Below are 71,524 nucleotides of genomic sequence, written 5' to 3'. Positions count from 1 at the left end.
AAGAAAAATATTTAAGTGTATTCTGGATTCCCCCTGGAGGCTAGGCATCTTGGCCCTGCCTGGCGTTGGCGGGCGTCAGCCCTCCTCTGTTCCCAACGACTTTTGGTTTCTCTTTTCTTTAGCGAAAGAAAACAGATGACATAGTTGTGAACACTGAGAAGGTAAATCGGACAGCACGACACAGGCGTGCCAGGATTTCAACTATTGCTCTGTTTACGCGGGTGCCTTTGTCGGGAGTCGAATCGATATGAGACTTCACCTTTTCTTCTTCGACCCAATCCCACTCGTCTGTCTTAATTTGATGCGCTGCAGCGGCATACATGTAAAAGTAGCTTTTTTTTTTTTTTTTCACCAAGCTCACCTACATACTTCCCTCTTCTGCAATTCGGGGAAAATGACTTCACTATCGGTAGACTAACCCCAGATTCCAACTTCCCTTTTTAAGTAAAGTTTCCCACTCACGATGAACAAAGTTTTCTAGCCAGCCCAACTATTTTCCCGAGGTGTGGGGACAATTTACAGCGATGATCGCGCTACTTTCTCGCGTCTCTTGGTCCGTGACCGAGGATCCGAGCGGAGGTCCTACGGAGCGAATCAAACGCTCGATTACCGATTCGTCGTTTCTTTCGCGCACGTCTTGAAAAGCTATTGTCGCGACCGAACTGGTATGCTCCCATTGCACGTTCAATTCCGTGGGTCGGCTGTATCATTGATCCAGACTGAGTTCGCAATCGACAGACCTGAACTGGGTCCCCCTTCATTATTTTCCTTGCGAAAGCAGAGAAGAAAGTCCTCGTCCTGCCCGTTACACACGCGTGCGCTTGCTGTTTCTGTTCGCCAGCGGCCTTCCGAAAACTGAGAACCTCCGGTCCTTCTGACCGAAAGTTTCGGCCAGTTGAATGGACAATCTTTTGTACAAATACGCTTAACACTGCAGTAATCGAGAGGTACGCAACATTGTGAAGAACCTACCCTGTTCACATCATTCATAATTATTTCTGTACGCCTGCCCGCAGAGAAAGACTCCCAGATTTGCGTTCTCGCGCATGACGTCCTGAAAGAGAAAATTTGAATTAATTGCACATAAGTGGTGAGTTAAACACTATGCCTTAAGTTTCACACGGTGCCGCACGCACAGGAGTTTAATTTTACGCATATCAAAAACGCCCGAAATGTACCTTATGTCCACGGTGTACACCTTCCGTTCTGCTCTGAACGATGATTGTTCTCGAGAGGTGCCTCGTTTATTAATTTCTCCGCAGATCTGCAAGAAAGGACACGCACTGAGAGATGGACGTTCTACGAGCCCATTTTCCTAGCACACTCGTCGTTTTAAGTAAAAACCCACAGCGACAGTACCATCCAGAGCTCCGAAAGGTGACAACCTAGCTTCTCTTCTTTTCACTGCTGAAACATAATATCAACAGGATATCTTCATCTCGTCTGGCGACATCAAACGAGACATTTAGCACGAGACGGTCCATAACGAAGTTACTCCATCGAACGTGGGTTAAACGCGGACCTCAGCCCGTGGTGGTAGATATCCTCCGCCAGTTCTATCATCCCATCATTATAAGCCGCCTGCTTTCGAACACCCATTGTCCTCTCTGCCGGAAGCATCAATCTTCCTTGCGAGCAAACAGGCTCCAGCGCATTTCCGTCTCGGTCTCATATTCAATCGTGCCGCGGCGGCGGCACGGGCGATTCGTTCTCCACTTCCGATGGCTGATCAGCTTACAGTTGCAACACACGTAGGACCATCATGCAAATCATCTTGCGCTAATACGAGTTAAAAGGGGCTCGAATGGCGCGTGATGCGCGTGCGACGTGCTCCGAGTTCCAAGTCGGCGTTGCCAGGAATTCTCGGCGTCAAGGTTGGTTTTCCCGCGATGTCTCCCGATTTGCTCACAAGCTGCGAGTTTGGAGTGTACGAAATCTTCGTACGCATACAGCGAGACTCTGTAACGACCCTTTCTTCGCGGTCGCCGCGTTTGTAAACAGCTCTGCGTGGAGTGTCTCCTACCTCGAATAGGCTAGGTTGCGAGGTTTGGAGAGTCGAACCCAAAACGTTTTACCGGTTCGGTTCGGGTTCACGGCTTTCGGGTGAGTTCCGGTTCAGTTCCGAAGAGCAAAAACAGCCGTTCAAAATGGTTCGAACCGTTCTGAAGTGCTAAATTGAGAATATATTTTTCGCGTTGTTTCGGCAAGTTCGTTTGCTGCTTTTGCAGGGGTTGTGGAGTCGTCAGAAAGCCGAGGTCTGATTGGCTCTTAATGAAGGATAGTGGGTAGACCTCAAAGCAAGCTGCCTTGAGGTCTACCCACTATCCTTCGATCAGAGCCAATCAGACCTCGGCGTCGTTCTGACGTCACCGCAATTCCTAAAAAAGAAGCAGACGATTTGCTCTTCGCATGGGCACTATTTCCGCCGTAAAACAAGAAAAAACTAAATATATTTTTTAAATTATTATTTGTACAGTCTAGTTTTTATTTTCAGGTGTCAAAAATAAGAAGTTGCGCTATTTAATTTCGACGCAACAGTAAAACAAAATCTAGATTAACATATAAAACGCCGTGTTTATACGACTCAACGTCAATTTGTTTACCTCAGTCACATAGGGAGTGTGCGAGAAACCAGGGTCGTGTATTTCACCATGGGTAAATAAACTACGCATCATCGCCGAATACTCAAACTGTGCGAGAAATTGACGCTAGCGGTTAGAATAGAATGCTAAAGTATGAGAACATGACGTTGCCTAGATAAAAATGTAATTGAGAAAGGTGAAATTTCTTCATGATTCAACGATCACCTCAGCCTAATATCGTCGAAACAGAACTCGACATTGTTGACGCTTGTGGGATTTATATTAGTGGAAAACACTTGTCAGCAAGAAAGATGACACTGTTTTGTTTGTGGCTACTCTGGGCTTTCGCAAATCTTTTCTAGGGCAACGTTCAAGGAGCCTTCCTCCAGTGTCTTCCTCCACACGTGTGAGGATCGGATGCCCCTCGGTGGGTTTACCTTCTCCCGCTCTTTTTTGTTGGGCTCCCATAAACCTCTGAGCTTCTCTTTGGCAATTGAGAGCAGAAGGATCCCTTCGACTTTCGGTATGAGTGCTCCAACGAAGCTTTGCGCGTTCGTTATGAAGTACAATTTTGTAGTTGTCAACGGTTATGCCTGGGTGCCTGGTGCTTTTTAAAGTGGCTTGGAGCACCGTCTGAAATATAAACGAGTTGCGTGAGAATAGGCAGTACTCCCTCCAGCCGCCCTTCGACAACTTTGAGCGCAAATAATGGACGATGTCGTCGCTCACTATGCCGAAACTTAACGTTCCCTGTTCGGTCGTAGCCACGCAGGTAAAGATTGAAACCAACCTCTCTTCCATTGATGCCCTTGCACCGCGCACTGGATCACGACAATACAGTTTTCAGCAAAATCGAAGTGCAACATGAAGGCACGTGACTTCACATGCGCTTTCTCGAGCCATATGGAACTTCGCGGTGCGCGTCTGATGAAGAACTGGGAAACGCATTTTTATGTCCGCTTCTGAAACTCGTCAAAAACAGCCTTGGCAACCAAATGTTCGTTTTATCAACTCGCCACCGCGCTCCCACAAGGCAAGCCCCAGTACGTCTACGAGTTCGAGTCCTAGCTTAGCCATCGATGCGTCATTTTCCTTCAAGCAGACTTCACATTCTAGCAAGAAGCGATCTTGCGAAGGAGCCTTTTTCAAAAACGTAAACAAAACTAAAAAAATATATATATATTCCAAATTGTAGAGGAATGCCGGTTGCTGTGCTTTAGTCAAATGAGCCCATATTTCACACGATTGCGGTTAAGATAGTGGACATACAACCAAAATATTACATTTCTAGATTGTTCTTTCTTGTAGTCGACTATTATATCTAGAATAATTAAAAGATATATAAATTTACAAAAATGGGGTTTTTCAGAAAATCGATTTCAAACTTTCAGCATTTGTTATTTCTCATAACGTTTACGTGAAGGTGGCGGAGCGGTCAGTCAGCAGATCATGATGGTTTTATATCTATCATGCGCTTGCTTTGGGCTTTCTGTAGAGCTAAAGATATAAAATTTACCTTAAGCACAGAGAATGTAAGGACCTTTCAGAGTCGACCAAAAATGAACCTGAACAACAAGTTTAACATTCTTTTTATAGAAAAGTATAAAATATTTGAGTACATCAAGGCATCTTTGGTGTACCTGTTAAATGAGGGGAAAAGTTAATATGGTGTAGAAAAAACAGTAGCGGCAGCAGAGGGTGTCATACAGGCGACCTGTTACGGCAGGCAGAAATACTAGTTTCTGCCACTGCGGCTTCTACGCTTCGTAACTCGAGAACAAAAAATCTGGCCCACATTCGGTTCGTGCCCTCCTTCATTTAATAAATGTCCCCCAAACATATAATTTTGTCGCCAAAATAAAATTTAAAAAATTCGACCCCTTTAGCTTGTGCGATTTGAGATAAAATCACCCTTAAAGGGATGCTGAACCGAAATTTTGGGCAGAAATTCTTGGTCGCAATGGCATACATAGCATGTTCTTTGCTTCTAAATGACGTTGTTTTGAGCGAGAAGGCGTATAAAATTGAATGAACACGAAAAATACAAATTTACGTGACTCCTGGCGTGCGTCGTGAAAAGCTCGCTTCGTGACGTGCGCATTCTCATTCGCCTCAAAAGACAGACGGAGCCAAGCCAAGCCAGGCGCTAAGCCGGGTGGCGTTTGTTACTGTTAGTACCACGCGGGCTCTGCCCCCGTGGTACTAGTACCAGCCGCTTTGAGAACAGCCGCCGAGCGAAGAATCAAGGCGAGCACTAACGAACGAGGACAATGCGCGGAGGCACCAGGGGCGCTGGGGGCGCCGAGAATGCGCACGTCAGTTCCGCTAGGCCAGCTCTCAGAAGGACTCGCTCGCGCCGGCGGCTTCCGGCCGAGGATTCGCTCTTAATTCAAAGAAATAGAATAATTCGGGCCCCATCCGTCTGATTGAATATCGTTTTTAGGTACAGTACCATCCCGTGAAGCCCGCTCGGGCAAAAATTATGAGATTTCAAATATCGGTTCACCATCCCTCTAAGGGCTTTTCTGTCGCGGCGGAGAAACGCTATTGTAAAACGCTCGCTGACACGTGAGCTAAATTAAGATCTATAAGCGTGCGCTAAAATTGGGTACGTTATTTTAAAACACTATAATCGCGGAATGCAATGACATCAAAAGATCGCGTGCCGCACGTTAGAGTACAATAAAAAGTTTTTAAACATCATGTACGCAAAAAAAATAATTTTTTTTTTTATATATTGGTGAAGAAGGAAGAGCAGCAGAGCTGTACTATGTGCCACCATCTATGAGCGACGGCGGCAACCTGACAACCGGCAAGCCGGTTGTCTGGTTGCCGCCGTCGCTCATAGATGGCGGTAGCTGTCCGGAGGGTCGTGTCGAGCTTTATTTGTCCACGGACACGAAACTGGGGAGACTAGTCCTTAACAGCTCCGCTGTAAAAAAACTTCGCATACGCTAATCATTAGGGTCGTCGCCATGCGCCAGCCCGCAATTAGGTTTGAGCTCGGTGGATGCGAAGTGGTGACGATGCTATATCCTCGCGTACGCTAAACCCCCTTACTCCTTAAGCGAATCCGATCGCAGCCGCCGATGATTGGCTCCGACGCAGGCAATCAAACCGCACCAAAAGTGCATCGTCATCGTTGTCTTTGTGGGTTTCGCCAGCACCGGCTGAGCCAACTTACTAAAAATTCTTTGTTAGGGCCATTCGTGATCGGAACGGCGTCCACTCGAAATAACATTAATTTTTCCCGCGCGATGGAGAGAGGCATAAATTGCCGGCTATACAACTCGGTCCCATATAACTATATATCGCGTACTTCCGCCTGCATTCTAAAGATATATAACGGCTCGTTTACGAATAATAAACTTCCTCCTTTTTTTTCTGAAAAGTGAGCGCTTCAACGCAGCAGAGCGTGAGCAGGTTATCTCCGCGGAGTTTCGCGGCTGTTCACGCGGCCCGAGACTAATTGGCAGCGGTTTCAGTTGGACCTGGTCGGCATTGTGTGGACAGCCGAGTCAGTTCTATGCTGAACTATGGATCCTACCTATCAAGACAAAATGCACACAGAAAATGTGAAAGCGTTCCAGGAGCCCTTGAGAATCCCCCGGCCGTGGCGAACCTCGATTTTTATGCGATTCGAGCGTGTCGTCATAGGCGCGCGGGCGCGCGTGTCGGTAAACAATCTTGTCGTGACTGTTGCGACACGGACCAGGACGACTCTTAAAGGTCCTACGGAACTTCTTCAGTTGATTTCCGACGGGAGACGTCGGTAGATAGTTTTGTCCCAGGAAGCCGCGGGCGAGAGAAAAGACAGCCAACGACTGTTGCCAGAAAGGTGAGCGCCAGTGTATACTGCTTGCCAGGTCACCTTCAACAAGCCACATAGGAGTATGCTTGTGTCTTCTCAGATTGATTCAAACATGGCAAATCGGGGAATTTCCTCGAGATTAAAACTTGCCTTATGCGTCGTTGATAAGTTCCGTTTAGAAACATTTCTGCACCTTTTTCGGGACGGCACGAGCGCACGCTTTTTCGAAAGTGATTTTCCATCCGCGAATGCCCCTGCAGCAGATTCATTTTATACGGGCTATGCTGTCGCGCCTGTGCCTTTGTACGCAATTGAAGTATTACTATAAAGCTGCCCCAATTTGGGAAACTCCTCTCTTCTCTCCCGATACGTAGAGAGCAAACGTCATTTTGTTACGAGTGCGGGAACTTGCTTGCCCGGATAATTCGCAATTTTACGAAGAGCGTGTCACTCACGGTTTTTAAGTCTTTTCGCAAATTTTCTTTTTACATTTATACGAAACGACCTTCCCGGGATCCCCTCAGCTCGGTTCAGAAACCAGCGTTTTCTTATGATCGCAGGTTTTGTCAAGAGGTTGTATAACGTATTGGTTTCATATACCGTTCCCGCTTGTCTCCTACAATCTGAATATTTCATTGGAAACGTTTTTCTTATGCTCCACAATTTCATGCGAAAGGCTATTGTAACCAATATTGAATTAAATGCAGATAAAATGTCTAGAATACTCGCCGCCTCTTCCTGAGAAAATTAAGCTGGTATTGTTAGATGTAACGGTAGCTGTTCCCTGTCTGATTCTAATAAAATCGAAATAGTTGTCACATCTCATAACAAAAGCATATAACCACAACTGCACGTAGCAGCCTAAACTCACACATTGCACTTAGATTTTCGGGTTTTAACGCTATTTATAGCACAAACCGTAAGGGGCCGCTCGAAAGTTCCAACTCAATTTCGCTGTAGTTTTTTTTTTTTTATAGATTTAAACGGCGGGATGTGACTTGACTTAAAATGTCATCGTCTTTCCGCCGTAGTTCGACATTTTTTGTAGTTTAGTACGACTGCTAACCTGGAATCTTTAACGCGGATCACTAAGCACAAACTAAGCGTCTAGAAATCGCAGTGAAGATATTTCTTCGAAGGGATCAGAAAAGTAAATATGAGCTTAATTTCAAATGCATCAGGTTTGTGGCATATGGTTTTCTCTTCACGTCCATAACGATACATCCAGGTTCAAAACGGCTCACTTTAAGTAGCACTATTGGACTAATATGTCGGCAGCGCTTTCATCCAAGCATCATTCCCTGCACACCGATAAACGCACCTGTGTATGTCAGGTTTCTTTATTCCTCTTCACACAAGAAGAGAGGGAGGAGGGTGTAAACAGACAGTGACGACTTGAAAGGTTGCTGCAGCTGGGGGCTGAAGTCTTTCGTACCCTCTTGTCAACAACTAATCATTCCCTGCGGCGGTTGCACGTCTGACTTCAAAGGAACCAAATCTGTGTTTGCTAGCTTTTGTACACACGAATCGTTGAATTTCATGTAGAATTTCTACATTGATGCGTGTTTAACAGGTACGTTTCGGAGTAACAAATTGGTGTTTAGTTTATAGTTACAAAAAATCGATGTTTATCGCTGCATTTTCTGCATCGACGTCACTAAAACGCAAAAAAAAAAAAAAAATGAAACACAATAAAAAAAGACTGCGCGAAACAGCCAACAGTCATGTAAAAACAATTGAATCCGCAGTAGTATGAAAATAACTAAATTTAGAAGATTGAGCCCGTCTGACCGCATGCAGGTACCTAAAGGGAAGCAGAAGCGGTTCTGTATGTGAGTAAAAGCACATAAATCGTCTTCATTTGGCCTCCAGGATCACAAATATCGAGACCATTTTTCAATTTGGTGCACAGAGGCTGCAAGAAATAATTTTGAAAGTACCGCAGCGTTACGTCATAAAGGGAGGTTTTCGGAATCTCCACTCTCGCGCATCTCCAGCGCCTATCAAAGCAATGCACGCGCACTCTTGCTATTTCCGAAAAGGTCAGAAAAAGGCGTCATGACTGATGTCGGTGCACTAACACCCGCTTGGCGGCCGAACGATCCATTTATGACCGGTGTGAGCTTTTTCGTGTTTTCTCGCGCTCAGTTAAATCTTAGGAAAAACGAGCGCTATAGTCAGATTCACAGATAAAAATAGTCTAAAATTCACCCCTAACTCGTTTTTTTTCAACAACCTCTTCAGCTTCCCTTTAAGAATGTTGCTTTAACATAACCAATGTCAACTCTCTTCTTAATAATAATAATAAACTAAAATAGCCTGGGTCTTTAAGAGGGCGCGGTACCTCTATTTATTCGTCCGTTTCAGCCACCAGATGGCGCGCGGCTCGAAACGTGGTTGAACGCGCAACTTCTAGATGGCGCCAGTATCGAGGTGTGAAAAGGCCCGCGTTATCCGCTGCGTGAAATAGATCCCGAAATGTGCCGTGTTCTCCCGGCGGAGGAAGTTTCTCCCTCCCTCGCGCGCGCTTGGTATGTACGCGCGGTGGCCGAGTCCGGCCTCTGCGCTGTGTGATGCAGTGGGTGGCGTTCGTTTCTGTTCGGAGGTAGGAATAAAAATGCCGGTCCCCTTTTTTACGACGCTCGTTTCTATAGCTTGTTTTTCTTTTTTATCTCAAGTGACCTACAGTACTGCCTGTTCGAAATCGTCCTTTGCGGTGAGCGATTGAGTCAGGTTAGCATTTTATTTGGGTCAGCACTACACGTTCAATGGAGACCTCGGGCGGCGATGTAAATATGCATTGCTCCCCAAAGTGTGTCCAAGGTGCGCAATGACAACTGGAAAGGGTATTGAAGGCGCGCGACCGTCGGTTGGTAAAATACGTGCGTTAGATTCACTTATTCAGTCTAATCATTTTTGCCAACGTCTTTTATCTGTTTTGACAAATGACATGGTCGAGTCTATTGATAACCTTAGCTAGATTGGACGTACGGAGTGTCCGGGCTTTAAATAAATTTGCTTCGTTTATGTGAATGAGTAACTGTTTTCTCTTTTCCGTGCTCGGTACTATGCAAAAATCGCTGAGATGTTATGGTAGCTCAGTGTGGCGGCGTTTTGCACGCTGACTCGCTATTGCATTCGCTGTGCACAATATGTGTTCAGATGGAATGTGCCAAATCGTATTTCCGATCGATATGATAGATTTACTTTGCTACAGTGTTAATTATATTTTCCTGATTTAAACTGGTTCGTCCCTGATCTTAGCCTAAGTTCAAATTCGAAGGGCAGACAGACTTAGCGTCGTAACAGCCGTAATGCGCAGAAAGAAGTTAGTACCATGAAAGAAAAATAAAAGGATACGAGGTGGCTCAGTGTTATAGAAGTAATGAGTGTGCAAAGGATGCCATCGTACGTGTTTTTTTTTTTTTTTTTTTTTTTACTTTTTGCATTACTGGGAAACGCTCAAGGTACCAGCAAAGACGGCGAGCTGGCGTGAAATTTCCATCGAGCGGAAAACGAGTGTCATTTTTATTTCATCATGCGCTTTCATTTCGATATGGCTCAAAATGGGCGCGAAATAGTAACAGGTAAGGCAACAAAATTTAGATGTTAGGTCTGGAGCACCGCCATACTCAGCCGTGTTGGGGGCATTTCTCGCGAGTCAATACGGCAAAGGTATCGCGCGTCGAACTGTACGTGAGAGTTATCCATTTCAGCGAAACCTTGATTTCGCAAAACTATTGTGGCTCGAGTCGTGGCTTCCAGTACTTGGAAGCCACGAGCGAGAAATAAATGACAGTTGATTTTGAAGGACAATCGCGACGTGGAAACCCATAAAAGAGAGTTCCAATAAGACGAGAGCTTCCCCTTCTCTTCAAGTGCGTGGGTTACGCTCTCAATCCTGCACCTGTGGTAACACTGCAGGCTCCTAAAATCGCTTTGAAAACGTTCCTGATCGCAACAACTTTTTTTTTTTTTGTCAAGGCGCTATTTCATTTTTTTTTTCTTTTTGTCTACCTTGATATCCCATCAGCGCAAAAAGTACCATAAACTAAAAAAAAAGAAAAAAATAGTGGGCATACAACGACAACGCACCCACTGGGACCCGAGTCAAGGCAAGAACAACTAACTACTAAAAGGGGAAAAAAATCATGTTCGCATACACAGACAGAACGCCTCCATCGAAAGAAATGAATCATGCGCTTGTTCTGCCAGTCTCGTTGTGCGTCTGTCAAAAGCCACAAAGGAGGAAGACAATCAGCGCCTACACCACTCCCTCCCCTCCCCCCCCCCCCCCCCCCCACCACCCCTAAAAGGAAGAAAAGAAAGGTTTCTTGGGCGCGCGCACGGTCGCCCAAGCGATGACCTTGGAAGGGTGTGCGATTGTAGCACGTTTGTCCCCCGGTTGTGCCCCTGTCTCAAATGCCACGGTCCGTTTCTCCCAAGTGCCCGTCTTATCTTCCCGAGTATCAACTCCGCAGTGATTCTGAATCATTCCGATGCTTTCCAACGTTGCAAAACTGTTAGACGAATATTTGCACAGAAGTATACACTGTTCGCAGAACTATCTACGGCGCTAAAATTCAAAAGCGCCGTGTTGGATTCGCCAGCATTTCTACGATGAATTGCCAGGATCGCGAGATGCAACAGCGTGACACTCCGTCTTCTGTGACGTCATTTGTTGCACTTCGGGACCACTTTTGATGTATGGCCAGCATAAGACGCTAAACACACCAGTCGGAGACGCGCTGCAGGTGCCATAGTACTGCTCCTAAAAGTAGCTGTCACGTGCTTTGCTCCGCGACTGTGATTCCCTCACAGCAGCTCTGACTGAGGGTTGCCAAATTACGGTGAAACGGAGTATAGACAAAACAGACCGGAAACGAGCTGCCAGCATACGATAGTCAAGCTCCAACAAAAAGGATTAGTTTCTTCCCAAGCTGGACGACATTTACCGGGCATCTTTAGAGCTGCGAAGCTCAAAATCACGCGTACTCATAAGATTTTTTTCTCTCGCGTGTTTGTGATTTTTATGATGTCCTGCAAGCAAGAAAAAATATATATGGTGAAGTCACTCCGAGGGGGTACCGATAACTGCGATCCACGAACATGAAGGATTCGCTAACATCCGTCAGGAGTGTGAACGGTAAATCGTCACGCAAACATATTCTCACAAGCTGCAAATATTTATTTGGCTTAGCAAGTAGAATACTAGTATACTAACGACATGTGATTATTGTACACAAGATACCATTTCTCGGTTCTTCAACACCATTTCCCTAGTCTGAACGGTCGCGCTACGGGCCGCGGCTAGCCGTGCCCTCGATAGACTACGGAGCTGCGTTGTGTCGTCTGCTACTGTACCGCCAACAGGAGAGCGATAGCTCAGTGTGCTCCACAGATGCGTGTTGCGGTATAACTCTGTACGTCTGTCCTAGAGGAAGACAAAAAGATAGGCTCTGTGACCCCCTCCTAAGCTAACAAAAACAAACAGAAGTATACTCGTTTGGACTGAAAGGTTTACAAAATAGTGACCAGACATTGGAAAAGCATATGTCACAGAACTTGGTTTATGAAATGGCATCATTGTTTCGAGCAAGAAATCACCTGCTCACCACTGGGACGATGAAATCGTCACTATTTATTGCGTCAGGTATATTTGCGCTCATGAAGAAAAATCTGAACACATCCTTCTCCCAAAGTCCTATGTCGAATAATAAACACTTTTTTAAACATCTATGCACAAATAACTCATTTTTTTCTACACTTGTATATACACGTTAATTAAACGACGTCAAACCGCATTTTTGATTAGATCTTGATGTCTACACCAACTACATTCATATTTTTTAGGGCTTTATTGAACGATAACTTCAACTATAGTTAATGGAACACGATGGCTCGATCTCAACAAAAACCTCAACGTGCGAAGCTTCCACAGACGGTCGCTTGCGAGTATTCTCAATGTGAGACTTCAGAAGCTTTCGCTTGCCATAGGGAGCTTGATTTCGACTACAGCACTGCACGGGCCCGGAAAGCGCGGAGCGCGCTGCTGTGGGGAGAGGTTGACTTACAAGATGACGTGTTACGTGGTCACGTAAGATGGCGTCATTTCGTGCAGCGTGATCACGTAAGATGACGTCATTTCGTGTAACGAGATCATGTAAGATGACGTGTTTGTGTCCCGTGATCACGTAAGATGACGTCAGTTCGTATGAACTGACGTCATCTTACGACAACGCCAACAACATTAGTGCTGTCCGGAACCATTGACCTTAGAAACGCGCCTCTTCGCTTGAAGAGCTGATATGCGTTGATTGTTATTTGTTTCTTTTGCCTACTACAGACCATTCAAAAACTCGCCTTCTGGGTGCCACCAACTTCGTCTACTGGGCTGTGAAGCCCGTTCGAGCGTGCGCAATACCTCTCTAGGCCGAAAGATTGTACACTGAGTATGCGTACACAGCTCAATGACTTAGGCATTTTTCGTCAGGATAGATGCTCCCACGAGAAGAGCGTAATGGATATGTGAATAGAATTGGAAATTTGAAATGTTCTTGTCCAATCGAATTTTTCTTTGGTTATCAACGCTTTTGAGCGTCATCACAAGACGTTCAACCCATAATACACTGGTGATTAAAAAATAAGCACCGAAAGACATGCACCGATTTTCGCTCAAAAATAAACACCGGAAAAAACATACCGCAATCATTACCCATGCCAACTTTTTGGGCGATATGTGAATTTCCAGAAAAACAGCGAGTTATCACCCTCCCCTAGGAATACCCTGACTACAGAGCAGGCGACCCGTTTTTCCCCGCGTTAGATTGCGGTGACCACGAACCGTACGGAGGTCACAGGACGTCCGTGAAAAATAAAAAGGAGGAAAACAACGATCTACTCTGTGCACGCTTCATCCCCGATTTCCACGACCCCAAGGCCGAAGGACGTTTGTGTGAAGGATAACAATAAAATAAAACTTTGCGTCAAATAAAAAAAAAAAAAACGTTTTTAAAAGAAAAAAAAAAGTAGAAACAAGCACAACGCGTTGACGGACCGCGAGGTTGTGGAACACCTCGCGGTCCGCTTGCCACAGGACGGTTGTCTTCGACCCATAGCTCCAAGGTGAATTTGCCACTTGCGAAAACACGGAGACCTACCCAGCGAGAACCAGGAAAGCAAGACACGCACACTGACGCCTCGGCGTGCAGAATGAAACAGGATACGGGCGCGGAATACGGCCGCGGAAGAACACCTCGCACAGTGCCGATCCGGCCGATCTCCGAACGGACGATTTCGCATTTCGTGGACAGCGAGCGCCACCGCACGGGAGAGAGAGGTACCTTAAAAACGACGAAAACAAGCACCGACACCTTGGTTCTTTATATTTGCTGTAGTTACGGAACAAATCGACTTACATGAATAATTTGAATATTATTCCATTCCGTAATAAATTTAGAAGACATTAAGCGCAATACGTCTTATATTTGAATTTAGATAATTTTGTAAATTCGCTCCGAACGCAAGAGTGCCGAATTAGCCGATTTTGACCATTTTCATGATTTTTTAAAGAATATAATTAAATTTATGATGAAACATTTGTTGCGCTTAGTGTCTCGATAATGACTCAATGTCTTTAAAGCCGAAATTTTCAAGAAGATCCGCGCAGCCGTTATTATGTGAGAATTTTTTTAATTTGGTGAAAAACCTCATGTATTCTCTATGGGGCTCTGAGGTGCGCCCCCTCTTAACGTTCATCACGCAGTAGCGATTTACGGCCGCACGCCGGAACGATGCTCGTCCAAATCGAAACGGGCAGGAGTGGGAATAAACCTATTGCTAAATTACACAAGCACCAAGAAGAGAGCAGGGAATGATGTTCCACACGCCGCACGCGCACACCTTTCCCGTATGAAAGATTCGAAGTAAATAAGCAAGATAAGCGAAGTTGATGAACGCGCGTGCAAGATGCCATAGGCTTCTGTTTTAGAACAGTTAAATGCTGCAGACGCCAGCACGTGCGGATACCTGTTGCTAAATTACCCAAGCATCAAAGAGGATGCAGGGATTGGTGTTGCACGCGCCACATGCGCACGCCTTCCCCGTATAAAAGATTTATTTATTTATTTATTTATTTCAGTACCTTCAAGGCCCAGGGGGCGTTACAGAAGGGAGTGGTGGAAAACAAAACAAACAACAGGTAGTTAATTCAGAAATTTAACAGAGAATGAAAAATGCAGGTTATTGAGAAAGTACATAACACTCAATGGCGGATCTGAAAGTGAAATCGTCGGTAGTCGTTGCGATGGAGGCGGGCAGGTGGTTCCATTCGTTACTAGTCCGTGGTATAAATGAATCGAAAAACAAGTTAGTGCGACAATGTGGCACGCCTACTTTGTTATGGTGGTCTGAACGAGATCATACGTATGATGGCTCTGAAAGAAGTTCGGTTTTGAGGTGCGGGTTATAATGATATATTTTATGAAATAGCGTGAGTCGCGATATTTTTCTGCGCCGAGAAAGGTTCGGAAGGTTCAAGGTTGCCTTCATAGAGGATACGCTAGATGAACGGGAGTAGTTTGACAAGACAAAACGCGCGCTGCGATTCTGTATCGATTCTAAGTTATTAATAAAAAACTCCAGGCCTGGGTCCCACACCGAAGATGCGTACTCCAGCTTAGAGCGGACGAGAGTTTTGTAGAGGAGAAGCTTTAAAGATGATGGTGCCATAGAAAAGTTACGACGCAAATATCCAAGCATACGGCTAGCGTTATTTACTATATGTTAGACAGGCATTTTCCAAGACAGATTAGCTGTTATATGAACCCATAGGTATTTGTATGACGTTACTTGTTCAAGTGCACTGCCTGAAAGTTGGTAATCGTAAATGCTGCCACAAACGGTCTGACGCGTAATTCTCCTTACTTTACACTTGTTAGTATTCAGACGCATTTTCCAGATATCACACAATTAGAGATTTTGTTAGGGTCAGACTGAAACACATAGGAATCGGGATTAGTAGAAATGACTCGAAAAATGACACAGCAAGCAACTTGATGGATGAGGCGATAGAGTTAGGAAGGCCATTAATGTAGATGAGGAAAAGAAGAGGGCCAGCAGAGACCCTTGTGCCACACCTGAAGTAACGGGAAACGAGGATGATTTGAAGTCGTTAGCAACTACAAATTGAGTTCTGTTAGACAAGAAACTTTCAATCAATTTGAGAATGTTAGGGTCAATATTTAATCTGCTTAATTTCAAACAGAGTAGCCAAAGTAAATAACCAAAATAAAGCGTTGACGAAAAGATGCAAGATACAACTTGTTTTAGGCTTTTGATTTAGAAAAGTTACTACTGCTGAGGCCAGCACGTGCGGCGCGTGGAACACATAATTGCTAATTGTTGTTATGTGTATGTTTATACAACCGGAAGTTAGTCTGCCTCAGTGGGTGTCTGGTGTCTCAGCTGTGCATGAGCAATTTAGCCACTGCAACCGCTAGCCTGGGGTCCTTAACGTGCATAACGCAGTAGTGATACACGACCGCACGCCGGTACGATGCTCATCCGGATCGAAACGGGCAGGTGTAGAATGCCTCAATGTCCTTCTGTTTAGGGTGATGCCATCGTTTGTAGTACCCGATGCCGACAGCACGCGCTCACGGGTAAAATAAAAGAAATCGCAGGAAACAAAATGTCACTGTAGCACAGTCAGCGCCACGAGCGCGTGCAGGGACACGCTCTTTCACGCGCTTGAGAACAAAAAATAAAAATAAGCGTTCGTAACAAAATGGCCGGATGTGATCACCCCAAGCAAAGCGCACATGAAGGCACCCTAGGCAGGGGGGGGGGGGGGGGGGCGATTGAACCTAGGATCCCTGGGTTCTGCAGCGCGAGCTCTCGCTCCACGTGCTTCAAGCTGGTGTGTGTAGACCACTCGACCACCGATTGACAGCATTGTATTTCGCCGGAACACAACATGCGCCCTTTTTATTTTCATCTTTCGAAAAGACATTGGTGGGCACCAAATGTTTTTAGCGAATGCACCATTCCAGTGTTTTGAAATCGGCAGCCCATCGTGCGATCGCCTCAGCGCCAGCACGCTCATGTTCCCCGACTCAAAAAAGGAGCAAAGCACGTGCCGTGCGCACGAACTCTGAAGATGCCACCGGCCAGAACCTTCTGGGATGGTCTAAGACGTTTTAAACACGCGCGAGATTACAGCCATTGTTGACCTTTTCTTGTCTTATGGAGATACCGAGTCTCTGAAAGCGGCGTTGACGGGCCTCCACGAAGACCAATACTGGAGGGGAGGACATTAGCCTCCTCTATACTCATAAAGCCTGGCAGTTTGACGACGGAGCCATATAGAGTGCCCGGTCGCAGATTTGGAGCGCGAGGGTCTGGTAGCACAGAGCATTTCTCGGGGAGCCTGTAGGCAGCGTCTCGTGGCGCCGCGTCTACATGGTGTCACAAAAGAAAATTTACACGGTCTTCTTTACCGCAAATATAAACTAGGCATCGCCGAACGCTCATTCTCCGCCCAAAGGTAGCGTTAGAGGTCACAACCAGATGCCAGCGTTTCAGCCCGATCCGATACCTTACTCAAAAGTTAAGGGATTTTCTAAAAAGTTCAATAGGAAAATGGCGGCCAACGGAGTTTTCGAATACATGGGGCTCTAGCACCAGAAACCGAAAACGGGCAAAAATGGGCTCCATTTTCCCATTGAAATTTTCAGAAAATCACTTATAACTTTTGATTAAGTTATCGGATCGGGCTGAAACTTTGGCATCTGGTTGTGACCTCTAGCGCTATACCTTTGGGCGGAGAATGAGCGTTCAGCAATGCCTAGTTTATTTTTGGTGATAATTACTCCGAATCTTCTATACGGGGAAGGCGTGCACGTGCGGCGGTGCGAGTGTAGAGTTTTTGGTCACGCACACGAAAAATCCACGGAACCCTAGCCATAACAGCTGCGATGTAAAACTGAAGGTCGGTGTTGGCGGCGCCCATGCAAGGCCGCTTAAAAGCATTTACGCTCGGTGTTGACTATTTTGTGTTACATTGTCACGGTGTAGTCGAGGCTAGCTTATACCTTCCCCTGCAGTGGTGCAGCCCCACCCTGGCTTCGCTTTGCATCTCATTCGCACGCGCTGTCGTGGAACGCACTATTGCACGTGGCTATGACTGCGTTGGAGCGCTGCGGAAACAAGGCTATATAGACTCTACAACGTAGCGCAGATCATTGAAGCCGAGAAAAAGGGCGTCTGGCCAATGCTATTTTCCGCGTTGCACGTTCTGAGGCTTTCATCTGGCGGCCGTGATTGGCCGGCGCCGCGCTCTATCTTGGCGGCGGCGTATCACGGCGGTCGAATCCCTCGCCGACTTTCTTGCCGAGTGCCTAGGTTGGAACCCCTGGGCTGTTATTTTGTAAATATTCGAACGGTGCATACCTAACTGTGTCGCGATAGGTCCATGCACGAACGCTGAAACTGCCCCCGACCACACGCTCTTCCCTGAAACGGGCCATAGGCAGATGGCACCTGTGGAAGAAAGTGCGCGAGCCACCTCCGAGTCAGTCTCGAGGAACCCGCATTTTCACTTTCTCCCCCCCAAATCGACCCGGCCGATCGCGTTCGAAAGGGTCACGTGACGGCGCGAGGACACTTTATCACTTCCAACTCGTCCGGTTTCTCCGCGCGGTCGTATAGCCAGCCGCAGCATGCGCTTCCGGTCGCTATCTGCCAGTCCTCGCCCCTCGCGCAGTGCGACGTCGCCCGGTTCCCAGCGCATGGGGGTGAACCCGGGGCGAATGAACCAGCGAACCGGTTAAAGAGCAGGCGCCGCGCCGTCTATAAAAGGCGCCCGATGGTGACCCTGGCCACTCGACAGGAAGAGGACCGATAGGGCCTCTGAAGAAGGACGACCGCTCATTCCATGGCGACGTCGTGGTTCCGGACCGCCTGCGGTTTTTTGCTGCTTGTGGGGCTCGTGGTCGTCGTCGTCGGCGACGGCGCCCCGGAGACGCCCCTCGAAGGGCCGCTGGAGGACGAGGAACGGGCCAAGGCCTACCTCAAGGACGCCGACGTCCTGCTCACGGACATGTGCCTCAAGTCGTTTGGAGCAGAGTGGGACTACGCCAACAACCTGACCGAATACAACAAGAACAAGAGCGTGAGTGTGCCGGTTTGACGTCTGATTTAGACTTTAGGTGCGAGGTCGTCGTCTTCGGGCTTAAAATTGTGCGCACCTGAAGCAAGATTTTTGTCTAATGGAAGACCTTGCACAATCCTGAATAGGAGTTAGGAAGGTGCGTTTTCCAGTTTGAGAAATTTCTCGAGATGCTAGTTAGTCTGCAAATTCGAAGAAAAAATATACCTTCTGTTGATGTCGTTGTTTACATGAGTATTTGGGGGGTTTTGTACACGGAACTCCGGCAAACTCAATTTTGCAAAAACTACAATCGCACGCACGCACACGCACAGAAAAAGAAAGGTCGTGACGAAAATAGTCCGTGCAGAAGGGGAACAAGAGGGACAAGAGCAAGCGAGTTGGACATTCTTGTCCAGTTCGCTTGCACTTTTGCATTTATTTAAATTATAAAGGTCGTGGTTTTATTTAGAAACTTCTGGAGACCACCGAAAAGTACTACATCGATCCACTTTACAATGATCTGAGGCAAGCCCAGCATTTTGTGGCGTTCCGAAAAAGAATGTTCAATTTGGACGCGTTTCTAAGTTTCGGTTTCTTACCGGAGCGCATCTCCGCCCCAGCAATCCCGCTCCCCGTGGTCAAAGCACGCAACGTGCGAGCGACACCACGCACCACGCTACGCACGTATTGAGGAGGTGCGTGTTTACACAGGCTCCGACGTCAAAAGGGCAAACCTCATGTTGCTGTCCAGAGGCTCTCTTATCTTTTCTACGTGCGACGCCTGGCGGCGCACGCACGTAGAGATGCGCCCTGATGAGAAACCGAAACCTAGAAACACGTCCACGCGGTAAAGCGCCGCGCGTGTCGTATATTACTGGAATGTGGGTGGATTTAGTAGTTTTCGATGATTACCAGCAAGCCTCTAATTGAAACCGTGCCATTAATTTTAATAATTAAAAACGGTAATTGAGAAAAAATAAGGAATGACTTATAGTCATTCCTTATTGTTGTCTATCACGAATCGCATCCATATTGTTGTCTATCACGAATCGCATCGGAGAAACGAAGTGCGGCTGGTCTGAGCGACAGACTCTGGAAAATGGCCGATACTCGCGTAACCTTGCGATTTTTCGAGCCGCTGCGAGTCAGTCAGACACGTTGTTTCCTAACTTCTTGATCAAATATTGTTGAGATATTTTTTTACTCATAAAAAAATAACTAAAAATAATAAAGCGAGCTAAAAAAAAAAATCGTCAATTTCGAAAGTAAATATGGTTTTTCATTTAATGAATAATTTAAAAGTTAGCTAATTAGTCTGAGCGCAGAACAGAAAAACATATATAGTTCACTTGCGTACTTGAGTAACAATTAGCGTAATTACGTTACTCGTAACACTTTTTCCCAACAGCTTAAAGAACAAATTATGCTTAAAGGAGCTATGCAACAGTTTCAGTGCTTTGCTTAAATAATTGGCCGAGGCTACATCCACGCGAGTAGATGATGCCAATTCTTTCAAAGTTAAAATCGTTGCGCAGCCCCTTTAAATTCCTTCCGTGCTCCTAGGCATCGAGTCATAGAGTCCTGCGTTTTCGCGTGTTTTTCTCGCTAGTGTTTACCTGCAACCGTAGAAAAGATAAGGTAATAATGCTAAGTTTCTGCTTAGGCACAATATTTCTTGAAATATGAAGCTTGAGCATACCAACAACGTCAAAACAGTAAAAATGTTTGAATTCATAAATAGAAAAAGTGATGCAAAGGTAACGTGCTTTAACTCCTTTTTTTTCCTGTAAAGGTAATGCGTTGTTTTTATTTGCAAGTAAAGAGTGACGTATTTCGTTCCCTTTTCTTTTTCTGGTAACGCCTACAAGATTGATGTCACCGAAGAGATTCATTTATCTGTGACGGATGCAGCGAGTTTCTCTTCTTGCTAACAACGTCCTGCTGAGCTAAACTCCTAAACAAATTGCACAGAAGCAACTGGGGCAGACAAGACTCACTTGGCTATTAGAGCAAGGTCAGAAAGCATTGCGCTTTTAATCTTTTTTTAGCCGATTAATAGGTGAAGAAATTAGTCCGCTATTAACGCATTAATAAAATAATCGGTAGGTTAACCGATTAATTCGACTACCCTACATTAAAAAAAAAAAAAAAAGAAATCGTTTATCTGCTAGAAATAAAAAAAAAATACGTTCACAGCGTTATTCAAATACAATTACTTTAAATTTTGGTAGACCCGCGAAGGTGAACCGGCCTAAGGAAGTTCAGCAAAACCTAGCAGGTTTCTGGGAAAATTGTCAATGCACGAAATCTCTCTTCTTTGATGTGCTCATAACTCACGTGCATTGGGCAATACCCAAAGAACTAATCGATTTCGGAGCCGCCGTTCTGCTCCGCTCCATATGTGGACGTTACGGCCGATCGGCACTCCAACGCACAACCCAAACAAAAGACTACGCTAAAAATATATGAAAAAAAAAAAAAAAAGATTTAACATGATAGTATTTTGGTAAACTCGAAATATACTTAACGTGTATGTTCTTCTTCATAAAAGCGCACCAGCTATACACTTTTAGTGTACTGCTTCTTGCCAAAAGACAGCAGTATTTCTGTATCTTTAGGAAATATGCGAAAGTACGTTTCGGCGTTCCAAACTTACTCGTTCCTTTAAAACGCATACTGAGCAGTTCTTGAGGGAATGTTTGGCACTGCTTTTATACAACTTGAAATGCTTACGGAACTCTGCGACCATGCTTCGGCTGAGAGTCAAGGAAAGATGTGAGCCTTCAAGACGGATCAAAGAAGGAAGAGGTCTTATAAACAATTTAGAATTGTGGTTACTTATATGCCGCCTAAAATAACAAGCATTCTCCCCGAGTCCCGACAAAAGAGATGCAATGCGATAGTGTTTAGGGTCTTTTGTCTACTACGGCATTTTCAAGGTCGAGTGTTGGTGGTACTAGAGCACTATATAGCTCCTACGGAGCAGAGTAGCGCAATCCTTTGAACCCCGCGTTTTGCCGACAACATGGCCGACAGAGCGGCTCGGCGCGAGTCACGTGGTACTCAGGGTTCCAGGAGGCGGCCCGCCCTACGGGAGAATACATGGAGATCGACACAACACGGCTGATTAAAAAATGAACGGCGAGTTCACACTTTTCAAAACTAGTCTGCCGTGGAGTTAGTAAAGCACTAAACACTTTATCAAAGTTTTAATGATATCGGATGCGTGTGCAAATTTTGGGAAGGCAATTTCCAAGGCAATGGCGTTTGAAGCAGACGATTTTTGCTCGCAGCGGAGATGGGCTTTTCGGGTTGGCCGGAGCGGGTCACGTGAATGGTGTGACGTCGCCGTGTCGTCTGCTGCATCATGCCGCTCAGGCAATTTTTAAAAAAAAGTTAAGCCCTTGTATGGCACAAAACTTATCGCATATTATTCTAAAATGTTTCATTATTATGTCAAAAATGATTTCCATTCCGCACATCCCCACAAAACTGAAGAAACAACGATTTTCTCACGTTCTCCATGCATTTCTGACCGCAGTTGGAACCTCCGGGCGTTCGCCGCTAGTCGCCGAGAGACGGCGTTCTAGATTGCGCTACTCTGCTCCTAGGTGGTACCTTCAACGATCTTCCGCTGCTCTCCCCGCCGTTGCACAAGCTGCGCAGCTCTTTACTGGCGCACTGCTTTGACAATTTTAGCGCGGTCTTCAGACGTACACATCGCGACTGTTAGCGCGAACACGACATCGGCTTATTTCGGCATTTTACTTCTAAATAGTATTAGCGAGCACAAAATTTTATCGCTTACATTATAGAACTATATCAGCTCTTTCCGTAGAAATAATAACTTGGATGACATCCCTTAGTCTCAAAGAGAGAAACTGGAAAAAAACGGCGATCGCTTGTTCGCGCTAACAGTGTCGCGCTTTGTACGTCGGGCTCGGCGCCCATGGTTTTGTCTCTGCGCGGCGCCGTTTCCAGCGGTCCCTTTCCCGATGTCCTAATCTGGACACTTTGCGAAAAAACCGGCGAGCGATTCGGCCGCCGTGATTGGCCAGCGCCAAGGTCATCAAGCACGGCGCCGGGACTTTTCGTCAAGTGTCCAAATTAGAGCCCCCGAAGGCACTGTGAAGATTGAGCCATTGCGCGCTCCTCCCGCGGAGCCCCGACATCATGCCACTGTGCGTTCCTCGACGCACGGCCTTTAATCCTTAATTCTTCTCCTCCAGATCACGACCCAGCGCCTGCTCACTCAATACTGAGCCAGCGCCGCTACCATGGGTTACCATATCCCCATATGTTGTTGTCTTTTAATTCAGTTTTCTTTCCTTTTATTTTTAAACCAGTTCTCAAAAGCTGTTTTAACTTTGGACTCAAATTAGGCTTAAAACCATAATAGAATGAAGATTCCTCATGGCAGACCGCAGCTAGGAAAGGGTGATGCCTTTTGGGTGGGGGTGACGAATAGTCCAGAAGGGGCTTTTTAGAACAGTGGAAAAGAAACACCCATAGGCGATCGGTGTAAAAAAAAGTGAAAGCCGTTTACAACTCCCTGTAACACCGAATTAGAGCGCAGCTCTTGAGGAGGAGGAGGAGGGAAGGGTACTGGGGGGTGAAGTGACCTGGGGAGGGGGGGGGCACGTGACGATGCTGATGATGTCATCAGTGACGCCACTGATGACATCATCAGTGACGATGACGATGCGGACTCCGATGACGTCATCAACGACGATGACTATGACGATGCGGATGCAAGTGACGTCATCAGTTACGTCACTGATGACGTCATTAGTGATGATGACGATGCGGATGCCGGCGACGTCATCAGTGACGTCACTGATGACGTCATCAGCGATGCTGACGATGCGGATTCCGGTGAGGCAATCAGTGACGTCACTGATGACGTCATCAGTGATGATGACGATGACGATGCGGATGCCGGTGACGTAATCAGTGATGATGACGATGCCGGTGACGTCATCAGTGATGATGACGATGCGGATGCCGGTGACGTCATCAGTGACGTCACTGATGACGTCATCAGCGATGATGACGATGACGATGCGGATGCCGCTGACGTCATCAGTGACGATGACGTCATCGGGGAGGTCACGTGACCTCGGCGGGGGTCACATGACCCTGGGGGTGGTCACGTGACCCTGGGGGTGGTCACGTGACCTCGGGGGGGGTGTGTCACGTGACTTCAGGGGGGTCACATGAGCCTGAGACGGTCACGTGACCTCTGGGGGTCACACCTTGGGGTCACGTGACCTTGGGGTGACCTTGGTTACGCCGATGGCGACGGCGACGCCGCTCAAGCCGGGAACGGGCCCCTAAAAGCTGCGCTCTAAAAAAAAAAAAAAAAAAAAAAAAGAAAAAGCTACAGGCTGAGAAGTTGCAGATCTTTTTTGGGGGGCTCCTCACATATAAATTTGAGGCCACCGTCAACAGGCATGTGTGTACGAATTAGTTTCCACATTGTTTTAACTTAGATTTCGCTTTTTCAATATAACTGGCATGCATATCGACCAAAACTCTTGGTCTATATGAAATATGTGCATGCACCGGGCTGACAGCAGCAGCACTGCTGGTGCACCAGCACCACCGCTGGTGCACACGTGACGTCCACAACACTCTTGTCGAACAGGGACCTAAAAAGACTGAAGTGGTTACCAGGTCGAGGTCATATTATTTAGATAGCAAATATCTCCAGGCCATCTTGTAAGCAACGCTGACAAGCTAAATTAAGGAATGCAGATAAGGCAAAGCAGCAGCTAGGGACCGGAAATAACGATGGGACTTGGGAAAATGTTTGTTCCTCACGCCACAGGTAGAACAGACCCTACGGGCCAACGTTCTGGAGAAAGAGGTCTGGAAGAACGCCACGCAATTCAAATGGACCGGTTTCAAGGACGAGGAGACGCGCACCATCTTCCGACGCCTGTCGGTGCTCGGCACAGCGATCCTGCCGGAGGACGAGCGAACCGAGGTACGTTTGCCAAAGCACTGACGCGTTTTATGGAACCGAGCGAGCGTACGCCGGCACTTTGTTCTTCGAAGAGTGTTTTCCTGCCCCAGCGTGTTGTAGCTCCTGTTGGCGAGAGCGCTTGTTTATAAACAATGATTGTCCACCACTTGGAACAAGTATAACCACATGAAAGCCACGATGACCCACACTGCAAGTGGGATGGTACCAGCGTTGGCAGTAACGCGCAACTTTTTTTCTATGATGTAACATACTCGTTGCATTTTCAAAACAGTAACGGGTTATATACTTACGTTACTTATTTCAAATAACGGGTAACATAGTTACATTATTCGTTACATATTCTTCCCAAGACTTAAATGAATTAAGGCCCGTTCACACTCTTGAAACCGACTACGACCGAGAGAGACGAGGCCTGTTGAAACCTCTTAAAATATCTTAGGATGAGGGAACACACTGGCATTCTAGTGCCATCTATGCAGTGATCCTGGAACTACATTTCACAAGAGCGAAGGTTTTGCGGGATTTCCGAGGTCAAATGTGCTTGATTGTAACGTTGACAAAAGTTTTTCAAGCCAGGAAAGAAAGGATAATGCACGAGAGAAATAGAAAATACGCCGGGCCGCTAAGTTTACACTGCTACCCAATAGATGGCGCCAGTGTCTCGTTTTAAGAGGTTTCAAGGCGCCCGGTTCTAAGAGGTCGAAAGAGTGTGAACGGGCTTAGTCTTTTTATCATGTTTTAGGCGCCAAGTTATACAAGTTTCTGTTTCTTTTTTTTTTTTTTTTGCATTTTATTTTGTGAGTATTTAGATGAAACCACCATAAAAAAGATAAAGTAATTATGTTCATTTTCTGGATGGACATATGTCCTTTGAATAATGGCGCTCATGCATACCTGTCATGTCAAAGAGTAAAACATGTTAATTCTTAATTAAAAAAGTAACACAAAAGTAAGTTACTACACCTCAATTTCGTTTCCACTTTTCATTGGTGTGTTAATTCTTGATCATAAAGGCTTTTATAACCTATCTATCTCTCTTTTCGGTTTTATGCTTGTATCTGCTTATGTTTGTTGCATATAGTCAGGTCTATTCACCACGTTCTGGTTCCTCGTACGGTTAACAAAAGTTAAATAAATATTGTCCACCACAACTTTTTTTATTCAATATCTTTGAGATTTGAGGATGCTGTTCCAGTCGTAACACCACACAGTGGATCAAAGCCCACTGATCATGTTTTCTCAGTTGTCAGACCTTACAAGCCTAAAATTCCACAACCCAACTACTGACCTCGCATGTACGTGATTTCAGTTGGTGAAAATAATTTCCGACATGGATAGCAACCACGGAGGAGGAAAAATTTGCCCATTTGTTCGAAAGACCAACACGTCCGACGAATGCAACGTGCCGTTAGAACCAAGTAAATATCAGCTCCTCACTGTTCACTTCACCCTTTTGTTCTCTGTGAACGAGACATGCTAATCTCGCCGTACTCTGCCTGGCAGCCATCAAGAACACCCTCCAGGATTCAAGGAACTATGATGAGCTGCTGTACGTCTGGAATGAATGGCGGAAAGTTGCGGGGAAGCCGGTCAAAGCAAAATACTTTCGCTACGTGGAACTCCAGAACGAAGCTGCTAAGCTCAATGGTAAGCTCGAGCTTGTACAACAGAACAAAGCAACATGCTTGGAACCTTTGCAATTGCAGAGGCGCAGTCACCAGCGAATGAGTCGCTTTCAATTGGGGCAGTCAAAAGAGTCGCGATTTCTGTCTCGCACAGGTTTCATTGTATCTGCATGCATTTATTGGTTATGTGCATGTGAAGCTCTATAATGAGCATGTTGCATATAAACTTGTTGCTTGTAAAAAAATATATCTAGGATGCTGATAAGATTGCCAGCACACTATTTAAAGTGTTTACCAGCAACCTGAAGGTGTGCTGTAATACAGTTATGAAGTGAGCATTGGGAAAAGCTGTTAACATTTTTACGAGGGCGTAAATTTGTTTTAGTACGCAACATGACTTTCAAGGGTACTTGTTTTTTTCTCAACGGCATCAATTTTACGGAACACGTCAGTTTATGAGCTTATGGATTTAATACTAAATATGAAAGTGATAAAGTTAATTACAAAATCCTTAGAACCACTTCTTTAAAATAGTGTTCTCTGGAAAAAAAAATAAAATAAAATAGAACACCAGGAAAATTTTTTTGTTTCTTCGACTATATCGTCCCTCCTGGTTCGGAAACAATATGTCCCTTCAAACTGCCTCTGCATCTTAAATATTTTAAATATTAGTACAAAAATATTTCTCAATATAAATATTTTAGCATCGATTATAACATCATTTGAGCCAAACAGTTCTCTGTTAAGGTCCTTCAGTCTAACGTTCCGCACTTCTCAACCTGCTGCAGGTTTCAAGGACGCCAGCGGCATGTGGCAACACGTATACGAGTACGACGGTTTCGAAGAAACGCTGCACAAGTTGTGGCTGCAGTTGGAACCTCTTTACAAGGAACTGCATGCCTACGTGAGAAGCAGACTTCGCGAGCAATATGGCGATAAGATCAAAGCAGATGGTCCTATCCCAGCCCACCTCTTGGGTAAGCGCACAATCGGTGTGGTAAGCGTGGTGCATTGATACCTAAAGCAAACACCACCCAGTGGCGGCTGCCCATACTGACGGCAACTTCATCCAAGAGATCATTGGTCATCATCTGGTTTCTGTTGCCCGCTTTATGCAATGATTTCAAGACACAGAGAGCCTGTCTATGCAGCCGGGTATTGATATGTGCAAACCAGGGCACACTTTGGTCAACAAAGAAGGCCAGGAGTGCAGTTTGATTCGCTTAATTTCATTTGATAAACATTTGAGCTCCAGTTACCGTACGAAAATATAATTAAAAAAAAAAAATTTTGTCTAAAAGAAGCCAAGAACAGAGCATGACACATGATGCGAGCAACATATAAGGTTTCTTCCAACCTTTTTTGTAATGTGTTACCTGCAGTCCCCACCTCTTTTGTGTCATGATGTAAGCCTGTTTTATATGTATCCCAGCTCGTTTTGCTTTTCTTTTTCCTCTTTCATGGCAAGCTTCGGCCGTTCCGGGCCTTCAAATGCGTGGAAGTGCAGCTTCTCGACACACTAAATGCATGCATTTGGAATACTTTTTATGGCACTGACATACAAACGTAAAAAAAGAACAAAAAAAGAACAAAATCTTTGCAAACTCTTGCGATTAAATTTGAATGCAAATGTGCAGGACACATCCACGCTCAAGACTGGAGCTCTTTGAACAAGTTCACTGAACCATATGTTGGAAAACCAACCATTGATGTTACTGATGCCATGAGGAAGAAGGTGAGCATGGAAGATACTCTGATACATATTACCGAAGTCATAGATTACTTTATGTTTAAAGTAATCACTCACGTTGGCCAACAGAACATGACGGCAAAGGACATGTTCCTGCTCTCTGAGGAGTTTTTCACGTCACTTGGGCTTCCACCGATGCCCAAATCTTTCTGGGAAAAGTCTGTGCTGGAAAAGCCCACAAACAGAGAAATCATTTGCCACGCATCTGCTTGGGACTTCTGTGGAACATCGGATGTTAGGTAAGTTAGCGAAGGAGTGCTGCGAAAAATATATTGCAAAATATTCATGTAGAGTTAACTACGTCCCACTCCCGATGTGGCCTATTCTGGAGCTTAGCCCGTCTACGGCTAGTGCAATGTCCCTTCGTGCAATATATATGCAACGCTCATCCTGGTGAAATTGTTGTTCAGGTAGTGGTGAGTACTAAATTTATGTATACAACTTTCGAAACGAGAACAGGTCACTTTTGAAATGAATCAATATTAACGTTTTGCACGGACGTACCATGTCTACTTTTGTTAGGCATGACACTCCACGGTGACAGATGAACAAATGCATACCACTGAAGCTTTTGCGGTTTAAGCCGCACAGCTTGTTTCTCATTTCAAAGCTAACATCTATCTAATGTACAAAATGTTAAAGTCAACCTTTTTTAATCATTTTTAAATATTATAATCCTTGCAATGGAAGCACCTCTTTGCGACTGTGTGCATCCCGCTCTAGTCTGCCAGGAGAATAAGAAAAATATTAATCCTTCTATCTGCCACCAATCAGATAACCCCTGCTTGGTTACCTTCACCTTCCCAATGTATATATTTTCCCTCTCGGTCCATAACTCCCATTGCCACTGAAGATATCAGTCATACCATCGGCAACCGCACAAAGAGCCTTTATACCGTGCTACAAATGCTCCCACATATACTACCATGTGTTTGATCCTGATCGGGAACAGCACTTTCCGCCGCACCTTGGTTCAATAAAACTTTGGTTGGGGCTAGTTGGTACATATCGATTAAAAGGTTACAAGGCGCAAACAAAACAGGACGAAAAAAAATGCACGTTTGACACGGACAGGCGCCATCGATTTGAAGCATTCAAGTTGAAGTATTTGGGGGAATGCCTGCTATGCGGCAGAGCTGCAAAAACCCGCCTAGGGAGCCTTCATACAGCACTTACTTATGCTGCTAAAATGTCTTCACACATACACTTTTACACAGTAATACAATTGTCTCAAGGTGGAGACCCCAGTGCGGGTCAAAAGCAAACATAAATATTGGGCAGAAAAATGGCGTCAAAGCACTGATTAGAGACAGAGTGCGTGAGGTGCTGAATTTGAAATGCCATTAAAACTTGAAAGCCAAAATGAAAATAACTGTGCTGCGAAATGGCCAAATTATTCTCACTCTAAAAGGCACATGCATATGACAGCTCCCTGGAGTGGCCACTATTCGTATGTAACGGCTAACCGAGTCCGGTATAACATGCATTACAAACATCTAATCCCGTTATAACTCGCAGGATAGATTCCATTATGCTCAGTAAAACATTATTGGCTCTAAATACTGAATGATGCTAATGCTGCACAGAGGTGTAAAGCAGGCCACCTGTCGAGTAGTCTAGCATGAATTGTAATTGTGTCAGATCTTTGTGGAAGTGTACTTGGTTGAAGGTCAAACTACTCCATGGAGCTAGCTGTACACGGGAATAAACTAGAACACAAATAGTTGACATGCACATTCTTCTACTCACAGAATCAAGCAGTGTACACAAGTCAAGATGGATGATTTGATTGTGGTTCACCATGAGATGGGACATGTGGAGTACTTTCTGAAGTATGCAAAACAGCCCTACTTCTTTAGGAATGGGGCAAATCCTGGTAAGCACACAATTGGAAATTTTAGAAATGCAACAGACTCACATTTTTAAATTTTATCACACGGAAGGGACTGACACAAAAAAATTTGAAGAACTTTTGACTGGTCAAGTTTACGCATCAATTGTACCAGTTAATCTAAAAACGTAAAACTTTTATAGTGTTTTTGCAAAAACACACATCATCAATTTTACAGGTTTCCATGAAGCCATAGGGGACACTATGGCCTTGTCTGTTGCCACACCAAAGCATCTGAAAGCCATTGGACTTCTAGAAGAAGGTGCCGAAGATGAAGGTACTCGGTTTCACATTTGAAGTCCAAAAGAAATTTCGAGACACTGAGAGTTATTACATGTTTTCTCTTCACTTGCAGAGACAGATATAAACTACTTGTACAGCATTGCTCTGGACAAAGTGGCGGTGATTCCATCTGTGTATATTTACGACCTCTGGCGCTGGAATGTGTTCAAGGGCAAGTACAAGCCCGAGAACTACAACAAGGGCTGGTGGGACCTGCTGTAAGTAAAACGCTGTTACGCAACCATTATGCTTTTTATGTACCGCAATATTGCCAAAGATAGCCAACATAATATCGATAGCAAATCGGATGAAAATGAAGGGTGGGCTAACTTTTGGTGTGCCATAAAAAAGTTGAAAAATATGCTAGTTTTAAATTTTGTGACCCTCGCAGGAAGGGGCAATGAACCAAAAAAAAGTGAAAGCCGCTTACAACTCCCTGTAACGCCGAATTAGAGCGCAGCTCTTGAGGAGGAGGAGGGAAGGGCGCTGGGGGGGGGTTAGACTAACCAGGGGGGGTCACGTGACCCCCAATGCCGATGATGTCATCAGTGACGATGACGATGCGGGTACCGATGACGTCATTAGGGACGTCACTGATGACTTCACCAGTGATGATGACGATGACGATGCGAATGTCGGTGACGTCATCAGTGACGTCGCTGACGACGTCATCAGTGATGATGACGATGACGATGCGGATGCCGGTGACGACATCAGTGACGTCACTGATGACGTCATCAGTGATGATGACGATGACGATGCGGATGTCGGTAACGTCACCGGCATCCACATCGTCATCGTCATCATCACTGATGACGTCACCGGCATCCACATCGTCATCATCACTGATGACGTCACCGGCATCCACATCGTCATCGTCATCATCACTGATGACGTCACCGGCATCCACATCGTCATCGTCATTATCACTGATGACGTCACTGGCATCCACATCGTCATCGTCACTGATGACGTCATCATTGATGACGTCATCATCACTGATGACGTCACCGGCATTCACATCGTCATCGTCATCGTCACTGATGACGTCACCGGCATCGTCATCGTCATCATCACTGATGACGTCACCGGCATCCACATCGTCATCGTCATCATCACTGATGATGATGTCATCAGTGATGATGACGATGACGATGTGGATGCCGGTGACGTCAAAAGTGTCGATGACGTCATCGGGGGGTCACGCGACATCGGCGGGGTCACGTGACCTCGAGGAGGGGGTCACGTGACCTCAGGGGAGTCACGTGACCCCGGTGGGGGGCTCGCGCGGTGCATTATGGGAAATTTCCCATGATGCACCGCGCGGTTACGCCGACGCCGCTCAGGCCGGAAACGGGCCCCTAAGAGCTGCGCTCTAAAACATTGTTGACTGCTAAGGGCAACTGTCCTTCGCAGTCAGTGATGCTGGCTTATCTCCCACCGTGGTTAAGTAACACCGGTTTTGCCCAGGTCACCATTGGCCAGTACCTTAAAATTACTGGAAGTGGGTTATCTTTCAATGTTCCTGAAAAAATAGCAAATCATGCCAAAATTAGGGGTGGGCTATCTTTTGGGAGTGGGGCATCTTGTGATATTACGGTAGTTCTCTAGTCCGTAGGACCTGTAAAAACAATTCGCATGACGTCACAATTCAATGCGGTCCCTTACTATAGGGAGTATTCACTGGACGCCATACTTGAGGTAACTGCTCACAGCGCATGCTCGGGAGGAGTTTCCCGTCAGCTCTCGGGCAATCACAAGAGAAGAAGGGAAGGAGAAACTCTCTCCTCACTGGGACTTTCCTTTGTATGTCCCAGGTCTTCCCCAGACGTCGCTATTGTCCCTCTAGAAGATTATAGAAGATTAGCTCTCACTCAAAATCTGTACAAAAGCAGTTTTCCCCTCTCTCTCTTCCCCTGTGGTACGAAAGCAGCAGCGAGCTCAGCTATGACCGCTAGTGAATACACCCTATACACCAGGGGTGGCCAAGCTGCGGCTCTTCGCGTGTTAAAGTGTGGCTTCCCCCCCCCCCTCCCCCCTTCCCTCTGGGGCACACGAGCACTTCCCCAAAAAGAGAAATGGAATACGTTTTAAATCGAAAGACAGGTTGCGGTTTGGTAGTTGTATGCTACTGCTACCTTACGTACAGTTGGACTACTTTTGACTCGGATAGATTGAAAGTAGTTTGAGTTTCGTTTATTGCTCTGGACAAAAATTTGCCCTACCCCCCCCCTCTCCCCCCCCCCCCCCCCCCTTCCCCAGCGGCTCTTGGAAGTTTCGTGGTTTTGTTTGCGGCTCTTAGGCCGGGTCAACCTGGCCACCCCTGCTATACACCATAGTTGTCTGCTATGGGCGCATGGGGACAACTGGAAACGAGTTTCTGCCTTCCGCTCTTCCCTGAGGTATTGTCTCAGATTGTTTTGTTTTATTCGAGTTTTAGTTTCATATCAAATGTTGCCTCGAAGTCATTGTGCCTGTTTTAAGATCTATGTGCTCAATTGAATGAGCGTGTATGTGGGCAGGTCCTGAAGAGCGCTATCTTGAGAAACTTTGCAGTGCTTGAAGGACATGAGTGCTTACAGAGTGTCAATGTTTCGAGTTTAGCGCTTCCACATTAGAAAGCACCAACGAACGTCTCTACAATATTTGTTTCCAGAAAAGTTAGGCATCCTTGAACAAGTCTTTAGACACGATCACAAATCGACACCGAAACTTTCGAGCGGCGGGCAATATTGGCTCCGAAGCACACGGCGCACCATGTGCAACGGCGTCTGAACCACTGCCGCCCGTGCACGTCGTTCAAGAGCACAGCCGACGTTTGCGAGACAAAAAGTTATTGCAACAGAGGGGACGTACACTGTATGGATTAACCACTAGCATACGGTTTCTGTGGCATGTTCGCAACACTGCGTCCAGGGTACAAAAGCACACGTGCCCATGAGGCACCGCAGGTTGGCCCCCCAGCCGACAGTGTGGTGGAAGCTACGTGCTCGCCAGCCGGTCGACCGCCTCTCTTTCATCACCTAACCCCTCTTTCTGTGCGTGAGTATGAGCGGGAGAGTGATCATGTAAAGAAAGGTGGGCGTACAACTGGTTCCAAGAGAGTGTAGCTTCCCCAGCACTGTTAGCTTAGAGGAGGACAGAGTATAGGAAGGGATGTCGTGAGCCTGGTTCAAGTTTCACCAGGTTCTACTTTTTTGGACTTTTAATGGAAATTTCGACATAAGCTCGACCATTATGTTCATGCGCAGAAATTGAGAGCAAGCTGCCACCAATGACCACCTAATGTTTTAGGGTAACGAACCAACACCACTAAAGAATAAACCGGTCGTTTCAGTGAGGACTTTCAAAATCCCTAGAAATAGGGAGGTTCAAAAAAAAAAGAAACTTGTTCTGGGATCAAATTGCCAGCCACAATAGACATAGGTGATTGCAAAAATAAAATGAAAATAATTAATGAAGATTTACTAAACAACTTTTAATTAGTGAGGATAAACATATGCTTGCAACTAGAAACCTGCTGCACACTGAAACCCACTAAATCAACTCATGATAGAAAGATATAAGGTAGATACAGCATTTTACGGCGTTTATAGTTTTCGGTTTTCTGTTGGAACGCATCTTTGCGCCAGCAATCCTGGCCCCCGGTAACAGAGGCGTGCAGTGCACGTGTGCCACTTCCTTCCACACTACTATGGTGAATCCTACAAAGGAGGTGAGGCAGTAGCTTCGCCCCCTTCGTAGGATTCACCATAGTAGGGCCACCAGGGGGAAGGACCGTTGGTGCAAAGATGCGCTTCGATAAGAAACTGAAAACTACGAACATGTCCAAATTTAATGTTTTTTAAATGCCGTAAAATGCTGAACGTGCCTTATATCTCTCTAAAATGAGTTCATTTAATTGCGTTCAATGATGCTCAGCAGGTTTCTAATAGAAAGCAAGTTCACTTCCACTAAAAATCTGATTAGCAAATCTTAGGTAATTATTTAGCTAATTAGTATGTTTTTTGCAATCTTCGACGTTTGCCAAGGCTGGCAGATTATTCTTGAAAGAGTCCCCCTTTCTTTTGTTACCAAAAAACTAAAGCCTGGATTGCCAAACTGTGCACATTGTGAAATTAAAGGGCCATCCACTTGCATTTATAGAAAAGACGTGTTAGCCATCAGGATAATGCAAGGGCTATCTGTAAGAAGCTGGTCACCACGGGATCCCAAATGCTCTGCATCTGTTAATGCCACTCTGCTGGCTGGAGCCACTCAGCACGACTACTGGTTGCTGGCCAATATTTTGACGGCCATACTTTGTGAACCACGTACAACATTCGCAAACACATAAATGCTTATAGCTGCGAGTGTGCCAGATTTGCTTCTCAAACTATACGCAACTGACCAGGTCAGTTTACTACATGAAACACGATTTTGAGCAGAACGATGGTGGCCGAACGCGGTTTCTCTTGTCGTGATGCAACGCTTCTAGATCGTCGGCCCAAATCCTGTTTGCCTAACGAATCATGTGGCTCTCTTGTCGAACGTCTGTCCTTACGTAGATCGAAATCACGAGACGCCAGGCACCCCCTAGGATTGCTGCGGAGGGCTCGTAATCTCAGCTTCCGGTTGAGAAAGGGTGAATGGAGGATAGTGGCACGCCCCTTCTATCCACATGCCATCACAGTTCTTCACTCGAAATCTGATCATGTTTTCAGGCTGCAATACCAAGGCATCTGTCCAGGAGTCTCTCGTACCTCCGAGGACTTCGATCCTCCGTCCAAGTACCACATTTCTGCAAATGTCCCATACATTAGGTAAAACTTTAAAAAAAATGGTCATCCAGTTACGATATTATATGGTGTCACGATGCCATTCCAGGTACTTCGTGAGCATAGTACTACAGTTCCAGTTCTACAAGGCGCTCTGCGAAGAAGCTGGGCACGTCGGACCACTCCACAAGTGTGACTTTTACCAGTCCAAGGAAGCTGGGAAGCTCTTCGGGTCTGTTCACTTAGATGCTCTTTAGTGTGCATGGCGTGGATGTAACTTTTGTTTTTAATGTTGATTCTGGCAGATCTGGGTAGGTGTCAGTACATGTGGCAAGATAGATTGATAGCAATGTCACATACAGACAAAAAGAGAAAATGCTGGAAGTCTGCAGAATAGAGGCGGGTCCACGGAGCGTACCCGAGACCCATTTTCTTACTTTTTGTTACCGAAGCTTACGCCTGCTTACGGCACAACTCACCGCAATACAGGTGGTTCATATTAAGCGTGGCTACCAGTTTAAAGAAACCACCTGGCACATGACATTAGACACAAATGTTTCGGTGATCTGTACATAGCATAAGAAAATGCAAGAAAACGGTGCTGCATGAACTAAGGTATGAACCAGCCTTTAGAGTTACTAAGAGGGTTCATCAAAGCTGTAGTTTTAAAGGGTAACTCCGGTCGAAAGTCGAACCAAAATAAATGACTGATACTGATATACGGAGACTAAATACTAGCACTGCCGAAATATCCCACTAATGGCAAACCGTTGAACAAAAAAAGACGTGAGACGAGATTTATGGGAGCGCGAAACGCAAGACTGCGGGAAAACCATGCAAGATCGGATGGGCAATTGGTGCAGGGTACTTTGTGTCGGGCGGCCGCTTGCGCCACATAACACAGGCATGCTCAATTACGGTACTCAGTTTAGTTTCGGTTTTGTAAGGCGACCAAAATTGGCTTTTTGGCGCAGGCTTGGCGCAGATTACCCATATTTTGGCAAAATGTAGCAGGATGTAGCAGGGTTAGTCCCTTGGCGCAATTGGTGCAGCAATCAGATCACTGATGTGTATTAATATTTACTAACGATGTTTGATACCTATGAAGCAATGCAGTAAAACAGCTGTAGCATCTTACCCAACTGATCTGTTCTAGTGACTAGGCCAGTCGTAGGTTTTGCAGTACCGCGGCACACGGTGGCCATGCCGCTGATCATAAGGGTTGCCATCATGCTTGAGCGGTAGTTTTGGTTTTGCTGTTGAACCCCAAAACAAAAGTTTGAGATATGTACAAAACTACACAAAGCATAAAAAAAAATATGAGAGCTTGTAATTTAGGGACATTTCCTTCACTAAACAGCTGTCATTCTAAATTCGGATAAATGTGCCTGAGTTACCCTTTAAATGAAGTAAAAGTCACAACCTAATGCTAATCCAGTTTTAATTAGGGATTTGCTATTCGAGTTTCGAACTCGAATTGAATAATGATTGTCCGAATAATTAGACTTGAGCTCGAATTCCTAGCATTGGAGTTTCGAATAACTCAATGCATCGAATAACAGTACTGCTGGCGAAAATTCTGCTTTTTTCAGGAATGCCGTTCATATAGTGAAAAAGCCCTCGCACACCTGTGCTGTATCTAAATCAAGCCTGCATACAGAAGTCTCGACACTTAAACCATTTTGACAGAAAGTAGTTCATTTTTGTGCTCCTCAAACAAAGCAGTCATGCTCTCAGCTTCTTGGATGCTTTTGAAGAAAATCTGTAAACCACATGTCACCATTTTGAATTCCACAATCTTGCGTCACCTCTAGGCAGCTCTGTGCACTATAAACCTTCTTCTCAATGGTTACGTCCATAATGTGACAACATATCAAAATACAAAAAACAGCGAGAATTGAACAAACATCTGCTAACCTGTTGCTCCCCAAGGCATCGAGCGAAGTGCCAGGGCTATAGGTGGCGCGAGACTAGTAAGCAGCTTTGTGCATGTTACTCAGAAAAGAATTATTGATTACAATTACTCTGGGTATAAAAGTATCCAATTAGATCACTGGATCACTTGAGGCAAAAGTAATATTAGATTACTTGAAAAACTAAGTGTTACTTTTCAAATTACTTCTGAAGCTTCAGGTTGTTATCATTTGCAACATTGAATAACTCAGTATCAGAATAGACCGCAATGCCACACGTCCAGACCAAAAAAAAAAAAAAAAAAAGATCTTCTAAAGCTTATTAACCTCCCAGCACTGTCAGGAGACATACCCCAAAAGTATGCAAGCATGAAAAGTTTTCAAAGAGCTTCTGGCTATTCATTCTTTCTCTAAAAAGTTGTGTACATAAAGAAAAGCAAAATATAGACTTACCGATAAAATTAGAGCACATGACAAGTTCATGGCCCTATTTTCTGCACCTTTAAGGTTACATTTTAATTGAACTTGTAGATAAAAAGCAAGCCTTCAGATTTTACACTTGCCAGGAGGGTTCCCTACAGCCCTTCAATAAATGAAAGTGCTTCGACCGGTATCCAAAATTAAGAAAAACACAGATTACCGTGCCCTGAGCACACGCCATACATGAGTAAATTACTTCCAAAATGTAATTTAATTACAATTCCTTTGTTTTAAAAATAGTTTAACTACAATTACAATTATTACTCTGTGAAAAGTAATTAATTACAAATTACTTTTAAAAGGTAATGCAATTACTTTACAATTACTTATTTCTTAGAGCAACCCGACTTGGGCAATAGAACTTTAAATGAGTTGTATAAAATGCAACATACTAGTTGATTCCTTGCCCCAATGTATGAGGAGGCTTAAGCATCGCTACATTAATGTCACGCATTGTACTTTCCTTTTATGAATTTTGTAAAATTCATGATAGAACTTTACAGTTTGGGCAATAAAGTACTACATTATTATATTTTTAATAAATAATATGAATTAGTTCATATGCTGGAAGATGCCAGATCGCTAAAGAAAAAATTGTGCTGACAGACTTTTGTTAGACAGGCAAATAAATATGTGGCAATTAGTCAGATATGAATATTTTACAAGTGTTAACATAAAATAATATAAAACTAAAATCCACATACCCTAATACGACCACATGCACATGCAAACATTATGGTATAGTGAATTATTTACAATGAGTTGAAATTATAATGGCTCAGAAATATATAAAACCCGAATTGGGGCTCCTGAATCATTGGTGACAATATTCACTGGTGCGAGGTCAGTCTCCACAATGCTTGCACAAATAATATCCGAAGTAAATCCAACAGGAAATAAACTTGAAAATAATACAAATATGCAACAGTACTGGCAAACAAACCTAAGAAACTGTCAAAAAAAAAAAAAAAAAAGAAACATAACTTCATAGGCAATTAAAATTCCCAACCTCAGCTGAAAGCTGAAGCTCAATTCTTTTCTTTCGATATTTTGGCATTCTTACGCTATTCATTTTTGCTCACAATGCAGACAGCGCTACACGGCGCTGCTGAGGTAGGCTCCAAAGAGGATTGTCTCTAAGCCCGCAGTGTAAGCAACAAAACAACAAACAATGTGACACTATTTATGTTGTGCCTGTGTGTGAGCGCGTGTCTTTGTGCGAATGTTTCACCGAGAGCTAGCCCCCCTGTGCGAGTGCAGAGGCTTTCAGAGAGGTTCCGTCGGCACCGCAAAGTTTTGCAGAAGCAATAGTAATTGTGCCTGAAATTTTGCAATTACTGATAGAAAGTAATTAAATTACAATTACTTTTCGCCGAAAGTAATTAATTACACTAACAAATTACCAAGAAAAGTAATCAAATTATAGTAATTGAATTACTACTCAAGTATGGCACCCGCGACATTTACTGCCCTTTGCAACAGTGACGTGTTGGAGCTCGGGCAGTCCAAGCCATGGCCAGAAGTCTTGGGCATGCTGACCAAGGGCAAGACCAAGAACATGGATGCAGGACCCCTGATGGAGTACTTCCAGCCTCTGCTGGAATGGCTACGCAGCTATAACAAGGGAAAGCCTGTCGGATGGAAAAGCGACGACTCCACCTCTTGCCCTCTGCCAATGCCCCCTTGCAGAAAGAAACACAAAAATTAAACGGAATGGAACCCGACCACAGACCAGACAGCTGCTGACCCGACCACTTACGGCATGAGAATAAAATTCCACTTGGCTTTAAACCGAGGCTACTGTAGACTCTCGCTGCACATGTGCAAGTACAGATTCCTATGGACTGGACATTCCATTGATCTCTATGCTGGCCACATTTTAATGCGGAACGTTTCATGTGGCTGGCTCTTAGCCACTTTCTGCAATGCATTTCTGTAACAGGAGAGTCGCACGAGTGCCGAGTACACGCTCAGCTGGAACTTATGTCCTCCTTTCGCTGATAGAACACAAATCACAGCTGAATGCTAATGCAGCAATTGCTCCCAATCTGCGTCCCACGCTGGCCTCTGCCAGCTGACATAAAAAAAAACAAATCCAGCATTATGGTCTTGTTGTCTAGGTGCTGGATGTGCACATTCACACGTATGGTGGAAGAGTGTGTAGGAGGCAAGAGTGAAGAGAACAAGCACATGTTTTGAAGAAAATGGGGAGATACGAAATAGAAGGGTCAAAGATGGGGTGTGCGACTGCAAGGAACGCAAACCTTGTGTTCCATTCATCCCGGGACACTAGCTTTGGGCAGGGTTTTCTTTCAGAGACGTTAGGCATGACAGTGTGTGCGTCGCTGAGGCAGAAAATGCGTACCAAGTTCGTCTGCAGACATAACTGCGGAACACACAATATTTTTGTCACCACTGGCTATGCCATGCTATGCAGGAAAGGAGCAAAATTTGTGTAATCAATTTCATTGCTGTTTCACAAAGCAACTAGACAATGTAAAAAAAAAAGACATGAGAAACGAAATAGATTGAAGGTGGAACAAAGTTAGCCAGGTTTAGATTACTTATCCCCGTAAAAACACGGTGCTCACGCATTTCGGCAGAAGACATTTTCAATAGCTAGCAATAGTTAAAGGGCCACTCCAGTCAAAAACGAAACCAAAATAAATGACCAGTATCACTTTAGTGGCACAAAGTATGATCATGGCCGAAATATTGTCAAAGTAAAGCCACATATTACACTAAAATGAATTTTAAAGATACAACCAGCTGATCTTTAGAGAGCAGCAAGTGGGTCAGCTTTTAGTCAAGGAACACTGGCTCAGTGCCCTTGCAACATCACACCAAGGTGGAGCTGTGGTTGATTGATTCTACTGCTGTTACGTTCCAACCCCGGCAAGGCCGCGCTCCATCTAGGGCACACTTACAGGGACGGTTTGCAACACCATCGCTCGGCAGAGACCCTCTCGAAGACCCGGAACCAAGGCTTTCGAACATAAGTTGAAGAAACCACCATCAACGAGTCGTTGTCTTCCTCTTTCTCCAACATCAAGAGAAGCTGCTGCTGCGGCGACATAAACCTCCGGGTCAATAGGAGTGGCTGTTGGACTTCATCTTTATCGAAGCCAGCAGCCATCACCAATCACACAAGGGTCCCGCCGGTGACGGAACACTGTCACATCACCATGGCTATAAAAGGGGGACCCGTGGACACGCGCGGCGGAGATGGAATGGGACCTACCATCGAACGCAACCATCATCTCATGTCCCAATAAACCACCGTCACCATATAGCCCCAACTCGATATCCAGCCTGTCCGTCCCCCAGCCCTTACTGCTCTTTAGAGAGCAGCAAAAGGGTCAGCCTTTAGTCAAGGAACACTGGCGCAGCACCCTTGCAACGTCACACCAAGGTGGAGCTGCGGCTGATTGGTTCTGCCGCATACCACAGCACCTCTGTGACATCACGTCACGGCCGTACAAGTGATGATCGGTTTTGCTATCCCTCTAGCAGATAGTTTCGGTTTTGCCGTAGACGCCCAAAACAAAACTATGCACAATATTAAGAAAAATATTATACTTCGTGATTGAGGGACATTGTTTTATCTTAGAACAGACGTAGTCCCAAGTTAAAAAATATTGACCAGAATAGACCGATCTCACCAAACGTTCGGCACATGCGTGAAGCCGCTATAACTTTAGTTCTCAGAAGGCAGGCGACGGTGCTCGAGACAGCTCGTGCCTTCTTGTACTCTGCAGGCGCAGACCTCCAGCGAGGTTCCTGCATGCGCAGAAAGTCTAAAGTTCCCTCGATGCATTGCGGCAGTGGTGGCGTAGTCAAACTGGCTGATAAGATCGGTCTATTGCCCTTGAAAGGATGGCCCAATAAATAAAGTAGCATGCCATCCATTCCCACCCACCTACCTTCCTCAACGAGTGCACTGTCATAAAATACTTCCTTCATGGAGCAACATCAGACTGCACTAACCAGTGCGAGTTGTAAGCTTCATACATTTTTTTAATGACAGCGTACGGGCCAGCTATAGAGACTGAATCATCTAATGCTGTGAAGCCTGCAAAGCCTTATTGAATGCTAGATATGGTTTGTGGGGCTATCTATCTCTCCTAGAGCACTGCACGGGCCTACTTTTTGAGGCCCGGCCCAGGCCCGCTGACTCTCAGTCTTACCCGACCCGAACCTGACCCGACGGGATGGCTACCTGATCTGGCCCAACCTGGGCCCGGCCCAGTAAGAGACCAAGGTATGCCTCATCTCTTCAATTCAAAGCTGCCATTGGGGGCTGTTGGTGTATCTGATTCGTTTAGCCCAGGGGTCGGCGACCCACGGCCCGCGGGGCAGTTTTATGTGGCCCCCGGCCCGACTCCAGAAAAGGAGCCCCCCCCCTCCCTTTGCAGCTTACTCACAGACACAAGAAGCACTCGGAAGTTAGGACCACAAATGGTGTTAGAGAGGAACGTGGAACGCTTCCAATTAGCATCGTCCGGCATCCCCATACTAATTGGGCAGAGAACGCCTTCACTTCATTTTTTGCTTTTTTTTTGTCCCTCCTCCTCCTCTCTCTCTCTCTCTCTCTCTCTCCTCCTCCCCCTCCTCCCCCCCCTCCCCCTCCTCCTCCTCCTCCTCCTCCTCCTCCTCCTCCTCCTTCCTTCCTTCCTCCCTCCCTCCCTCCCTCCCTCCCTCCCTCCCTCCCTCCCTCCCCCCCCCCCCCCCCCCCCCCCCCCCCGTCTTTCCGGCTTGCCGTCCGGCCCCCTCCGTGTCAATTTCGTGACGACTCAGCCCGCCGCAGCAAAAGGTTGCCGACCACTGGTTTAGCATAATTGGCATGAAAGACTCTGTCAAGACGTTTTGTGTTGGCAAAAAAATGTTAATGCCAACATGGAGATCATAATGGCGCTCGTTCAAAAGATGAAGAAAAGTTTCGAGACATTATAGAACATATGCAGGTCACAGATTCTATGCCGTACACTATGAACTAAAGTCACGATAAATTAAAAATTTGAAACATCTGTGTGTTTCCGGGCTCGAACCAGACCCGGGCTTGGACACGATCTGTGCTACTTGGCCCAGGCCCAACCTGGGTCCAGAAACAACCTGCGCTACCCGGTCCGGGCTTGGCTTGGCTTGGGCTTTTGGTTTGGCTTGGCCCTGTGCAGAGCTCTAATCTATCTACCAAAATAGGTTCCTTACCCCATCTGACCGGTCGTCATTTCGAGCCTACAGTGTGCCTGTCGTGGCTCAGTTTGTCTGCAAGGGAAGCTTCTACATAGCGCGTCAGAAAAGTTTCAAGATAAAAGATGTCCAGGGATGTCCATGCTATCAAAAATGAGAATGGAACAGGTCTCAAAAACAGGAGGGAGAACATTACAACGAATAGGTCTACAACATTGTAATAGCGTGTCATGATCATTAGCGAGCGAATATATGGGGACAAGGTGGAGAAAATAAACTCTCAGTGGGACACAAAAAAACAAAACAAAAAAACAAACATGGCAAATAGCTGAGCAGTTGTGTCAAGGTCGTGCCTGAAGCCTCCCTGCGATGCACTGTCCATGTTACTTGGCCGCACCAAGAATGTGTGTATGGGAACTTGGAGAAGAAGGTCAACGAGCGAGGGGAGTGCCAGAAATTAGGAACTCGGTCAAAACCCAGAAAGCTCAACCACACCTCATGCACAAGTCGTTGGAAATTCGCAGGAAATGACATATACAAAACCGCCCAATCAAATATCTTGTATGCGACTTTCGCTCGTTCTATCGTAAACTTAGACAGTTTGAATGCCCCACAGCCTATTTTTCTGTTTTCGGGTGCACTGTTTCAATAAATTGCTGAAACCCTGACATTAACCTCAAATTTAGATCATTTTTTGTTGAACCTCATTATGCAGTGGCTCGTTTAGCATAACAGACACAATTATCTGGCTTATAGCGCCGCTATATGGTAAAGGTGGCTAAGGAGACGCACCCGGGTGGCGCCAAGAGCTCATAAACAAGGCCCTGACAGACAGACAGACGTGGTTGAAGCGGGCCCACGACATTCTGAATAGCAAAGTAATACCAGGTCATTCTTTGAAACATATTAATCTGTTTGTCACTGTGGGTGCCAACATTTCCACATACTGCCACAACAAAACACATTTTAAAAAGGAATATGCAGCATTCCAAAAACTCCAGAGAAATATGTTCTATGCACATCCGTTGAGACAGGAGCTGTGGTCCATAATAAAAATAGCTACGTAGGAATACTCGTCATTTCTGCGCTTAGGATTCTTTGGATGGAAGTAACTTGATTGGGTGTGAATGATGGTTTCTTGACAAAGACGTTACCAAGGAACAATTGCGGCTTTAATTTACTTATACTAGTCTGTCAGTTGGTAAGCTCTATGAGGGCGTCGACAACATTGCCTTGGTGCTCACGCAGCTTGAGTTCTGCAAGGTGGCGAGGGATTTCCATCTCTTGAACCTGAAATGCAATACAGTTATTAATTCAACAAGTAAATTTCAGTCTGTATTAATTACAAAAGTGGCGGACCATGCCTTTGCACTGGAACAGGATCACGTCATTCTTGTAATTATTGTGACTAGCAACATATCAAGGTGCCTCGGACAGTTAGAAAATCCTATAAAATGGTAAAAGAGCACTAAAAAGACGAAGGACACAAGGAAGACATGTAGATACACAGTGCTATGTATCTCTACATCTCTTTCTTCTGTGCTTTGTCCTTTTAACTCTGTTTTACCATTTCATTTACCAACTAGCCCAACTTATTCCTCTTTTTGAGCCCTGACTTTCTGCTTTTTCCTTTTTTGTTTTAGAAGCCACATAAAAACACACAACTTATATTGTAAAACCTAACTTAAATTTGAATCACCTACACTTCACCGGGGCATAAAACACTGCAGATACTGTTTTTCTTTGGTATTGAGCTTGATTGAAGGCTCGCTGATGCACACTGCTTCGTTTTCTTCTATGACCATGGTTTCGAGAATCTCTTGTGCATACTGGTTCTTGTGTTTTGCAATGACGGTGACGCTGCTGAACTCTGCACTGCATTCACAGTTGCGGCAATGGGCTGGTAGATGACCTGCTGTTGTGCCTTTTAGAGATGCTGCGTGTTCCCTTGTCCTGTCATTAATACATCTGCCGGTTTGGCCAATGTAACACTTACCACACTATAAGGGAATATGATATACAACCCCCTTTTCACATGGGGCATATCGTGCCTTCTGAGAGAGTTGCAGGTTTTCACGTGGTTGGTGTACTGGTGGCTGTGGTTGTTGTACTGTCACTTGTGCAGTGGACTGCGTAAATTACTGGTCGATCTTGCTCTTGAGGCAGAAAATATTGAAGAGAACCACACTCGCAAAGGCTCACAAATGCACAGTTGCCGTGTTGCCTACTCCATACCTCGCCATAACTGCCGGTTGTACTACACTGTACGATCGTAACCGCACGACCGCACAGCGTCCATTTGCAATCCACGGCCCCGTCACGTTCTTGCGCGTGCGCAGGCATTCGCCAAATCTTTGCCAAACTTTCTTTCAGAAGTTTTGGCATGTGCCGAACTTTGCCGAATCTCAACTTTGGCAGATTCGGTCCATCACTAAAGGAAAGTTGCACTCGACATCGAAGTTTCACTAACACAACAAATTAGACGAAATCAAGTCCCCAGGACAAAACAAAACTGAAAACAGCAAGTCTGCTTGCGACGACATTGGTGCTATGCAACGTACGCTCGGTTCAGTTAGCAGCCCGGTGAATGCAGTCAATTGGCCCAACCAAACGACTCCAGATTCTCCGAGATGCTCGGATGAAGACGGACGGCGCTGTGGTTATTAAAACGGCTCCGCAAAGGAGGCGCAACTTAGGCTAAAGTTGTTCGACGCATTGCTGTCTATCTACGAGGATCTTGGTGGAAATAATTTCTTAAATTCATTGCTATGGTAGGAACGTTCGCACCTGTATCTGGAACTGAACGTTTGACCCACATTGCTACTACACCGAGGAACCGAATTAGTGGAAATAAAACACAAACATTTATTGCTGTTAGGCCGACGTGCAAACAGCTCATTCTGCCAAGCAGAAATCTATTCTGTGAACTTCTTTCCATTCCATCTTGGGCTCCTCTCTCCCAGATATTGGGGCTGTGGCGCCGCATTTACTACGTTGCCTAACACAGTCCGGCGAGGTGCACTGGACAAACACGAATGCTTTAACTCGACTACTCACCGAGTCCTAGGATGCCCTGCGAGCTAACCAAATCGGAAACACTCCTGCAGCTTATCCTAGTCCAACTAGTCCACGCATTAACGCAGTTGCGGATCACAATTTGCCAACCGTGCCTGACGTTCTGCTCACTGTTCGTGCAAATTCAGCCGGACTTCAGTTGTCGGTTCGTTGAGTTTCCAGCTGGCGAGCCCGTCCGATCAGTTGGAAAAGCGAGCGGTGAAAATGAGCTGGCAGTAGGGAACTAGAGAACTTCTAAGATAAAGTTGCAAACGACGAGAATAAATGGATGGAAGTGGCTGTACAGTCAATATGAAAAGGGAACAGTACAACCGATCAACGGCTTAAAATGTGCTCCAGTGTTGCAAAAACTCTGGTATCGAGAGTGACTGGCTCAATCCTACTTCCTCAGCTGGGGAGTGCTCCTGCAGAAAGTTATTGCTTGGCAATCATGATTTTTTTTTTTCAAGGCATGGGTAACAAAGCATTTTCTTTTGTATTTCATAGAAAATATACTACTTTCAGTTGTATACATTGTAGTTACCCTTACTGGATGCTGCACAAAAATTTTGTTATGCCTTACGGCTGTTTCTGGCTGGATAGAGAAGACCTCTAGCCAGTTTTCATGAAAATAGAAATTTATTCCTAGAAAACTATGTTTTTCCTTCAAAAAAAAGGTGTATGTAAGGATCGACAAGGGCTCCGCGGGTGGGCCGCAAGCACCAGGGAGATTAGGCTGGGAAGAAAGCGTTGGTGTAAACACTTTCCCTGGTGGGCGACCTCGACAGACAAGCGTACTTTGCGATGCGAGGTTTGGAACGCGCGTTTTCTGCCGAGAGAGTCTGAGCGTACATTCCGGGCCCGGAAAATAAAGTTATAATACCACCACCACCAGAACGCAGTGGCTCTGGCCGGCGCGGTTTACACGGCGCGTTTACATCGGTTTAGTCTTTCTCGCCCAAGTGTGGGGGGGGGGTCACGGCATAACGGCAACGTCAGACCGCATATGGCGGAATGAATTACGGGATGGCTCACTTTGTCTGAGCTATCCACACTGGGGTCGGTTGTTCACTCTGCGAGAAATGGTTTTGCTTGCATCCGAACCAGCCCGACCTTTGACTGCGAGATGTACGCAGACCGTGGGTTCCCACCCGGGAGTATAAGCAATTGCCACGTGGCGAGAAAGTGAGCCGATTGGTTGGCAGCGGGAAACGCCTGTCTCATGACGCATCGAGGATTCGCCGGTCCACTAAAAGGGGACAAACCAACGAATGACTTTGATAGGAAACTCAACAAGTGAGTTTAGTTCGGGCTGAGGCTTGAGAGCTGTCACTCCGTAATCGAGTCAGCTTGTGGGATTCCGAGGAACTTTTGTCCCTGTAATCGGGGCGTAATCCCAGGAGCCAGCCAACTCCCGAGCTTGGATAGACTAACATCCGACCACCTCTTTCCCAACCCCGTGCAGGGAAAGTTATCATTCTGCAGTACTATTTCTCTCTGTATTTCTATTCACTACAAAGTATTAAATTGTTTATTGAAAGTAATTCCCAAGTTCAACCGAATTAGTCGTTGACGGCCAAGGGAAGCAACTTTGTCTAAACGCAAGACCCGCCCAGCTTCCCACAACGAAGTCCGTCACCCCATCCGGACCTGGCAACCCGGACGGCGCAAGGAGACCGAGCGAAAGAACCCGTACTGTGTATTAAAAGGTAACTGCAAAGAAAAAAAAGTTTCTTTTGTACAGCCTAATTGGAACAAACATGTCACAAAACAAATTTTCCGCGCAGCGGCCAAGAAGCTGACGCTTCAATTCAGGGTCCATATTGTGTGCAGTTCGCACAGAACACAGAAGCTACAAAAGGTTGCGGTATGCACACAAGATTAGGATGCCGCAAACTTTTTTCGAATCGAAGTTTCGATGATTGAATCAAGCGGTTTGAAAGGTTCGAAAGATTTCGATTTTTGGAATTGTCTACATCGTAAAATTCGACACAAGTCGAATTTTAGAAATTTTTAAGCTAAGAAATTCGACGCTTTTCGAACCGTCGAACTTATTACGCTAAAAAATTCAATCTTTTTCGAACTTTAGAACTTATTGCGCTGCAAAGTTCGATGCTTGTCGAACTTCCGAACTTGACTGACCAAAAAATTCAATGAATTTCGAACTTAGTTATCGAGAGAATTCAAAACGTTTCGAACTTTCGATTCCTGAAAAGTCAGAAGTTCGACGAACTTCGAACTTTTAGGGTAAAAGTTCGACGTTCGTCGAACTTCGAAAGATTAGCGGACGGTTTCATTTGAATTCAAGTAGTGTAGGAAATCGCGTACCGCCGCCGATTCGCCATTTCCCACGTGGTCCGTCAACAAACCGAGTCCAGCCTGGTTCTTTCACGGGAGCGGGATTCCGCTCCCCGTTTATTCGTACAATAAAACACAACCCTACAAAACACTCAATCTAAACTACAAATACAAGCTACATTACACAATTATTTACAAATGCACGTTCAGGCTAAAGCTAAACACAAAGAAGGCCTTAGGCCTCGCGTCCCGCGATATCCTAGATCCGGTCGCCACCCACTTGCCTGCCTGCGTCTCGGTCTCGTCCGGAGTTCTTAGAGGCCTCTCGCCCCCTGCCCCACCGAGTATATCTATCGATGGGCGAGGAGGTTTCTCCTCGCCTGCCACGGGGGCGCCTGCAGCGCCCTCCAGTGGCTAGGAGAGAAAGCGGCGCGTCGGGAGCCGAATTCGAGATCCCGATCGACCCCGCGGCAACACGACCATGTGATCGTGTCGCGGCCAAGATTGGCCGAATGGTTTGATGGGCGCCCTCGTGAATTCACGGTGCGCCATACTCCCCTCTCCTAAAAATCGAAGTACGCCGGAATTCAGACGTACGGCTAGGCTGCTGGGAACACCGTCGCTTGGTTTGGCCTGGAGACCCCCCACACGCACACACACACCGCTGGTCCCATGGGTCGTCCTCACTGAGGTCCATCAGTTCGCCCGAGACCTGGGGTGCGCGGCCACCACACACCTCGCAGTAGACTGTGTCGACTTGGGCTTGGCGGCGGCCTTTGGGGCAACGGGGTCCTTGAGCAGTGTGCCTAACCACCATGAGACTGGCCCCTCCACAGAGTGGTGCACCGGAGAGGGACTGTGGTTGCGACCCAGCTGCGACCGCACTCCCGGAACGATGCGGGGCTGGAAGTCCAGTGTCACTGAGAACTGCACCCCGGCGTCCTGTGTGGCGTCGCGGACGTCCAACGAGGCTCCCCGAGCTGTGGTTCCGGCCGGGGAATACGCTGCCCGAAGACGAGGAGTTCAGCCCAGGCTGGTGTTTGTCCAAACGGCGACTCCTCCTTTCATCCTCTCCCAGAGAGGACCATTTGGTGCACACCACGTTGCGTCTCGAAGCAGCAGCCGCAGGGCCGATGACGCACAAGCTGGGAAAAGTCCAAGGCGCGCGCCCAGCGAGGGAGCAGTACCCCAACACCAACAGCAACGCCGCACAAACAAAAAAAAAAAGAAAAACATTCCACAGCAAAAACAAGAAACAAAAACTAACACTGAGGGTTCCGAGACACCCCTCCCCCACCCACAAAGAAAAACAAAAACACAATGCCGGGAACGCCGATTTCGGATCGCTCCCCCTCTTCTTCCCTTTCCCGGGTTACGGAACGCCGATTTCGGATCGTCCCCCCTCTTCTTCCCTTTCCCGGGCCACGCACTCTACGAGGTTCCGATCCCATCGGGTTGCCTCCGGCTACGCGTGTTGTAGCTGTGCCGCGGTGGTCCCAGGAACTCCTGAGATCGTTGGCGCCCGCGAATGCCCCTTTGCGGCCGCTTGACCGGCTCATCCCCTTCCCTGGGGAAAAAGGGTTTCAGTTCGCCGATGTGAACTGTCCCGCGGACGAGATCAGAATTCTGGTCCCTCAGCGTGTATGTCAGTCGAGACTTCTTGGAATCGATGACAAAGGGGCCAACCCACTTGGGGGCCAACGCCGCCGAGAAGAACTTACTCGCATCGCTCTGCACGTGACTTCGCCGCAGAACGGTGTCGCCCACCTCGAACTGCGCATCGCGGTGCGCTTTGTCATAGGTGTTCTTCTGCTCCGCCCGCGCGCGAGCCCTGTTTCCGCGGGCGGCGTCCAGCGCCCGCGACAGTCGCTCTCTTGTGCGCGTCGCGAAATCCTCGTACGAGGGCACCGCTCTGGCCGCGCTCTGTCGCGGGCGAAGAACCGCATCGGTCGGCGTAGAGAGTTCTCTGCCGAAGTTCAAAAGCGCGGGCGTGAACCCAGTGCTGCGGTTGAGGTTGGACCGCAATGCAAACGAAATCGAATCCAAATGCAGATCCCAGTCCCGCTGCTTTCGAGCATACGCCCCGAGCAGCGGCTTGATGTCGCGGTTCCGCCGCTCGGTCACATTTGCTTGGGGATGGTAACACGAAGTCTTACAATGCTTAATCCCGAGGGCCTGGCAGGTTGCCGCGAAGACTTTCGAGCAAAATATCGAGGCGTTGTCACTCACCAGTCTCTCGGGGAACCCGTAGCGACACCAGACCTCGGACAGCCTGCTCAGGACTCCCTTGGCTGTCACCTTCCGCATTGGAAACATCTCGACGAACCCGGTGAAGTGGCAAGTTACTACCAACACATGTTGATAGCCTCCGCTTGACCGCGGCAGGGGTCCCATTAAGTCGCAGGCCGCGATCTCCCATGGCCGCGTACTCACGATGGGCTCGAGCAGGCCGGGTGGTCTGCCGCCCCTGGGCTTGCGCTCTTGGCACACTGCGCAGCTACGGACATAACGGCACAGCTGCCCCTTCATGCCCGGCCAGGTAGCGAAACGGCGCAGCTTATGCCACGACTTCGGTGCACTGCCATGACCGTCCGCATCGTGGTAGTGACGCAGCGCTGCCACCCTGAGATCGCGGGGAATCACGGTCTTGAACGACTCACTTGAATCGCTCTCTTCCGGGAAGTAGCGCAGCAGGACGCCGTCCCCATCGATCAGGTAAGACTCCAGCTCACCTGCTTCAATGTCTGACCCCTGGGCGGTGGCACTTGGCCCTCTCGGTGTTCCGGAGTGCCGGAGCGTCTTTTCGCCCGTCTGGTCAGGATCCATCTCTTGCCTGAGCCGGTCGAAGATAGCGCGACAAAACGAATCGCTCTGCTGTGCTTCGTACAGTTCCGTTCGGTTGAACGCCGGTCCCAGTGAGGTAATCGCCTCAGCCAGCTGCGCGACGCCGCCACAGTGGGGAGCGGAGCGCGAGGCGGGATTTCCCGTCTCCCGGGGGATGGCCCCGCCTCCGTAGTCTGCTGCCTCGCGCGGTGGGGGATCCACGGGTGCGCGGGAGAGCGCGTCGGCCACCACATTTGTGGTGCCCTTCCGGTACCGAATTCGGTACTCGTACTTCTGCAGTGTCAAGGCCCAGCGCGCCAGTCTTCCGGCGGGTTCCTTGATTCGGGAGAGCCACGCGAGGGCCATATGGTCCGTCTCGATCGTGAATTCCGTCCCCTCGACATAATGATCGAACTTCTTAAGAGCAAAAATGATGGCGAGGCATTCGCGCTCACTCACCGTGTAGTTCTTCTCCGCCGGGTTCAGCGCCCGGCTGGCAAATGCCACCGGGCGGATCTCTCCCTCTGTCTCCTGCAGGAGCACCGCGCCGAGTCCCTGGTCGCTGGCGTCCGTCTGGATCGTGAAGGGCCTATTCAGGTCTGGCAGTTTGAGGGATGCTGTACGCGCCAAGGCCTCGGTCAGCTGGAGGAACGCCTCCTCCTGCGGCGCCTCCCAGCTCCAGGGAGCAGCTTTCCTCAGCAACTGCGTGAGGGGTGCCTGCATGGCGGCGCAGTTCGGGATGTAGGCTCGGTAGTATCCTATCATGCCGAGAAAACGGCGCACTCCCCCGACATCGGTAGGGACTGGGAACTCCAAGATCGCCCGCAACTTGTCCGCGTCGGGGGAAACTTTTCCTCTCTCGATCCGGTATCCCAACAAGCTGATTTCAGAAGCTCCAATTTGGGCTTTAGTCGGGTTTAGTGTGAGGCCGGCGATTCGTAGTTTGCGCAACACGTCCTCGAGGTGACGAAGGTGGTCCTCGAAAGTTTCCGAGTACACAATGATGTCGTCCAGGTACGCGAGCGCGTGCTGCCACTTGGCATCTCCGAGCACCCCGTCGATCAACCGCTGAAATGTCATCGGTGCACCTGTTAATCCGAACGGCATCCGAGTGAACTCGAACAAGCCTCGGTGACACACGAATGCCGTTTTGCTTTCGTCGCCCGGGCTCATCTCCACTTGGAGGTAGCCTTTGCTTGCGTCGAGGGTAGTGAAATACTTCGCCTTCCCCAGATTCGAGATGATTTCTTCGATGCTCGGAAATGGATACGCATCTTTTACGGTCACCGCGTTCAAGCGCCGATAATCAACGCAGAGTCTCGATGTTCCGTTCTTCTTGGGCACCAAAACCACCGGGAATCCCCACGGTCCTGATGACCGGCGAATGATTCCCGACTTCAGGAGCTCATCGACTGCGGCATCTATCGCTTTTCGCTTCGCCAGGCTCACAGGACGCGGATTGGACTTCCAAGGGCGTGCGTCCCCAGTTTCAATGCGATGTTGCACCTGCTTAGTGCAGCCCGGCTGTTCGGTGAACATTTCGTCAAAGTTTTGCAGCAAAGCCGCCAACCTCTCTCGCTCTGGTCCGGACAGTCCATCGGCATTGGTCAACGGGTGGCCCATTTCGTCGCAGTGCACGGCGGAGCTCGGAGTTGGGTGACTCATGGGCATGGCGTCGTCGCGGTCGGTTCTTTCCTGTTCTGTCGCTTTTCCCAGCGCTGCCGCCATGGCCCCCATGGAGCGCTCTCGGAAACTTGAAAGGGGTGCATATGCCCCCTCTCGGTACCCGCCACTTGCCACGTCAATGATGATGCCAGTGTGGGCCAGGAAATCCCGTCCCAGAATGATGGGCACTGTCAGCCCGGCCAAATGGACGAACCGCTGTCTCTGCGCGCGTTGATTCCAACGTACCACGAGACGCACTGCTCCCCTCGAAGTCGTCGACCCACAAGCCAACTGGAAAGTGGTCTCCCCATGCCTCACCCGAACGGACTTCTGTTGGAGATGCCTGAGGACCTCGTCCCCAATTAGCGACGCACTAGCCCCGCTATCCAGAAGAGCTGCGAACTCCTTTCCCGCCACCGTCAGGGAAATAAATGGGGCCGCGGTGCTTGTCGCTGCTCCGACTCGATACGCCGTCGGCACGCACACGGTCGAAGGGGTGTCGGGGACCCGCTCGTTGGTCTGTTTCGCCGCCGATAACTTTATCGGCGGCCTCCTCCGTTTCCCGGAATCTCCCTTGTGCAGTCGCGCCTATAGTGCCCGATTTCGTGGCACCGAAAGCAGCGGCCTCGCCAACCTGGGATAGGATTCTCCCCAGTGGGACGTCCGATGCGCTCACCCCTTTGTGGCAGCGGGTCGGCGGCAGCCTGCTCCTGGGCTGCGGCGATCCGTGGTGCGCCGGTCGGACGGAATTCCGTCGCGTGGACGGCCGCGCTCCCTCCTCGGCGCGATCCTGGCTCCAAGGCGTCATCCGTGAGCTCCCAGGGATTCCCGCTCGGCTCCCCGCTGGCCTCCGCCATTGCGGCCTCCCCCCGTCGATACCCACGTGGCACCGGCCCCTGCCACGCGCATCGGGGTTCGAGCGTGTCGATTGGTGCTGGGGGAAGGTGGTACCTGCGCTCCGCCAGTATGTCGGCCTGAACCCTGCGCGCCTCCTGTGCTAGCTCACTCAGACTTCCGAATGGGCGCCCACGCAGATACCGCGAGAAGGTGGGATGCGCCTGCCTCACCACCCGCTCGACCTGCTCCTGGTTCGTAGCATTCGGATCGGCGATCTGCAGGAGTTCCTGCATTGCCCGCAAGTACTCTCCGAAGGGCTCAGCGGGAGCCTGCGTTCTTTCCTCCAGTTCCCTGCGCATTCTTGGCAGGTAGTCTGCCGGCAAGAATTCTTGTCGGAAGAGGGCCGTGAACTCGTCGAGTGTTCCGGCTGACTCGCCCACAAGGCGATGCCACCTGGCTGCTGGGCCTACAAGAGCCACCGGCAGAACTCTGCCTAGCGTCTCCTTCTCTGTCAGGCCGGTAGCCTTCCGATATCGCTGGATTTCCAGCAAGAAGTCGGTCGCGCTCAGAGCTCGATCGCTGTGTCCGCTGTACTCCGGCACCGGAATGCGGATGAGGGTTCTTGGCGGCGGCGTTTGCCTCTGCATGCTCTGTAAGGCCTGAGCGAACGCCGCAACCAACGCCGTGGATTCACGGGACATCTCCGTGCTTTGCGGCATAGACACGACCGGCGCTACCGTCGGCGTGTCCGGACTCGGCGCTGCGGTCATCGCCGCGCCGTTCCGCTCCGCCAGCCCCGTCGATGTAGCGACGTCGGCCAAAAACATTAAATCCGTGAGGGCGAAATTACCCGTGGCCATCTCGAACAGTTGTTTGGACGTACCCTTCACACTTTCGCAGTGCCGCGGTATAAACTCGCCAACCAGGGGGACCGCCCCGCGTGAACTTCCACGCAGTGTCGTCGACGGACGTTGCGACCGTAATTACGGCTCGCCTGCCCCAACGTTGATGCGCCATTTGTAGGAAATCGCGTACCGCCGCCGATTCGCCATTTCCCACGTGGTCCGTCAACAAACCGAGTCCAGCCTGGTTCTTTCACGGGAGCGGGATTCCGCTCCCCGTTTATTCGTACAATAAAACACAACCCTACAAAACACTCAATCTAAACTACAAATACAAGCTACATTACACAATTATTTACAAATGCACGTTCAGGCTAAAGCTAAACACAAAGAAGGCCTTAGGCCTCGCGTCCCGCGATATCCTAGATCCGGTCGCCACCCACTTGCCTGCCTGCGTCTCGGTCTCGTCCGGAGTTCTTAGAGGCCTCTCGCCCCCTGCCCCACCGAGTATATCTATCGATGGGCGAGGAGGTTTCTCCTCGCCTGCCACGGGGGCGCCTGCAGCGCCCTCCAGTGGCTAGGAGAGAAAGCGGCGCGTCGGGAGCCGAATTCGAGATCCCGATCGACCCCGCGGCAACACGACCATGTGATCGTGTCGCGGCCAAGATTGGCCGAATGGTTTGATGGGCGCCCTCGTGAATTCACGGTGCGCCATAGTAGTGAGGTACATTCGTAATTTTTTTTTTCTCGCACATTTACACGCGGTGCTGTGTTCCTTACGAAAGGCAATGCCGTTTGTTTCAATGCTCTGGCATGCTTATTTAGTTTAAAGAAATAAATTCCCGAAGGGGCGAGGAAGGACGACGGGTTTTTGACGATTATCGTTTGTGCCAGATTTGAAGCTCACTGTAGCCGAAGTGATTTGTGGTAAAGATGTTATACCTTCTTAAGAATGATCTATGTATAGTCTAGGTAAGTGCCGTCTTGAGATGTGATTATTGTTATTCAACGTAAGTTTCGAAGAAATGTCCAAACATGTATCTACATGCAATTATGCCCTAAACTTGATATTTATCTTTGTCTAAGTTGTTTGAGGTATCGCATTTAAATTAACACCACAGACAGTACATATCATTGCCATCTGCAGAATACAAAATAATGTATTTATTGTTTTTTCACGCTAAGGAATAAATTAGCTCATGGCAGAAGATTTCTAATAGTGTTCAAGTTCAGCACGTCATTAGGTAAAAGAAAACATTTTTTTTTTCGCTTCACGTTCCTGGGACGTGTTTCTTTTAGCCTGTACACATTTTGGTAAAAGAAACTTGTTTCGAAGTTCTGAACCTCTGAATATGCAAGAATAGAACACTTCCGGCGAATTCTTGAGTTTTTTTTTTTTCTCCAACTTTTTATCCCCAAATTTCTTCTTTTTTTTTTTTTTTTTTACTATTGGCAGAGGTATTTAGGTCGAAAAGACATAGCTTTGAACTTCCGAACCACTAAGCATATGACAAGTAGTGCCTTCTGACAACGAGTTTCTAACAATGACCATCTATGCAATCTTTTATGCGGTGAAGAGCGACAGTAGCTATACATATGCATAAATAATTTCAGATTAAAATAAGCTCGACCGCGCCCTTTTTCCCCGTATTGTTTTCTTTAACAGTCCGAAATATCTGAAAGGGGAAAAAAGGAACTGAAGCCCCCCCCGCTACCCTCTTACCCCCCGTTTTTCCTCTTACGATGCCACTTGTATGGTAGAACGCTCCTCAACCTCAAGTTGTGTCTCGGCTTTTTGCGAGGCGATTCCTCCGTCCCAGAAAATAAACCTCCAGGACAATTACAAACTTAACTTACTATATGCCAGCGTCACTCGGGCGGCGTTCGATCGAATTACTACCAGCGTGCAAGGGGTGGCGAAGTAGTTTGCCAGGTCGCTTCAAGGTTTTTCTGAGCCTCAACCTCCTGCTCGTCCCTGGCCGTTTCGAACTGGATGTGTCTCGTAAAACAGTGTGTTCGTGTGAACACTACTGCGTGATGCAGGTTAAAGACCACCCCCCCCCCCCCGGACTGGCGGTCAGAATTGCTGATCCATGGTCACACGTCACTCTGCACTGGCAAATATTCCAGCACATATGGGTCACTCGTCGTCTCATTTAATTGCCTGACCAACTTCGCAGAATCTAGATATCACACCCTAACTTTTCTAAACTTGATTTTGTGAAAGCCAGTGAGTCGTGAAAACGTTATTTGAAACAAACTGTGGAGGAACTTGAAAACCGGATTTCGAACTTTGAAAACTTGGACTAGAAGGGAATTCAAAATCTTCAAAGTTTTTTTTTCTAATTTAGCATTAAGAGAGAATCGAAACCTTTGAACTTTTCTAACTTTAAGCAGAAAGAAATTCGAAATCTTCGAATTGTTTGAACTTCATGTCTATAAAAATTTGAAGCATTCAAAGTTTTCGAATTTTATTTCCAAAGAATTTCTAAATCTTCGAATTTATTGAACCTGAAGTAAAAAAAAACATGCAAAATATTAGAATCCGAAATTTTAGAAACCGTGAAAGCTTCAAACTTTTCGAATTCTAAACTCCACTGTGATCGAAAGTTGCAAATTTTTCGAATTCGAACCTGGGTCGGTACGAAAATATCGGATTTTTCGAAATCAAACCGCAGTTCGCTTCGCAAACATCGAAACCTTTCGAAATCGAACTAGGGGTGGTTCGCGACATCCCTACACAAGATGCACCGTGGGTCGAGACTGCTGCGTACGTCATTCAACTCCTTTTTGTGATTGAATCTCTTACTCTCTCTTCATTCCTCACTCATCTCCAATAAGCATCCATCCTTGTCAGATAATAAACTGATATGAAAGAGTGCTGCAAGATCTCAAAAAGACATAGTAACCATTTATGACGAAACACAAAAACCTGGAAATATGCATTGAGTTCTTCATTATTAAAATGCGCAATAATGTTGTCCCCCCCCCCCCCACCCCCCCCAAAAGAAGATTGTTTACGTCAAACAGTATGTATCGAAAGCATGATACAAATGCTATGTTAATCTTGGTGGCATGAGCTACTGCGCAATCACAAAGCATGCGGCGAATCTGTGACCAGTTGTTTGTTGGAGTGATTAGGTACTTTTAGCCCTCATACTCCGTTTCAACTTGAGATGAACTGCAATAAGTACTAAGAGCCACCGCAGGCAATCCATAGGGAAGGTGCCACCTGACTTTGTGGTTTGGAAGAGCAACGTGCAGAGCGTATGGCGTGTAGAGTGCTGCATTGGCTAACATGGCTTACAGCGTTGGTTGCAATACATCTAAGATGAAACAGAGTATAGGAGGTGCAGTTAATGTCTAATGTAATGCTGAGGAGAATAGAGTTTAGAAAAAATGGGTTCGGGTGACCGAGCAGCTAGCTAGACCAACTCAGGCACGGGAGGCAGCTACCAGTCTTGGATTAAACCCGAGAATCGTGCCGATGTGTTCCTGCCTAGAAGACTTTCACTTTTTATAAAACTCGGCTTAAATACAGTAGGCATCTGTAGGAGATGACATGATCACTGTGAGAGGAGTGTGCTGCGTTCAGAAGTATTCTTCCCCCCCCCACCCCCCCCCCACACATGTTCGAAGGCTTTAATTTACATAAGCCGCCTGGCTTGCCATGGCCAGTTCGGTCACCCAAGAACTCGTGGCACGGGCATCAGGCTAGAGCTCCTTGTCATTGTCTGGCTCACCCGTGGAGCCTGTGGTGTAGTCCGGCTACACATCTGCTTCCCCCTACAAAATTCAAGCTACCCGGAGTCTTTCTCTTGTGCATTGACCGTCAGGGCCCCGCTGAGTAGTCGGCCAGCTCCGCTTTCGACCGGTCACGAGAGCTGCCGTCTTCCGTTGTTGGCTGCCTCGTGCGCTCGTCAACCTCTGTTCGACCCTCGGGCTGTTGCGTGTGGCTGTCCCGTTCTTGCGATTGCGGCACTTCTGTAGTGTATCGCTTTTGCAGCCTACCCCAGTGCCACCGTTGTTGCCCATCTGGCGTATTCAGTGTGGTCATTCGCCTCCCTTGCGTAGGTACCACCGTCCGTTCCCGGCAGCCCTCTGGGACTGAGCTGATAATGATGTGACAAGGCGTACGTTTCCGGAGCAAGTAGCAAGGATTTGTTGGATGGGGACGATAAAAGGGTCACGCCATCCTCTGGCTATTTGTCACCTGGAAAGTAGCCTCTTTGTTTTGTCCTCGGTTGAAATCCCAGCAGCATCTCTGCCGGCGACTTGTTGGTCTTGATTGAAGTAGATCAGCAACAAAATAATAAAAATTTGAAATGCAATTTGGCAGTGTGTCTTGCTTGTTTTACTTCAGACCTTCTTTAAGGGCATGAACTGCCCGCTCCGCTAGCCCATTTGATTGTGGGTGATACGGTGCTGTTGACATAGGACACACATGGCTTTGTTCTAGAAACCGAGCCATCGCCATACTTGAAAACTGGGGGCGATTGTCTGATAAGAGGGTTTCAGGCAGGCCGAGACGAGCGAAGATTGTCCTGAGGGCATCAATGGTAGTACACGCTGTTGCCGTCTACATTGGTACAGCCCAAATCCACTCTCTCCAAATCAACCAGGACAAAAACCATGTCTCCGTCGATAGGGCAGGCGACGCCAGCGTTTCTTAGACTCCGGCCACCTTGACGGGATCTGCGCCACGGCAATTGGCTAACACTGCACATACTCCGGGCAGTCCTTTACAAGTATCTCAATGTCTTGATCTAAACTGGGTACCACAAAACTGTCTGGGACAGACTCTTCATTGCTGTGATCCCGGGATGGGTATCGATAGTGTTACTCCTTCAGTATGAATGCTTTTGCAGCCTCTGGTAAAACCATGCGATGACCCCAGTAGATGAGTTCGTGGCTCACTGTAAGCTCGTTTCCGCAGGCGAAGTACGTCAAAAAAGGCTGCTGATCCGTAGCCAAATGCAGTGGCCAACCACATTGGATCTGTTCTTTCACCTGCCAAGGGACGTTGTCTTGGGTGGTCAGGGCTGCCAACTGCTCGGCTAATAGGATCCGGTTGTCTAAGTCCCGAGTGTACAGCACGTATGCTATGAGCTCTGCACTGCTGTTATCCTCGTCTTGCGATGGCAAACAACTAAGTGCATCGGCATTAGCATTCTGCTGTACATTCCGATAGTGGATGTCACACTGGTACGCTGAGTGAAGTAGCGCCCACCTTTAGATTCTGGCCGCCGCCATTTGGTGAATTGGCCGCTTCGGATGAAACAACGCCGTTAGTGGCTCGTGGTCCGTTACCAGGGTGAAGCAGTTGCCGAAGAGATATACTCGAAATTTCTAAACTCCAAAGACCAAGGCCGGGGCCTCCTTTTCCAGTTCCGCCGATGTCAGGATCCTTGAACGCAACGATATCGGGAGATTTCTTCCACTGATGCAATGCGAGAGCACCGCCCTGAGGTCATGGGGTGAAGCGTCGCATTCCAGCCGCGGCTGCTTCGGAGAGTCGTAGTGGAGAAGAAAATCCGCCTCGTTCATGGCGTGACTGGTCTCTTGGACGACCCTTTCCTGGCCTTCACCCCACTGCTAATGCGCTCCTTTTGTCAACAACCGGTATAGCAGAGCCAAGGTCATTGTCAGGTTGGGTAAAAACTTGGCATAATACAAGACCAACCCCAGGGAGGATTTCAGCTCGTTCACCGACGTCGGTCTCGGCGCTGCCGTCACTGTTTCGATGTTGTTTCGTTGAGGGCGCAGACCCATGGCATCTATCTTGTGTACCAAAAACGACACTTGTTTCCCTCTGAACCTGCATTTTGCTTGGTTTGACTCGAGGCCATTGTCTCGTAGCCATTAAAACACCCGCCGGAGCATCGACGTATCGTTTTTTGATGCACGGCTCCGCAAAGACATCATCAATTTTCGGCAGTGGATAGTGCTCCAGGTGTGCAGCAGACTGTACAGGTAGCTCGAAATCGCCACACAGTCTTATCTCACTCTTCTTCTTTGCCACTGGCCTCACTAGTGTGGCCCACACCAAAATGTGATTCGAAGAGAACGGTGGGGTTCTGCAGAACTCAACCGTTCTGTACCTCCCCGTACAGAACGGTTGAGTTCTGCAGATACCTTTTCACATAACGCGTATGGCACTGGGTGCGCCTCACAGATGCCGAGGAGGAGAGCTTCTTTCTTGTATATCTTCACGGGTGGGCCGTCACAGCAGCCCCTTTTTTCAGATGCCCAAAAACTCTTCTAGCAAATCGTGCACATAGGCATCTTTGCATAGCACGTTAATGTGGGGGGACATTCCCACTTCCAGCAGAGACACACTTGTGTAGTTCAATGCTTGGATCATGCCACAGCCACAAGGTGAGGGTCCTCTGCAATCTACGACAACCAACACGCTCCTCACTACCGTTTGGTTGTGTTCAACGCTCGTGGGAATTCTACCGAGCACCGGCAGAGGCCCCAGGAAGCAAGACAAGCGAACGGGAGTCTTCTCCAATGCAGGCCATCACTTCTAGCGTCTCTTGAAAATGTTCTCGAGAATCATGCTCACCGGCGATCCAATGTTCACAAACATGCGCAGCTTCCGACCTTCCCGCGGCAGGTCCTGGCATACTTGTGAAATGCGGAGTTGTGGTGCTGGCACTCGTCTGCCGCATGGTGGGTGTCGCATCTCCGACACAACTCGCGAGGATAGACTACGCCAGTACCTTGCCTAGCAAATCGACGATTTTTGTGCCGACTTTAGATGGAATGAACACCACCACCTCTGTGTATGGAATCTCTTTTCCTCGTTGCTCGTTGCGTTCTTGCCGGCTGTCTCTGATGAAATTGCGAGTTCTTCCGTTTCTTCCAGGCTCATTTCGTAAGTGCGAGTAAGAAACGACATGCCTGGTCATCCCGGATGCTACGGATGATTCGGTCCCGCAACATGCAATTTAAGGTCTCGCCAAAATTGCAATTTTTGGCAAGACTCCGCAGATCAACTACAAATTCTTTTCCTTCCTCTTGTTTTCGCATAAAAAACGCGTAGCTGGCAGCCATTTCTTTAACTTGGGGATCATAGCATTCTTCAAAGTAACTCGCAACTTTTTCGTAGATCAGGCTGTTGACAGGCATCAACTCGCAGCGCCCTTGCAGCATGCGAACGATGTTGTTGCTGAGCGACGATATCGGGAGGGCGCGGCACTTCCCCGGATTCGTAACACCATGGCCTTCAAATAAGCCTTCGGGCATATCCGGTACATGCTCCAGGTGCTCGTTGTTTCATCAAACTCAGGTGGGTATGACGCCATCTCTGCTCGCTTCCCAATTTAATGTGGTTCCGTCGTGAAAAAATCCACATCAGTCATTGCCACTGAAGCACCGTACAAGACTGGTAAGAACCCGAAGGTCTTATTCTACATAAACCACCCGGTTTGCCATGGGTGGTTTGGTCACCCGAGAGCTCGCAGCCTGCGCATGGGGCCAGAGCTCCACGTCGTCGTCCAGCTCTATCGTGGAGCCGTGGCATAGTCCTTCATAACCCCCCCCCCCCCCCCCCCCCCCAAGATCCTGATTATTAGCAGTTATGTACGGTCGGGGACAAAAATCCCCAGGACGCGCGAGCTGCGACTGAAACGCATTGCTGTGCTATCTGCCGGTGGGTTGTCTGGTTTCGAGATCACACAAAAGTGCATGCGCATCCTACTCTGCCTGCAAACATGTGTGTTTTCCCGTTCTTCTGCGGCGCGGCGCCTAACTCGGAATCGGGCGCGTGTTACCGCCTCGGAGATAGCGCTTGCGGCTGACGAGCGTCTGCTACACATTCCGAAACTGGAGATACCGCCTGCGGCATTGCGCCAAATTTTGCCGTGTCAGCGCAGCTTGCTTTCTAACCAGTTGAGCTTATTGCTCAGTTGAGCTGCCGTGACTCCTTGCTTTATAGGTGCCATGTCGGTAAGCCCTATCCCCGAGGCGGTAACACACGCCCGATTCCGAGTTAGGCGACGCGCCGCGGAAGAGCGGGAAAACACAGATGTTTGCAGGCAGAGTAGGACGCGCATGCACTTTTGTGTGATCTCGAAACCAGGCAACCCACCGGCAGATGGCAGAGCAATGCGTTTCAGTCGCAGCTCGAGCGTCCTGGGGACTCTTGTCCCCGACTGTACCTCTGTGCCAGAATACACCACACCTTTTTGCATGAGATCAAAGAAAAAGGATCCTTGTCTGAGTCTACGAGGAGCACCAGAGGAGAGCCATGTTTAGCATGTGCAAAGGTCAGTTGATTTTTTCTGGCCTAAAAGAGGTCTGACCCAGCTGTCCAAGTACCCCATGTATATGAGATAACATTGCTCTAAGATTAGTCAGGGTGGCTGCAGATCTGAAATTGTCTCCTCTCCATCGGAGCCTGACGATAGTCTTTAAACGGTCCCTAACGTAGCAGCTCAAAATAGCAAGCTTTGGAGAGCGCTCTACTTTGCAGTGTTCTTCACGTAAGTGGACGCCCACAGATTATGTAAATATGACATATGCAAGTGGTAAACAGAAGTGAAAGAGGTGGCTGGAATTCACTAAAAAAGAGCAAAAATTAGATGAATGCAACTGGTCAAAGCCAGGCTCTATTCAATTGTGTTGCAATATGTAAATTTAAATAATAAAATTATAAAATGTCTTTCAACCACCACTGAGTCTGACACACCCCAATTTTCAAGAAAATTTCAATGCACTGTAGATGTCACAAGAAATTAGTCCCAGCATGCACTGTGAGAGTAAAAAGAATGACAAGCGGTCAAAAAAGCTTTTTTGAAAGAGCAACACGTGCTTCATCCAAAGGTGTGGATGAAAACTGCCTGTCACAGTTATCCCAAATAATAGTCATTGTCACATATTCACAATTTTCTTCAACTTGTTAGAAATTAAGCACCATAGATGGTGTCAGAGGCAAGTACATTTCATTAGACTAATGGTTCTAATGACAATGTTTGAGGGCTGCCAGAGATTGGAACAAACTCGATACATTAGGTGCTCAAACTAACTGTGCCACTATAAAACATACATTGTTGAAGGTAAGTGATAAAATATACAAGCAACGGGCGAGCTGGTGACAATTCCTTTTTGAAAAACTTCGAGACTGAGCAAAAAAGAGAAAGGGGATTCTGCGGGGGGGTGTCCCCTTTTTTCTGTTTTCCTCACTCTCGAAGTCTTTTAAGATACTTTCTTAAAGCATTCTAATTAATTCAAAGGGCTGATTCATAGCCTCTTCCCTGTATCTTGTTCCAAGACACATCACCACCTTTCCTTGATGTGTTTCAATGCACACTCCATAGTTCTAAACCGAGAACAGTGACACCACTTGCATGAGGAAGGTGCAGTCACAACTTACTGTTGAAATCGCCCTTGAATTTGTGTGGACGGCGACAAGTCATGAGCACTGATTGGGTTGACGTGTGGTTCTAACCCTTTGGGCACGTTCAACCTGCATGACCTGGTAACAGAAGTAGCATTTCTCTCGGCCCTCGGTTCAAATGGAAACTGACATTACGGGCTGAGTGGCATCTGAGGTGGCTGCATATACACAATCCTGCATGGGTGTGACATGTGTCATGTTTATGCCTTCTGCGAGTAAGACAATCTCTCACTTGACGCCTTCGTTCTCAGAAGACCAACGGCCATGTCTAAGGCTTAGACGAGGGTTACAATATGAAGACACACTTTAGAAGGGTGAGGCTTACCAACCAATGGCACAACGGCACCAGAATTCTGACTTTGGTAGTATGAAGACCTGTCCGCTGCCCTTTGTTTGCACTCTGTTTTTTTCGGTTATTGCTACTACCTATACCCATGTAAATAAACTAGACTTTCAGTCTGCTTATTTGTGTCCCACCTTCGCTTCGGGCAACGAGACCATGGCAAATGGGGAATGGATGTCAGCCTGAGCCTCGGGCCTTCGGACGGGCGACAGGAAACCCCACCTCGAACAACACTTACGATCAATTCGACGTCTTCTTTCTTTATGACCACCTTTGCCAGTTCTTTTTGCCGGGCTGCCTTTTCTGCTGTTTCTTTTGAATGCCTGTCTCCGATAAGGGACATCGCCTGAAAAGCACACACCAAAGTTCATTAGTGATTGCTAGGTTACGTATAGATTGCACCCTTCTAGGCTGAGAAGCAGTATCAACTAACGCTCAAACGGTACACTGTCTAACCTTCAAGCGTTGAACCTTTATTTAAATGAGCACAATATTTTCGTTAGTGGTCCAATCTTTATTTTTTTCTCAGTCATATTTGTTGGAAGGTGCGGAAAGCTTGGCTTCCAAAACTTAACAGGGATTTTACTAAGAGCAATGACAATAATGCTAACTTTCATGTGCTTAAAAACAACCGGCAGGCCATAACTTTGGTGCACAAATAAAAGCCAAATGATCACTGTAAGGGAGCCCCAAGTCTTGCCCCAGAGTATGTGAGTTTCATTCAGCTCCCCAGGTGGTGTGAATGCCAGTTTCTAAATTTCATCTCTCTCCACACGAGCTCGTGAAAAAACAACAAGAAACACCAATTTCTAGTCAGTCATTTCCTGCTGTCGCAACATTCAGTTGAGTGCCGTGTTTCACAGCTAAGCTCTGGCCCTGGGGGAACCTAGAGCTCCAAAGCACACTGTTTAGTGCTCGACGAATCTACAAACATTCACGTCAAGCTACAAATCGTCAGATCGTGGTTCCGGTTAAAGGCCGACGGGTAGTCAGAAAGGAGGAAATTCCCCTTCAATTCCTCCTTTCCATTTGTGAAAGAGGCAGACCCAGGGCCGTAACCAGGGGGGGGGGGGGGGGGGGGGGTTAGGGAATTCCGACCCCCCCCCCCCCCCCCCCCCCCCCCCCCGAAATTTTTTTCTGGGTACGGCCCTGGTCGGTGCACTTGCAGCCAGCCGATTTTAATCTCCACCTCTGCGCACGCGCAGTGGTCCCGGTCGGCTACCGGATACCAAACCGGGACCGGTTCTTCGGTTTGCTATAACTCTCCATTATATGCCACCGATGCACATGATTCATAGGCGAAATAAGACAAAATGGCCGCCGTTGTCCCCGAAACCCCCCCCCCCCCCGAAATTTTTTTCTGGGTACGGCCCTGGGCAGACCCTTGCCCTTTCTGCAGGGAGCAGCTCAGAGACCCGCTCCTGTGAAAAGAGGGGGAGGGAAGTGTGCGAGAGGGAATGGAGAGAAGGAAACTGGGAACCTGTTTGTTCCAGGCAGAAGACAATTAATTCTGTAAGTCGGCCTTAACTGAAAATACCTGTGGTGGTAACATAAAAATCTCTTCCTCGACAATGCTGAAAAGGGTTAATGTTCCGCTGCAGAAATTTGTTGCAGCTTCGACCGAGGATGCACCCACTATGGTCGTCAAGGATGCAGGCCTTTTCCCGAGAGGTCTGCAAAGAAGGCTTAGGGGAGTGCCGTCTACGACATCTGCCTCAAGATAAATGTTGCTTTTCTGCGTGGTTTCGTTCGCTCCAGGAAGTCAGAGCGATTCGGACACAGATGAAGATGCATCTATTGCCGTTTCGTATACAGCTGCGCAGTCACACAGGCTTCTTGAACTCCGGCAAGTGCACTTCCCAAGTTGGAATGACTGACTGTTGTACGCATGCTGCAGCTGTTTGAAATTATGTGTGTGGTCAATAACGAGACCTGCACAGCCAGACCACAGCAATGAGGCAAGCCGTTAAAAATATGGAAGTAGGACGTGAACATGACTACCACTAGCTTGTTAATAGGTACTCTGAACGGGTTGAATGACAAAGTCAACCATTAGTACACACTACGACACTGTAAGGTGTTGGATCCAAAAAGGATAATCTGAGCCTAATTGCAGTTGAATATAAATAACTTTTTATGCCTGAAAATCTTTTTCTTTCCTTTTTTCGTTGTTAGGCAGTTATACATGATATATTTCAAACCCAAGCACAGGAAAAGGGTTTCATATTACTTCTGCTAGAAATGTAATGAACTCTGATTTTTATTTAAATGTTCAATTATTTAACTTTCAGATTCAGGTACATTCTAATGTCTACATAGTGATCATTTTCTAGAGTTCCTCGGAAAGTAATTATGCTCGATGTATGGTAAGTTCTACATCGTTTTAGTAAAAATATATAAAAAAAACCTAGCATATAGCCACTAGTGGCAATTTCTTTTAAACAATGCATACAAGTCAGTGCACAATGTTAACTACAATTCTCTGCCTCATTTTATCTCTGGCGTCTTTTTACACTTTTACATGCCTTCTAATGTAAGCATCGGAAAACAATGTTGGTGGGTGGGCTTGGTTCTCATTGTTTTAATTGGGTTACTTCATATTCTGGTTTATTTTGTCAGCAGCCAGGGGGAAACTAGAGATTTATTAAGGCGGCAATTAAGAATATTAGCACTACTAATTCATGCGAAATGACGAGGAAATGGTCATTTACCCTGGCGTTGGCGCAGTCAGTTCATGCTTCTTGGCTATTCGTCTAAAACCATCTCTCAGAAAATTAGTAAAACTTTATAGCCGACACCTTCCTTTGTGTCTAAGAGGCTGTTTGGGCAGTTAACCACACAGAAATACCAGGTTCCCTGTCCCTTATCTTTCAGCATCCCGTTTCCTTCGCATCCGTTTTCTAAAGCCAGTGGCTGACGTGACAAGCCGTGATGGACTCTTGCATCATCTGCTCCAAACAAGTATGGGCACGTCTTGCAAGGGGGAGGAGCGGCACTGCGTAAGTGTGGCAAAACTTCAGCCGAACAGCCCAATACTCCATTTGCCCCTACCACAACAGGGTGGCAGAAGCTGCACACTGGTTGGGCTAGTCGCACGTCTATCGTTCACCACAACGTTAACCTTTTCCCATATCCATGGCAAGGAGGGGTTAGGTGATAAAAGGTAGTCAGTTGAATGGTCCAGCAAACATGTGGCTCCCACAGTCCTGTCAGCTCTGGAGTGAACATAGTATAGTACATAAATACATCCCAGTGTAGCCGTCATCTCATCGGTTATCTGAGCCATGCAGTGGGCTCGGGACTTGTGATGTTTGCCTCCATTGGATGCCCACAACGTGACATTAGGGGAGCGGAAACGAATCCCAGCTCTTCGCTCATTTTATGTTCATATGACGTATCCATGAAGCGACCAGATTGAACAAAGAGCGTCTGCCTCTGGGCTAAAACTCTCACTGAAGCTGTGTTAACAAGTTTTGCATTGTTCGAACTTAAAAGCATTAGAGCCAACGTTTCATTAAGCAAGATCTGTGCAGGAGTTATTTGTACAGCTTGGCATCGGCAAGGAGAGTCGTCATGAAGCTGACATGGAAGGGCCATATCGAACGTTGCAAAGGGGGGGGGGAGGAAAAGCAAAAAGGAAGTGAAGTCGTTCTCTGCCTACCATAAAGTTCTGAGAAATGACCACCCCTGAGAGATCACCCACCCGGTTTTTCTGGCTAAACATTTGTAACATAAAAATTCTGAAACATTGCCCACCCCCCCATTCTTGGACGTCACGCCATGTCCGACGGGAATCGCATTTGCCGCGCGATCTGCTGTACCGGTACGTCTGATAAGCCAGTTCATAACGGGTTCCCACATTTTTGTCCGCTATCTGCATGCACGATATCGGCTCCCGTAACACGCGAGTTGTTCCTGTGTGTATAATGCATCATGAAATGTGAATCTGCTGCGTCCGCGATATCCGTTCCCGTGACATGAGAGTTTCTAGCGGGGTCCCGCGTTTTTGTCCACGACCTGTGCGCGTGATATCGATTCCCGTAATGCGCGAGTTGGTCCTGAGTATATATTGCGTCGCAAAATATGATTCGGCTGCGTTCGCAATCTGCGGTATTTGTTCCCGTAACATATGAGTTTGTAGCAGATTCCCGCGTTTTTGCCTGCAAACTGTGCATGCAATATCGGTTCCCGCGACAGGCAAGTTTGTAGCGAATTCCCGCATGTTTATAGCACCATAAAACTTGAATCTGCAGCGTCTGCAACCTGCGGTATCCTTTACCGTGACACAGGAGTTTGTAGCGAATTCCTGTGTGTTTATCGCACCGTGAACTGCGGTATCAGTTCCTGCATCACTTGTTTGTAGCCGGTGTCAGGCTGTTTATCCTTACGTTTTTGTAAAGTTTTGCTGTGGGATCTCTAAAGATAGCCCACCCCATATTTTGGCCATTTAACTCTTCATTATGGGTTTGCATTCTTTTGGAACTTTACAATAAGTATGGGGATGCTGGACATTGCCAATTGGAAGTGATCTTTGTTCCTGTCTAACCCCATTTGACAACAAAACTGACTTGAGCCAGGGGCCACATAAAATTGCCTCGCGGGCCGCAGGCGGCCCCCGAGCCTAGGGCCGCCAACCCCTGATGTAGAGGAAAAGGTCGTTATCCAAGGAGAGGCACCTTCGTCTTCCTGTGTATTGGCAGTGTTGGAGTGGGTGTTACAAAGGAGGGAGAAAAAGTGTAAACTCTAAAACACCTCCACATTAGCAGTAGTTGAATGTTCTTGTGTTTTTCTGGCCCGCTAAGTGGACGCCTCAGCCCACACAGGAAGGAAAACTACTACATTGCTTCTTGTCACTTTCTCATTAACCTGCATAAGCATTCTTAGCACAAACTCTCTAGACAAAGGTTAAATAGTGGATAGATTACTCGTAATAACTAGAAGTCCATCCAGCCCCTTTTCTCGGATACGTCATTGTCTGATTTTTCTGCAACAGCATCCATCAATTTCGGGTTATACAGATTACGGTTTTCAGCAGCCCACCAGCCAGATCTGCATAGAGCATCGGCAAACGCCGAGTTACCCTCACAAAAAGCGAGGGCATCGGTCTACACAGCGGCATGCTCACAGTCACTAGACTACGAAGGACGATTCAAGCGATTAGAAAGCAAGTTTCTACGTACACACATGATGTCTTGGGAGCGAATTTCTTTGTCCTCGGCATAATCCGTGACTTTCTCCAGGTCAGCGGCGCCGCTATCATGCTTGGCGACCTTTTTCAGCGGCTTCTGCTCCTCGTCTCCCGCGGCGTCCTCGATGTCGTCCGACATTTTTCTATTTGGACAGGTCCTATATTTACGCACAAGAGTGGCACGATAAATACACTTGGTCAAGTTAGACCCACTAAACTCGCAAAACTTCGAGAAGAGATCCCTGACAAGCGCGTGCTTCTTCGCCGTACTCCACACGCTGGCTGCGCTTCAGAAGGCCGCCATGTTGTATTTTCTTTTGAAACAACCTTTGTGGACCCTAGCGGCATAAAAGTGAACAACGTAAATAAAATAATGTCTTGTTAAAATACTTTGTCTTAAAACCAAACAAACTAGATATAGTTTAAAGAGAATATTAGGCTGTGTATATTATACAGCACAAACTAGTGGTAAACGCAGCCGACAAAAACTGGTTGGTGCGCCGTGACTCAAACGAACTCGATGCACCCTAGGATATGGTGGGCTAGAGGGAGGATGCAGCATGTGAGACGCTGTGCTGTCTATTTTTTGTCCCTTCTACGTTTTGATGCTTTTTCTCAAACCCAGTCTCCAATTCAAAATAGAAGACTGATGCTGCCGCCATCTTAGTTGTAGAAAAGGTACTTACCTCAATCCGAAACTAGCGCTTTTCTGTTCGGAGCATAACTCTATGGTTCAGAGCACAGTTTATCATATACAGTTTGCCCACTGTAGAATAAGCCTGTGGTAATCGCAAACCACGTGATCGAGGGCCCTGTGAGAATAAAAGTACATTGTAGAACTAAACTCATTACATATTACTCACACAATATTAATTATATTGATAACCTAATAATTTAAAAAGAGCGAAAGTTCCTTAAACAATTATTTAAACTCGTAAAAGCGCCCTCTCAACACGGATGGGGTAACTAACCACATTTTATGCTTCGTTTTTATTGTTTTGCTTTTCAAGATGGCGGCCCCCATGGCATTTTGTGTACCCGGTTCTCGCGTCCGCTTGCGTTGCGCTTTCGCTTTATTGTGACGTGCGCACCACTGGACGACAATCACAGGTAATTTATTCACACAAGAGTTATTTCAAGCAGGCAAATGTTTATTTTCGCTCTACATAGTGCAATTTATAAAACGTTACAAACAGCACATGCAATGATGCGGGTATTATCTGCAATGCTGACGGGTATTATCGAACATACACGGTAGTACAAACAGTTTGAATGTTAGCCTTCAAGCTATGTGCATAAACAATGATAAACCCAAGATCAACAAGCATAGTCTAAACACGTAGAAGTAAAGTCGCGGTAAAGGTATTTCAAAACAGCTATTCATAAACCATGCAAAAAAAAACTGAACAGACGCGACAGTTTTACATAACGAGTGCGATTACAAACCAGTTGCTTTAACAGTAACTACAGGCTAATGTGGTAAAGAATAAAGCTGTGCTTGGAGGTGCATATGACCTGCCTGTCCGTTCCCCCCCCCCCCCCCCCAAGATGAATGTTCAACACACCTGGGGGGTATGTTCGACGACAAATGTTTCGTTTCTCCTAAAAAGAAACGGAAGTGATGGAAGTGAAGATATTGCGTCTCATTGGTTAGAGGCTCAAATGATGAAAGTTCCCCCTTTCGTCATTTGAGCCTCTAACTAATCAGACGCGATATCGTCACTTCCATCACTTCCCTTTCTTCTTAGGAGAAACAAGACATTTGTCGAACATTGCCCCCCTGGTCAGACCCCTGGTCAGTTTTCTATATGTTGGATCGAGCCAATCAATTTTTTCAGCACAATGTTAAGCTGTTAGGTTCGATGATAGCGCGCCTTTACAACTCTCCGTCTCCTGATCTGCCTAACGGGGCTACTGGCCCTTTGACAAAAATATCACCTATCATCGACAAACCGTAAGCACCTAGAATGCCACTTTCTGACTGCAGCATCACCATTGAACATTGTAATCCATGGTAGCAACCTCCTGGCTCAGCATTCTTCACTCATCGCCCTCGCCAACCTCACCTAATCTCGTTATTGCTGATCACTGGTGAAGCACACCCGCCAGCAATATGAAAGTGAACACCTTACCTGGATTCTTGCCCGTTTTACGGCTCCCTAAAGCTATACTGACTCTCAACGTCTCAGATAGTATGTGGCTTGGGGGTCTAAACTTTGCGTTCTAGCCTTCTTCTGGAACAGAGCTTGTTCCAAAACTTGCAGGAGCGTCAAAAACAAGAAGAGGGCTGTTCACCTTCATATCGCTCACGGGTGTACCTTCAAACTCCGGCTCACGTCCCACCTTCCCCTGCTGTTTCCTGCCAGTCGACAATGTCGCCACTCTCCAATGCGACATTTATGATTTGTGGTTCCACCAGAAATGTGAAGATGTATCTCTCGCTTTGTATAGACGCCTCTCCTCATTATCAACCGAGTGGCTCTGTGCGGCGTGCCAGCTCGCACCCCTGGCCGATGACCTCTTTCCATCCCCTAAGCAGCACAGAGCCCCTGTGTACCCCACCATCATCGCCAACTCTACCAAGTAGTTCTCCGACCCGCCTCCGGCGAGCGACATCGGCAGCATTCACCGTTCGCATGACAACTTCGCA

At 47.2% G+C, this 71,524-nt stretch overlaps 2 protein-coding genes across 3 annotated transcripts; one reads left to right on the top strand and one right to left on the bottom strand.

The window, feature by feature from the left end:
- The first annotated feature begins 18,157 nt into the window (after nt 1-18,157).
- On the top strand, nt 18,158-39,022 carry LOC121836064 (angiotensin-converting enzyme-like). Its single transcript, XM_042290719.1, has 13 exons — nt 18,158-18,565; nt 24,375-24,533; nt 25,843-25,951; nt 26,037-26,180; nt 26,947-27,135; nt 27,796-27,893; nt 27,978-28,147; nt 29,660-29,784; nt 29,978-30,076; nt 30,155-30,299; nt 34,785-34,883; nt 34,948-35,070; nt 38,714-39,022. Exons 1-13 carry the CDS (start codon nt 18,329-18,331, stop codon nt 38,937-38,939), a joined length of 1,923 nt encoding a protein of 640 aa, XP_042146653.1. The 5' UTR covers nt 18,158-18,328; the 3' UTR covers nt 38,940-39,022.
- Nucleotides 39,023-43,570: 4,548 nt separating this feature from the next.
- LOC121836061 (huntingtin-interacting protein K-like) lies at nt 43,571-69,193 on the bottom strand. Of its 2 annotated transcripts, XM_042290717.1 has the most exons (4): nt 69,122-69,179; nt 68,867-69,032; nt 63,925-64,032; nt 43,571-43,711 (listed from the first exon to the last, which is right to left on the bottom strand). In XM_042290717.1, the coding sequence occupies exons 2-4, from the start codon at nt 69,011-69,013 to the stop codon at nt 43,616-43,618; spliced, it is 351 nt and encodes a 116-aa protein (XP_042146651.1). In that variant the 5' UTR covers nt 69,014-69,032; nt 69,122-69,179; the 3' UTR covers nt 43,571-43,615. The 2 variants fall into 2 exon arrangements, with proteins under 2 accessions (XP_042146651.1, XP_042146648.1); XM_042290714.1 differs by having other exon boundaries at nt 43,572-43,711; nt 68,867-69,193.
- Between the last annotated feature and the right edge of the window lie 2,331 nt (nt 69,194-71,524).

The sequence above is a fragment of the Ixodes scapularis genome, unplaced genomic scaffold, assembly GCF_016920785.2.
Source record: "Ixodes scapularis isolate PalLabHiFi unplaced genomic scaffold, ASM1692078v2 PGA_scaffold0__279_contigs__length_252992795, whole genome shotgun sequence".
In the NCBI taxonomy this organism is placed as follows: domain Eukaryota; kingdom Metazoa; phylum Arthropoda; class Arachnida; order Ixodida; family Ixodidae; genus Ixodes; species Ixodes scapularis.
The sequence above is the reverse complement of the archived record's forward strand: the minus strand, read 5'-3'. Positions and strand labels throughout refer to the sequence as shown.

What these genes read in the sequence shown, in the direction of transcription:
- LOC121836064 (XM_042290719.1), top strand. Translation starts at nt 18,329, where the DNA reads ATGGCGACGTCGTGGTTCCGGACCGCCTGCGGTTTTTTGCTGCTTGTG. An exon ending in CGAAGCTGCTAAGCTCAATG is followed by an intron (nt 26,181 to 26,946) that starts GTAAGCTCGAGC and finishes AACCTGCTGCAG; the next exon opens with GTTTCAAGGACGCCAGCGGC. An exon ending in GCAAATGTCCCATACATTAG is followed by an intron (nt 34,884 to 34,947) that starts GTAAAACTTTAA and finishes ATGCCATTCCAG; the next exon opens with GTACTTCGTGAGCATAGTAC.
- LOC121836061 (XM_042290714.1), bottom strand. Translation starts at nt 69,013, where the DNA reads ATGTCGGACGACATCGAGGACGCCGCGGGAGACGAGGAGCAGAAGCCG. An exon ending in GCTCCCAAGACATCATGTGT is followed by an intron (nt 64,033 to 68,866) that starts GTACGTAGAAAC and finishes TGTGCTTTTCAG; the next exon opens with GCGATGTCCCTTATCGGAGA. An exon ending in AAGAAGACGTCGAATTGATC is followed by an intron (nt 43,712 to 63,924) that starts GTAAGTGTTGTT and finishes ATTGCATTTCAG; the next exon opens with GTTCAAGAGATGGAAATCCC.